General features: G+C 44.0%; 2 protein-coding genes across 2 annotated transcripts; both read left to right on the top strand.

Moving 5' to 3' along the window:
• Positions 1–3,411: 3,411 nt before the first annotated feature.
• On the top strand, positions 3,412–16,807 carry lix1 (limb and CNS expressed 1). The gene is made up of 6 exons (XM_036526833.1): positions 3,412–3,648; positions 7,596–7,759; positions 13,057–13,197; positions 14,541–14,636; positions 15,767–15,844; positions 16,373–16,807. The coding sequence occupies exons 1-6, from the start codon at positions 3,567–3,569 to the stop codon at positions 16,805–16,807; spliced, it is 996 nt and encodes a 331-aa protein (XP_036382726.1). The 5' UTR covers positions 3,412–3,566.
• A 4,947-nt stretch (positions 16,808–21,754) lies between these two features.
• epg5 (ectopic P-granules autophagy protein 5 homolog (C. elegans)) lies at positions 21,755–48,034 on the top strand. The gene is made up of 45 exons (XM_036526951.1): positions 21,755–21,832; positions 22,845–23,004; positions 23,667–24,671; positions 25,149–25,392; positions 26,129–26,265; positions 26,792–26,899; positions 27,051–27,124; positions 27,214–27,328; positions 27,742–27,856; positions 28,278–28,428; positions 28,987–29,148; positions 29,683–29,840; positions 30,849–31,003; positions 31,601–31,741; positions 31,894–32,055; positions 32,167–32,289; positions 32,733–32,995; positions 33,266–33,406; positions 33,939–34,083; positions 34,639–34,836; positions 35,253–35,363; positions 35,458–35,580; positions 36,107–36,273; positions 37,315–37,548; positions 37,871–37,994; positions 38,106–38,253; positions 38,446–38,617; positions 39,142–39,304; positions 39,590–39,732; positions 40,076–40,232; positions 40,330–40,524; positions 40,983–41,196; positions 41,471–41,613; positions 42,092–42,299; positions 42,416–42,491; positions 42,573–42,676; positions 42,888–43,063; positions 43,473–43,658; positions 44,308–44,517; positions 44,678–44,822; positions 45,322–45,564; positions 46,023–46,242; positions 46,716–46,931; positions 47,414–47,528; positions 47,829–48,034. Exons 2-45 carry the CDS (start codon positions 22,948–22,950, stop codon positions 48,009–48,011), a joined length of 7,830 nt encoding a protein of 2,609 aa, XP_036382844.1. The 5' UTR covers positions 21,755–21,832; positions 22,845–22,947; the 3' UTR covers positions 48,012–48,034.
• The last annotated feature ends 4,140 nt before the right edge of the window (positions 48,035–52,174 follow it).

The following is a 52,174-nucleotide window of genomic DNA, read 5'->3' as shown; positions in this document are numbered from 1 at the left end:
TACAACACTTTGACAAACAAGCGAACAGGATGAGGATAAAGCAAAACCAGTGTTTGGGGTCAAAGGGCAGTGGCAGTATGGTATTGTATGTATTGAACAGAATTCTTGGTCAATGACCATCTCGCATAACCAGGTCAGGACAAACAAACACCAAATCCCACCAGCCCTGAGAGATGGCCATCTGCTACCCACTCCCATCTAACCATGTTGGAAAATGTCTGACTTCATTTTTACTGCGATGCGCTGTAGTGCACTCCGATTCGGGGCATGCTGGTTTACGTAGCTGGACGGCTGGACGGAGCATGTTACGCGTTTGTGACGGGGGGGGGGGGGATTCCGAGGAGCGGCGTTCGCGGTTCCACGGTCGACCCCGGCGGCCCCTCTCTCTCCCCTCTCTCCCCTGTCTCCGTGACCTCCCGCGATCCTCCAGGCTGGAGGTGTCTGCAGAGAGCAGGCCCCGCGTGCTCCGTTTACATTAGAACACCCCCAGCCTTAAACAAAAGGCACTTTATACAGGAAGATCGCATGTTATGTCAACACTCCCTGGCTCTGTCCTGATAGCAGAAAAGAAAGCTTGTTTTAAATGTCCGAGATGAGTGGCACGTGTTGCCACCAGGACACAGTTTAGAAAAACAGGGAGGCAGGACTTTAGTTTCTTTGTACTTATTGTGCTATAAAAAAGAACTGATGATGCCTTCAATGACAACAGCATGCATGGCATATGCCCTCTTATTTTTAGCATTATTTACTGTGCAGATGCCTTTATGCAGGGTGACGTGCGGAGCATTGGCGTTTACAAACATACAGTATACAGACACTATCCGCAAAGCAACATGGGGCTGTAGAGGGGAACACGTTTTGTAAATCTAGATAAGGCAATAGACGGATGAGCTCCTAAGCCAAGCATATCCAATTTGGCTCATACTTGCAATCATTGCTATTTATAAGTGAAAGCAATACATCAGAATAGATGCAGGGTCAGTCCAAATAACATGGCAGATCCATGTTTGAGTCATGAAAACCAGTGTTCATGGGTTTTCCCCAAGTGTCCAGTTTCATGTGAACAACAATTTCAACAAACTTTACTGAATTCTTGCTTTACTCCAACCATCATTGAAAGTGAACTCAAGTGCATGTAACCTGTAGAGACCCCTCTTTTTTCCTCAACTGGTCAAAATTGTACCATAATCATTGTACACATCAATAAGACTAGTAGCAGTGTTATAATTTGGCGAGGGTCATCCACGATTCATGCAGACAGTGGGTACGTGCGTGCACACGTATTGTGCAGAAACATTTTGTCTGGACAGACGTAGGTGTGTCCTCCCTCCCAACGTGTGGACACATGGGGTAGTCATGGCCAGTGTTTACACGAGAGTTAGACTTTGTTTCCTTTCCTCCACAGACTGATCCCATTCAGCCCTGGGGCTGGTGTAAAAGGCAGGGCTGGGTGACTCCAGTGAAAACATACACATGTTCCTTCAAAGTCTCCACATCATTCGCCCCCCCCCCCCCTTTCTTTTCTGCCCTCCACCCCCCCAATCCGCCCAATTGATTGACAGGTCAGGGGTGAGGGCTGTTTTGGTCCCGCCACGGCCATGCTCCTTACATTTTCGCCATTCCCGTCAAACAGATCTACGGTTTTTACATAACAAGAGGGCTTATAGGATCGAATTGTATTTTTGGACGAATGAGCAAAGAAGGAACTTGAAAACAAGCCTTTTCACAGGACAAGCACAGTAACTTAACACTTTCACTTCTAAAATATCTGGAATACTTTGCAAGGCAGGCCTCCAGAAACATTAGTCTGGTGTATAAGGGTGGTTTTTTTGAAGGGCTCATAGAAAGTATTTGATTTGGGATGCAAGCTTATTCTCCTCTATACAGCGATTGTTGAGGGGGCCTGTCACTTATGCAAAGCGCTTGTGTCCATTCCCAGAGAGCCCTGACAAAGAGGCACTCTGGTGAAAGGGTTCACTACATTCTCCTCATAAAGACCTGAGGAATTCGGGAAAAGGGGGAGGTAGATGTGGGGATTTTTTTTTTTTTTTTTGTTTTGAAGATTTGACAAAGAGTGTTATAAGTGAAGAAGACATAGCACAATGGAAAAAAAAGTAGAAATCAAATATTGTATCATGTGATGCGAGCAGTAAACATTGGGTTGCACCACTAATGGTGCACAAAGAAGTTCACCGTTTTTTTCCATCCTTTGTTGTGCTCAATTTATCGCTCACAATAATACTTTTATAGGCAGCTCCTTGAGACAGGAAGTGAATTAATTCATCAGCGAACAATGGCCATTCATGCCAGCCAATTTAATGATGGTTATAAGCCCACATTCAAGTGGTTCTCAGAGCGTCTACACACTGAATCGCATGGCACCACAATGCCTGCTTACTTCAGAATGTGAGACGGACAGAGGATGGAATTAGCATCGGGATTTGGTACTGATGAAGTCCATTAAAATTCTGGCTGATGGTTAAGTTTGGATCTGAAATGCAGCTAAAGTAGCAATAATTGCCAGTCTTGGAAAGGATATTACTCAAGAGCAGACTTTTCTTTCATCAGTTTCCACAGCGATCCTTGGTCTGCATCGTATCAAAATGCTGGCATTGCCCTTAGCAAAAGGAGTGAGGGCTGCAACAGAGGCACTTAGCTGAACTATAATCTGGGTCTATTTCCTTTGTGTTCTCATTCCAAACTCTTATGTTCATATTTCTTCCTCAATCTGGCATTGTTTTAAAGCTTTAGCCAAGTTAAGTTGGTGTGTTCCTGAATCAAAGTATTTTTTAAATGAATCATTTAAAAGAACTAAAGTACTTTTTTTCTCAAAAAGGTTAAACAGTGCAGATCCTCTTTCCATCTATATATATATATATTATTTTTATCCATCTATAATATTTTTTTTTTTTCCGTTGTGAAGAACCATGCGACAAACCATGCTCTTGTAGTTCTCTTGTGTTGAATCAGACCTTAAGAGAGTCCTGTACATCAACATTCTGAGTCAAACAAAAAAACTTAAATTCTCAGGAGGCAGAAAATGGGGTCCTTAGGTCCTTTGAGTCTGCTCTCTAATGATCTTTTTTACACGTTACATTAAGACCTGCAGTACATCGGCTCTTTTTGTTGAGACGGGTGAGCTTTGGCTGCTCCTGTGTCTACAGAGTGCTGAATGGGGAGAGGGGCCACATTCCTGGGCTGGGGATTTAGCAGGCTGATTTAGGCAATCAGTGGGTGTGCTTAATAAGATGGAGCAGAAGAGGGAGCGGAGTATGTCGTCCGGCCTCGCAGCTAATTAGTGCACTGCCTGACAAAGGTGGGCCGGCCACAGAGGAGCACCCCCGGGGGCCGGCTTTTCAAGCCCCTTCGCGCCTGATTGGCAGATCCACGAAGGGGAAAAAAAGAGAGAGGGAGAGAGGTGGAGGGAAAAAAAAGAGAGCGAGACAGGGATTCTTTACGCTTGCACACGTTGGACCTGCGTACGGGCAGGAGTTCAAGTAAAACCTGTGGATCCCTTGAAGCATGAGGACAGTGCCTGGCTGAGTCTGGGAGCGGAGGCTGCTGGGATGGAAGGGGTACGGGGTTCTCTGGGGGAGATGGTGTCCCGGTTGCTGCCCCACGCTGACACAAGCGGCGCCTTCAAGGACTGTGAGTATCCCCTTTGCAGCAGGCGTTTCTCTGGTGCCGTCCCAAACCCCTCGCTCACAGTGCAAGGGATGTGGCCATGTGCATTTCCACAGAAATTAGCAGGCAAAACGTCATGACTGACAGCACCTGCATTCGGAAATAAGCGTCATTATAGGGGTCGGGGACCAGAGTAAATTAACCATGACAGTAATGAGTGTGGTTTGGTGTTTGTATTAATAACGCCCGATACTGCTGTTTTGTTTCAGACTTGCACACCAAAACCGATTTGTAATTGTGTCATTTCAGAAATATTCCAACTTGCTGTATGTGTGTTTTCATGCCAACATGTGCTCTTTGTAATTTCATTTGGAGTGTCTATCTATATATCTCTTGTTCTAGATGAAATTTTGCTGATTCTGTTTTCTCTATAACGTGTTTTTCAAACCAAAATGGGTGTGAGAATTTGTGCGTTGCATATGTGTTGTGCATAGTATGGTTTCATTTGTATACATGTACATCAGAGGACTTATAATTTGGCTTCTATCAACAGCATTGTGAATATGGGTAGTTGTTTGGATTATGCTGATTTATAGAGAATTGCTTTCAAAGCAATCCAAGTTTGTTGCACACTTCCAGATGTGCAGACCTTGTGTATCCAGGGGAAAGATACTTCTGAAAATAAGTTTTTGTTTTGTCTAAACTCATTTGACATAGGTTGGCCATTTCTGTAATGTCTTTGAAGAATAATTTCACTTTTGTGCCAATTGGTTGTGTGCAATGATTGAAAGGTCTCGGATTTTTAAATAAATGGTCACATGTTTACAGTGTTAATTTTCCATTTGCACCACAAGCTACGATACAAACATGCAGCATTAAGAATAACCAAGTGTTCTTTTAAACAGGAAGCAAGTGCATTAAGTTACAGCCTTCTTTTAATGTTTATATTACAGGGATAGCACTGTAGAGGAACAGCTGTCAGATGTAAAACATTGCTATTTCAAACAATGAAATGTTTGCATTAGTGTAGTTCAAGGTAATATGACCCATGAATGTAGCAGTTTCTACATTCAAAATAACGTAATTTTGCCACTTGACATTCGAAAAAACATCTCTGTACAGTGCCTATATGGTGGTACCCAGTTATAAAGATATTTTCATTACAATACAGCTTGGAATGTTCTGTATACTAAAGCCAAGCCTTTGTTCCCTCTCGTGAAGTGACCCTGATCCTTACCGAACCCATCATCTGCAGTAACATAATGACTTCCTTCCCGTGGTACTGGTGTTAACTTATACTAAAGAGCATGTATCTACATGGCCATGATACACACAGACTGCAGAAACAGTAAGACAGGTGATCATAATGAAACCACATCCCTGGAACAGATTCTCTCACCATCCTATCAGCCTTCAACCCGTCCTCCCAGCCCACCCTGCCAAGCAGGTTGGTAGGATATTTCTTTGAAACTAACTGTACGCGTCTTTAATTCTTTGGATTTTTAGAACTTAAGTCGGTAATACTGTATGAGAGAAGGGAAATAAGTAAAACCTGAGCGATAAGCAACAGTGAGTCACTAGGTTAAGCATGCAGGAAAAATCCAATCCAATCCAGGAAATATTCTGTGTGTCACAAGTGCACAGAACAGCTATCCCCAGAGGTGACTCCTGGTAGACACCCCAGAGTGGTATAGTTCAACTTCAAATGGGATGGAGTCAGAGGGCTTAGAAGAAACATGTCTTGAGAGGGTTCATCTCCCTCCAGCTGAGGAGTTCACCTTCCAACACATTGTTTCTCTTAAGATAATGGCCCTCAGGGAAACTGGCTTTTCAGCAAAAATCTAAATTGGACTTAAACCCCAAAGACAAATTGAAGGCCATTTTAGCTGCCTGGTACTTCCTCTCCAGGGTAGCTTTGATGAACTGCATAGGAACTGGAAATTCCTTGGCCCTGGACCAGTTCAATAAACACCAGAGTAAATAGGCCCGGCTTTCACCACATACTCATCCGTGATACTGGCTGTCTACAGCCTTATAAGGTTTCCACCTTAATTCTGATAGCTCTGCACTGCATTAATAATCTGTGAAGTGCATGTCAAACAGTATTTAATATAAAAGGTGTGAGGAGCCTCAATGGTTCATACTGTCAAAGGCATATTGATGCTATCAGACTGAAAGTCTCATGTTTTCTGCCAATTTCCCCAAGAAAAACAAGCTTAACTATCTTTACATTCACAGTGAAATGCTGTATTTAGTATAGGATATGTGACAGACAGGTGAATTGATATTAAACATATGAATGGTTATAAAAATAAACAATCTTAACCCCAAACTGTATTAGTGTCTGAGAGACTTCCTCTCTCAGAGGCAGAGTGTGTTTTAGCCTTAATTTTGTGTACTTGAAAAATGTTAGTGCAACTTTTGAAATCTTGATCTTTTAAAAAAACCCTGCCTGTTTCATATTAGCTGTCCCTGGATCATTAAGGTTTTGCCCTTGACATATTCACAATAATAACATGAAGTGAATGCTTTGTGCGTATAAACTATAAAATGTAATTGCATGTGTGTCTTCAGTATTCAGATTCACATTTTCACTTTTTAGGACTTTTGATAAATTACTATACAGACAAAATAGACCAGATAATGTGACCCTGAAGTGGAATAGAATATTAACAATTTCTGAAACTATGTGTTCATTTGATTTCTGCTGTTAGTTTAAAAAGTGAAGCTGACTTACATGACAGATATTCCTTGGAACTATCACAAATTTTATCTGGTAGGTAGAAAACAGTTCATATTTTTTAATCTCCAGTGAGGAAATTATTTAAATGGGATAATTTGCCCAGTCAACAAAATTGAATATGATTCAGAAGCAAAGGTATGTGAAGACAGTGAAGGAGCACCAATTAAGGTTCTTCTTGTTGGAGTATGCTACAATTCTCCTAACCTTCCAGCTTCTAATGAAGTTTAAGCGATTTAAAGTTTAGATCCTATATGCCTCTTTGTTATTCCTAGATATTTCAAGTAGCCAAGAGAAAAGCAAGGAAAAAAAGAGAAAAAAAGAATGACAATTTAAAGGGAACCATTATGAACTAAACCACTGCCATTACTGTAATTGTGGAAATGTTACATTTGAACTTGACTTACCCATTTCCAACTGTGCCTTTGAAATGAACAAGCACCGATCACTACAAAATTAGCCTTCCAATTAAATTCCTCCCAAATTTTAAATTCTGGAACAGTGTATATTTTGTCTTGTAAAGTGCAATCCAAAAAGTGCCAGCACTGTTGTTTCAACACACAAGCATGTCTGAGATAGAAAGCCAAAGTGGTGGTATTAAAAATATGTTTTATTGTTTTCACTGACCGCCCAACTTGCACTGATCAGTATAAAAAAGTAACATTTGCTTATATTCGCTCTTCAAAGTTAGGGACAAAGAACCATGGCACTTAGATTGAAAACCCCCTGAACACTAAGAAAACAATGTGGGCATGATTTTAGGTCAGGAAGGTGTACATGTAATGAGCAGCTCAGTTTGATTCTGTATTATTTCTGAGTCTCTTCGGGGACACCCCTGCCAGGCCATTTATCATAACCATCCCTGGGCCATGCTTGCTGAAACTATACTCCAGATGTTCATGACAAAGTTCATTTGTCTTTTCAGTTCTGATATACAGAGGTTTTTCAGAGATTCTCAGTCGAGATTGAGGATAGCATTGAGAACATTCCAGTAACTAATGAGATGAATGTCTCATTCTGCTGCTCTTTATAGGATCATCCCCTTTCCATAAACTATTGCTAATTAAAGTAACTACAATACTACATCTACATACCCCTAAGACAAAAAAAAAAAAACAAATAAACAGTAAGCCAGAGTAAGGCCACTGCACTGTTCAATAAAACATACTTACCACCTTGGTAAAGTGTCTGTGCAATTGAGAAAAACGCTTCTTCCTCCATGTATTTTCAGTGAACGTTGTTGCAATGCTACATCACTTCTGGGAACAGAAACAAGCGCAAGGAGGCATCGTTCGATCAGAGAGTTTAGTCGTGTATGAGTCAGCACCATCACCCAGTCCCCCGTACATCTGCTACGTCACCTTACCTGGGGGCAGCTGCTTTGGAAACTTCCAGGTAATTCTACTTCTTCCACTTACATTCTCTTCATGTTTATGCAATGTAGAATTTTTTTTATACTTTGCCACAGCAATTATATTTGATCCTAATATATTAGTAACATGGATATGTGACATTCAACCCCTAATCATTTGTTCTTTTCAGCTTCCTCAATATGATAATGGTATCGGCTTACTGAAGAGAATTATGTAGTAACTGTGGTTCATGGTATGCAGCAATGAAGACTATTGTTCTGCTGCAATCAGACAGGTTTCCCAACTAAATTACCAGGCAGCACAAACAAGTAGCAAGTTTTTTTTTTTTTTTTCTTTTTCATTTTCAGTGAACTTTTTAGTGCATTTATATTGTTATTACATTTATATATAGTTGTAATTCCTCATACAGTATATTATTTATACAGTTCCTGTGCACTACCCCAAAGTAGTCCTTTATATAATAATTTTCATTTACTTCCTTTTATAGCCAGTAGAAATGTTCCATACTCACTGATTCACGTTATTTGTATTGCATATTTTATAAATATGCACTGTGATGTTGTGTGATTTTGATGCATTTTTAATGTTTAATGTCATGTTATGAAATATATGCCCATATGAAGCATGGAAGTCTGTACTCTTCAGGTAGTGTTCTGATTTTAGGGTCATTGCTTGTCACAATTTAGTCACAGCTCCAATATATGTAGTATGGTCATGACATGCAAGATAATTTTACTGTTTTTCCATTGGAAATACGACATTTGACAAAAAGATTTATAAAAGCTTGATACCACCTTCCAAAATTTGGTATCAGTTTTTTCTTGTCATGATTCCATTTGCCACTTATTCTATTACAGTCATCAATAACACTCAGGTATTCACATTCAGTAGGCAACTGAGCTCTACCATGTGGGTATTGTCAGGACAACAATGAAAACCTACATTTTGAGAAATATGGCCAATCGCAACACAAATGTAAGACAGACCATGAAACTTGGTAAACCTACCATTAAATTGCATTCCACACACTAGAATAACCTACAATGTGCTGTCTAAGGCCCTGGTCCAAGGTGCCATTTTTTAAAAAAAAATGCATTAGAATATCATTGAACACCGGTAATCCCGTGTCTCAGATTTTGCCATGAGATCAGTTTTGTGTGCGTTTGTTTTGTTCTGGAAGACTTTTGCGAGGCAGATCAATGTGTGGAGGGAAACTATGAAAATAAACCTCCATCCCTGAGTTTGGGGGAGATCCAGCCGTTTATTCGGCACGTAGCGAACGCACGGCCGCCTCGCTGAGCCCACAGCTCCTTTCAGTTTGTCCCATCGGCATGTTTCCCCCCATAGTGCCAGAGAATAATGCCATGTGTGAGAACTGGGAGGGCCACAGGTGGTTCTTATTACTTCAATTAGGTGGACCCACCACAAATCAAGCCGAAGAGTTTTCTTTCAGTGCAAACGGAATATTCTTGTAGCCAGGAAGAGACTTGAATAGATTTTCATAGATTCTTAAATTCTTTTGTGTATTGCTAAAATGCATAATGGCCACAGCTTTGAAAGTATTACTGCACCGTTTTGTATTATCGTTGTGCTCACCGAGGCATACCCGGAGAAAGAATTCCCGATCTCTACCATTCACTCCCCGGCGTGATAACACAGCGCGTGAAAGTTAATTTATGGTTCGCTTCATCCTCAGTGAACATGACAGGATACAGCTTTCTAGCTTGTTAATTTATGATAGCTTTCTAACGCAAGTGAAGGTGTCGTATCCTTCATGTAGCTGCTCACTGACAATTATTTACTAAGTCGCTGGAAGACATTAGAATTGTTGATTTTATTTTTATTTATTTATTTATTTATTTGTCCTGCCGTAAAATCCAAAACTGCGTCTGCCAATAATTTAATGTATGTTTACAGGCGTTACAAACCCCTTTTAGATTCCTATATACCATATCCATTTATGTATTCTATATATACATAGAGGCCTTCAATGTTTTTGCAACACTGTAGTGTTTATGATATGTATAACTGAATTTTTAAAACAACTCCAAGATTGAAAAGGTCCAGGCCCGCCCCCCTTAACCTATTTTTGTGTCTGAACCTATTTATATCATCTATCTAACTAACCTACTGACACCAACACACCCACTCACAACAGCCTCTGCTAGGGATCGAACCGCGATCCCCAGCGCGGTAAGTAAGCTAAGTTACCTTACCTACCGCACTACACTATTGGGCCTGGACCGGATAAAAAGACTATTTAGCATCTCTTATCATTCATATTCAAACATAAACTGTGACGTCATCATAAACGCCTGACAGTTCCACTATTTGACACAATGCGCGTTCACTTCTAACGTGACCAGATGTAGCCACAACTGGTTTTTTGTCTTCTTTTTTTTTAAATAAATAGGTTATAAACTGAAATGCAGTACCTGTTATGGTGTCCTTACGTGAAAGATGAGGACGGCTCCCGTTAATTTCTTCAGGGTAGTCAACGATCTGGCTGCCAAGCTTGATATTCCTTCCAATCGGGTCAACGAGTAACCACCAACGGAATAAAATTGCATTGACATGTATTAATCAACCAGAGTATTGTTATCTCCTGCAGAATTAAAATATATATGGACTACTTGCATTAAGGGTATGCTTGAGTTCACCAATTAACTAGCTAACCGATCTTTTCATTATAAAAAAGCTAGTACAGCAGCTTCTCAGAAGACCGAAAGCAGTTATTTACACACAATGACATAATGTTGGCACGAAGTATATTCAACTTTTAATTTTAATATTAAAAAATAACACTTTATAGGCTACACATATACTCCACTTATTACGAATTATTGAAGGATGACATGTACAACTGAATTTCTGAAACACTTCCAAGAATGAAAAGGTCCAGGCCCACCCTCCTCTTTAACCTATTTTTTTATGCCTAACCCTATTTGCAACACACCTATCTAACTAACCTATTCTATTGATGGCGCAAACACACCCTCCCAGAACTCCGTGCTGGGAATCGAACCGCGGTCCCCAGCGCGGTTAGTAAGCTAAGCTACCTTACTTACCGCACTACACTATTGGGCCTGGAACACATAACACAACTATTTAGCAGTTATTATCATTCATATTCAAGCTGAAATTGTGACGTCATCATAACTGTATGTAGCCGACCAGCTGGCAGTTCTACCATCTGTTACAGGTTGGGTTCTGAGTTTCAGGACGTGGTCAGATGTAACTACTTACAGTGACTCTAAAAACGTTAGGGTACAAACTAAATGCTGTATAAGGTATTATCTTCATCACTTTACTCAGAACAACGATAAGCAGCTAAATATTCCTTAACAGTCGGATCAACTAGATGGACCTAATTAAAACAAAGGTAAACGCGAACCAGTTGACCTAACAGTGTAGTTGATGAAAACTAATGGGTTGCGCGCAGTCGAGCACAAGTTACAGATGTGGTTATGTTAAATGAAGGCTTACTTTGCAGTTTCAAGACAAAACAACGAAATAGCTCCTATCTAACGACGTTAAAGTATTCACCCAGGTGAAACAGAAGCAGCAGGCAATGGGTGTCGACTGCCATTGACGTTAGTAGCTAATTGCCTTTTTATTATCGAACAAGCTATCAAGCTAATTTGACCAAAAAGGACAAGAGGTGGTTATCCAACTGATCGAGGGCGAGTACCCTAATTTAAAATACCGTAAGCTATTTTTATTTTTAAGAATAATTAAGATGTAACATTATCAGTAATTAAGATTAATAACAACATTAATGTAATCTATATCCATCGTGTCATCTGCAAAGTAAATCAATAATGTGAATATTTTTAAATGGTCTTGCTCATAATATCTTTAAACCCCTGTTTCATAATATAGGCTCCCACATGAGGGTTTCATACGGCACATGGTAAATTACTGAGAGAAATGTGTCTGAATATATCTCAGTGGCTTAAGCAATAACATGAGATGTTACTTAAACTCATTTGGTTTAAACCAATTTCAGAAGCATGCCACAATTACAAAGTGGTTCTTTGTTTCTTAATGTGATTATACTGAAGTCTGTAACTTTAATGGAGTTGCTTATCGTTAGGAATGTGACGCCTGTACTTGTGTACTGTAAGCACTTAACAGTTTGGCAGCTTATGAGCCCAAATGTCCCACTTCAGCTCACACCAACACATTTACAGCCTCTCTGGATTTGTGGCTAAAATGGATGTTTGGAAGGAGAGGCGGTTGCAAATATATTCAGGAGCAGCTGCTGTCAGAGGTTTAAGCAAACAAGGTTGTTTGCTTCTTCGACGCAGTCACTGTTTGAACAGAAGCTGGCCGTGTCTTTGATCCGTGGCCTTCCTTGTCCTCAGAAGAACAGAAGAGGCTTACACTGAGTTCCGCAGCCAGCGTGTAGGGCTCATTTCAACCACCAGGCACAGCGGAGTAATTCCTCTGAAACGATGTCCTGCCTTGTATTTTACCTCTTAGATCAAAGCTGCCTCGGGCCTCTGAAGACTGCCCCTCCTCAGTATTCTCCCCACGTGTCCGCTGCAGTCGTTTTTTTGTATTGTCCCACAGGAATCCCAAGTTGCCTTTCAAAGGGACCATTGTGGCCCGGACAATTGGCTTTTCACAACCATCACAAAGCCAAAAGCTGATCTCAACATCAAAACTGGGGCTGATCTTGAAAAGCATGTACGGGGGACAGTCTTAGTCAATGTCCTGCAATGCTTTGATAAACAAAAGGATGTCACAAGCTTGCTTCATAGTTTCAGGGCTATATAGAGTTTAGATTCACTCATAGTGTCCTTATGGTATCATGAATTAAATGACGTGAGTAAGACTGGCCTTTGAGAACATCACCACTGATTGACACTTTTCCAGCTGAACATCAGATCACTCCAGTGCTGATGTGATTGACAATCAATGACCTTCTAACAGATAAGGATTCATTCATTTTAATAGAGCATATCTGGGCAAACCTTTCTTGAGCCCTGCAGTTTTGTCGACAAGAAGTGTTGACATACGAGGATACGAGTGTTGAATTACTTTGAATTTATTAATGCCAACAGGTGATATTCAAACAACAGTTTCACTTTGTAGTTCAGCATAATCAGATAATAATACAGAAAAAAATTAATATTGTAATACTAATTTTAAATTACATGAAGTTCCCCCAGTGAATGTGGAGTGTATGATGCAAAGAGACACTTGTTATGAAATTAAACGGTATCAGACATGTAAATTGGCACTCAGATAAATATATCTGCTGTTGAGCAGGGTTGCGGCCTCACTGACATGCCATGGGCGTTTCTCTCTCAGTGCTGTTATACCAAGGCAGAAGCCAGGCGAGACGCCGCGCGCATCGCTCTGATGAACTCCATCTTCAACGAGCTGCCCTGTCGCCGGATCACCCCTGAGTTCATCTCTCACAGCCTCGAGGAGGCTGTCTCCACCACCAGCGTGAGTCTCTTCTAACACACTCCTGCTTGTCCTGTACAGAGAAGCTCTGCTGAACTGTACCATACCCCTTTTGCAAGGGCACCCAGTACCTTGTTCCCTGGGAACGCAAAGATCCTTTGACAGATGTATATAACTGGAGCTTCAGAGACAGTTAATACATATTGTGAAACATTCACTCCAGGGGAAGAAGTGCTAAGCCAAACTTTTTTTTAGAAAAATACCAAGTTGACAGCCGTTATATAGCAAATTTATAAATGCTTGAATCAGCCAACTGAACACTCCCTGTTTTTTTCCACAAGGAAAAAAACAACCTTGGTGCCTTTTTGGTAGCATTCATATGTTAATTGGCAAATGGCTCTGTGTTTTCTACACTGCAAATGAAGGGAGTGGGGAACAGAAATAAAGTGACACAATTTGTTCTACCTTACAATAACTGAAGTAAAATAATATATGGGGTCTGAACTGTATCTAGCGAAGTATGATTCCTCACACACCACATGCCCTCATAAGGAAAGTATGGTATGAAAAAACAGTTGCAGTCATCTGTAAAAGTGCATTAGTGTTCTTAGAGCTATTTCCTCCTTTTACATCCAGTAGGCTCAGACATATTTATGGGGGAGGAATGGGGGCCACCCAGAAGTCGAGCTGTACAACTGTGCTGTCCGGAGGGGACAAAGAACTGAAAGCACAATCAGTCAAACCACAGCTGTGCTGGTCTTGGTCATTACATGCTGTGGTGCACTGATGCACAGCCAGTAATTAGTGGGGTTGATGCGCAAGGAGAAGGGTCAACTCTCTCATTCAGCTTTCCGTCCAGGTTGTCCGTTAGCTGTCAGCAAGGGTGGAGATGATGACAGTGTTGTGTGTGGTCTACCCCTGCCTCTGTTTCTCGCATGTTCTTTCTGCTCAAACTGATGACAGAATGCAAGCGAGGTCTGTTGACAAAGTATGTGGCAACACAAAAGACGTAACTTAAAAGAAAAGATGTGAGCTTTCATCTTGCAAAAGGTCAACATTTCTTGGGGATTAAATAGCAGGACTTGGAAATTAGCCTCCTTCTATATGCATAGCAGGCCAATTGCAGCTGTTAAAACCATTTTGTGGTGTTGCATACTGGAATTAAGCTTGGTTTCATTTAAAGTGTTCACCTTTAAGAGATAATTGTTACCCTCTTCTCATTTGTCATTACTTTTTAAACAAAGGAGTAAAAGAATACCTTAGTAAATGGTTTTGCATAGTGATGTGTTTAACCAACACATGGTAGACAGGGTGACCCTGCAGACCTATATCTTCCAGCCATTTTAATAGGTCTTTACATTGTATCTGTCACTGTCCATATTTAGGGCTGCATAGGTGACGCCTCAGATCCAAGCACAAGTATAGGTGCCTACTGCCTGATGTTGGAAGCAAACACAGGAAAAACCATGCTGGAGTTTCAGGTATGTACATTACTCCCAAGGTAGTGAATAAAACTGTGAGCTGCTTTAATTGGCATTTTTAAAAAGTGTATCATTTATGTATCATAATTTGTCTAGCCATACAGGCTTACACTTCAGTGGATGTTTTGTATGTTTCTGATTTACTGTTTAACGCAGTGTACTATAACTGAGGTGTGCATCAGTTAACCAAATATTAACCACATTCAGTTTTGTCTCTCAGTAACCCCGATATGCACAGGATATTAACAAATTTGCTCCTTTAAGATATAATTTGCTGTGAGAAATTGTAGCTACACCTGCTAAATAGCTAACTTGACTTCTGCTGTACCCAATATGTTTTTTAGTCCTTATTTACTACACTACAACAGTTGTGAATGGATCTTGAAAAATGTGGCTATAATTATTCCTACAACATTTGGGCTCTGAAATATACATCCTGGTCTTCTCTTTCTTGAATGTCATTTAAAGTTGTATGTAATTAGAGGAGAGGAAATAGCTCTATTTCCATTTCTAATAAAACAAAGCCTGTGTCCATGGAGGCATTCCAAAATATACACATACAAGTCTGCACGTCAGGCTTTTCTGTATGTCATTTAAGCAATAAATTATCAACCTCCCGGTGTGTTCAGTTTACTTGTTGAAATCGAATGAAGTGGTAGGGCCATTTAAACTAATATAATGGAGAAATGTGAAAACCATTCTTATACTAACATCCCCTGTTGTTGATATATAATTTATTTAATTTAACTGTATTTATTTTATTCGCTGTCTTAGAAATTCTTACAGACATGTAGTGTAGGCTTCAGGAATAACAATCACGTAAAAGTGATGACAGACTAAAGTCCATTCATCTGCATTAGTTTATCCTCACAATTTAAAATGTTTCAGTTGTCAGTTAGTTCAGGCAGTTTAGCAGGCCACATTCTCAACAAAGGGTAAAAAAAACTAAAGGAAAACCATTTCAGATCTATGCCCCATATTTTGATTGCAGTTTTGTTTGGCATTTATGTAAGTTAACTATATCCTGAAATGAAAATGTTGATGACACTGTTTAGAATATCCTTTTATTCATATTAGTGTACTTCATAACTAATCAAAATGACATCTTTCTCATGTCCTGACACCTGAAGGAGATAATGACAGTGTTCCAGCTCTTGCACTGGAACGGGACACTGAAGGCCTTTCGAGAACGAAAGTGTTCCCGCCAGGTAAAAACTTGTACCATGCATCAAATAGGAATATCAATTAAACAGTTATGACTCATTATATTGGTAACTTATCATAAAGAATTATCAGCATTCCAGTGTAAGGTCTTAAAAAATCATAGAAAAAAGTTTCTTTTCAAACAAACTGTAACTGGAGTGGTGAATTGATACCAATACATGTCACACAAAGAGGAAACTGAGGTCAAAAAAGAAGTAGTGCACATTTTTATCAAATACTGCTTCCAAGTCTGGGAGAAGGTAGTTGCTCATTTAGCTTTCTCAGCTTTTAAAATTTGTAATTTGCTTCCCCTGTAAATCTTAACACTGTTTCTTACTGGCATAATTAAACTAATTACATGTAATAAGGAAAAACAAATAAAATATAAAGTCACGCAAACCTGATGATGCAATATAATGCATCTACACAGTGGAATAACTGACACAAGCCGGTTTTATCGATTGCTTCACAATGCCCGCCAGTGCTCAGAATACAAGGCCTCTATCACAGTCTCACTGGTTTCCACCCTTCAGGAAGTCATCACATACTACTCCCAGCACCCTCTAGACGAGTGCACCCGGAGCCACATGGCGCTGGACTGGATGGTGCGGGAGCGCGAGAACCCGGGTCTGATCTCCCAGGAGCTCCAGGTGGCCCTGAGGGAGCTGGGAGAGGCGCGGCAGGCTGGGAGAGAGCTGCGCTTCTACAAGGAGAAAAAGGAGATCCTGAGCCTAGCCCTCAGCCAGGCCTACAGCGACGACCAGGAGCACAGTGCCAGGGTGGGCCAGTGGGCCGAAACTGACCATGGCCATGTTTATAGCCAGGACAAAGAGCCGAGTACAGGAGAGGATCAACTGACCAAGATAGACCCCAGCTACGTTTATGCCCTGTACAAAGAACAGCGTGCAGGAGAGGATCAACTGCTGAAGGCAGAGGACGACCCTGTTTACACCCACGATGAAGAATAGGCTGTGTTAGAAAATCTCGGACTGAACAAGATCTCAGACAGGTTCCTTAAAGCCTGGCAGAGAAGAGGCCAAGTAGCTCTTGGTCTTGAACTGACTGGTTCTTCTCTAGCTCTACCTGCCAAAAGCAGTAACCCTGCTCCCTTTCTCCAATGCCCGGGGATAATATGGGCATGGATCAGTCATCTCTAATAAGAAGTGTGTTCCCCTCAAATGTGTGGTCGTTTTGGCATAGGAATGTGGTGCCTCAGGACTTGACAAAATTGGTACTGCCGGTTGTAGTGAGTGTCCCCAGCACTTTATAAATCCTGTTCAGACTTCCTCAAGAATCTGCTAATCAGTTTCCTAATCCTTCCCCTAAGAATGCCCCTGTCAGGCATTGCTTGCACTGGCATTTGTATTTCCATAACAAACATAATCAGTCCAGAGAAAATCTACCTTTGATGTGCCTTTATCGGATATGCATACTTGTCATCTGACCTTAGAAAAAGAAAAAAAATGTTTTTTATCAGGCGAACAATCAATTGTGAGAAGCTAAGAATTTTCTACAAGAACTTCTGGTGCTGTCATTAGATACAATAGCATTTTACTGAATGTCAAAAGGGACGGTGTATATTGAGAGCATTGCTTTGTTTATATTTGTAAATAAAGTTTAATATTTTTTTCCTAAACCAGCTTCTAATCATAAATAGATGTAGCTACAGGCAGGGTTTTGTAGTTTGTAAGTGTTCTTGTTATCTGTTAGTTACCATTACCCATAATCACAATGAACCAGTGTAAAGTGGTTTCCTGACCCTAGTACACACAGAGAAAGCGCCAAGCTTTTATCTGTGCCTGTGAACACTATCTAGTGATACAGACTTATAAAAGAGGATAAGCTGATTGCTGTTGCTTTTTTGTGTGCCTCTGCCAGTGGTCTGTGAAAAGCCAGGGCCCTGTGGCCTGAACCCCATTCAGAAGCGGCTTGAGCAAACTCCTCCTGGCCACCATGGCAACCTCATCCCAGGCATTGCAGTTCTCACAGATGTTCAGCGTGGGGTTTGCTGGGTCCAGGACAAATGGCCTGTTCACAGTGCAAAAGTACAGTAAAATCAAATGACCTCCACTGAAATCAAAATGCCCTCTTTGTACCTAACACAGTCTCTTTTCAGTGCAGGGTCTTACACAAACATAAGAAACTGATATCACATGAACAGAACTCCTACAGAGCTTCCTTGATGAAGGATTACTAATATAATAAGGAACAGTACAATGCAAAAGGCCAGTTAAAAGGAAACTTGTTTTATTAAAGCAGCCAAAATATACATATGCTTTCTTGAATTTTTGCCTTTTAATTAAGCCTCTCATTCTTAAATATTATTTGAACCAGAACTTAGAATTAATATTTTTATTGGACCATGCATTTTTCATTAATTAGCTTTTGCTACATTCGGACAAATGTACGGATTATTTGAAATCAAAGCACGGCTTGGCACCAAAGAAAGTGGTATGTGTCAGCTTTGGTATGTTTAACTAGTGCCAAAGAAGGAGGAGTTTTTTTTCCAGTTGGTGAGGTTCATTGTATTTTAATTTTAATGTACTGGTACATGAAAAGACAGTTTAACCTGATACATTGAAACCTCATTTTTGTATACCACCATATATGTACTGAAGAACAATCTAATGCAAAACAATGTGCAATAATACCATACAGTCAGTCATTGAACTGAATTCATATGGTTTATTAAACAGATTAAAAGTGAAAATTGCATTCATTGATTGATAAGTTTAAGTGAACAATGTAAAACCCCTGCACAAACCCCTATATATAAAAATACTGCAGGAAGTTAATTATGTCTGCACTATAGAACATGCAGTGGTTGATAACTCTATACAGATGAATAAAATGTAGGAAACAACAGACACAGAAGGTGCTCACCTTGACTGGGTCTGCAGTGCTTTGCGCACTAGAGGTGAGGCTGGACTGTAGTGCTGATACCAGGTGACATTGATCTCAGGGTAGTGCATGAGGAGAGTAAGGACTGCTCTGAATCCTTGCAACAGGCTGAAAAAGACTGGCTTCCCTGCTTGCTCCCACACATGCAGGGTCAGGAGCTCCAGGCTGTACGAGGAGGGAAGCTGACGGAATCTACAGGCAAAAAGTCAACGAGTGTTGCTTGGTTAAGAGGTAGATAGCAGGCAAGGATCAGCAATTAAGTAGCATCCAGCTGAGTATTATAGATTTTGGGATGAAATTTATGTAAAGAACAACAAGTTTAAACAACCTGGGACACATTTGACAAGATGGTGAGTACTGACCAAAGACTTATTTATACCCAATGGTGTCATATTTTCATCTACGTGTGTTCTACCCTTAAACGTTTTTTTTTTTTTTTTTTGAAGCTCCATGGGACAGCTGTGTTACCTGTTCTCAGGGCCAGGTTTGGCCATGGCTGTCTGGAGCCAGTGTCTCACCAAACGGATCAGGTCTTTGACGCCAACTGTCCTTGTCCTTACAAACTCCACTTGGTAATGCAGGAGACAGGGAGAGATCAGCTGAAGCACCTCACTATCCCCACAATGAAGCATCTTGGTGTACAGATTCTTCTTGGTTCCTATACAAAAAAAGTTTGAGTCATTCAATCTGACTTATTTTGTTTCTGGATGATATTCTGATATTACCCTCCACAATGACAATATAATATTGTCACAGTATTATAACCATGCCATTATGAAATTTCTAGAAACATACCGTATTTCTGTGTATTAAAATAGATGCTAAAAGATCAGATAAAATCATCAAAGGGGTTCTAACATGGAAATCTATCATAAGTACTGTAAATGAGTTGCCTTTTGATGGAAAAGCCCCAAGAAAGTCATGGCTTGGTAAGACATCAAAGTCATGAACATGAAGATTTTTGTAGCATGCAAACTTAAATCTGATGGAGAACTTTGTCCTTTTTTCAAACATGATCCTGAAATTCAAACAAACAAGAGGATCAATGTATCACAAATACATCTATGGTCAATTGCAATTTCTCTGTAATGGTAATCATTTTAGTGACATTACCTGTGAGTCATTTGGCTCCTCTTTAAATTGTATTCTATACCTTCTAGTACTACATTCAGTTTGCTCCTGAAGTCATCCAAATTAGCAAAAGAGTCACTGAACAATACAACATCAACAACCGACCAATTCTTTGTGTCTGTCCCTTTAACGTAAGAGCCACCCTGTGAAAGACAGAAATTTGAATGTGATTCATGCACGATTACTTTGAATAACAAGTGTTTCCTTGTCCAAAGTAAATCACTCCAATTAAATTCAATATTCAGAACATGAGCTTGATTTCAACTTTTTGTGAAATGAGCCAAACGTGTCAGGCATATGAATCCAGACCACATTCCCAGCAGTATTGGGTGTTACCGTGACGATCCTGGAGACTGGCACAGGACAGCAGCTGCCAATCAGCTGGATCAGGGCCTCCACCTCTTTTCCACAAGCCATCTTTTCAGGACCAGACTGGGGCCTCAAGCTCATCACCACAAAATTTTGCAGCTGCTCTGACCCTCTCATGTCAAGCACATTGTTCATTGAAAACCCTAGTGACAATCGTGCTATAGTGAGAGAAATAGAACTATTCAGAATGTTGCCAGAGGAGCAATGTTTCCATCAAAATAATCACTGTGATCAGTAGAATAAGGTTAATTTTTTCCTTGCTACATCACCAGAGTTTAATGGTGATCCTTTCACTGTCAGGTGTGATAGTTTCTGTGAGTTGTCCCAGTGAATAAAATACCTCTTTTAGACGGAGTGAAATGGTGGTAGCTTCTCTCATGTTGCTCCCTCCCAAAGATGGTGCCGAACATTTTGTGGCACATTCGGCAGGTCACAGATGTTTTGGGTCTGATAAACCTGGATTCTCTCAGATGTGGGAAAGCACACTCCAGGGCTTTAGCTTGCGTGGAAAGTCCATGGTGAACTGCCTGATGAGACATCAGCCCAGAGCAGAACACCTACTATGCACAGACCATGAAGTCTGGCACTCTCATCCCTGATCAAATATCCTTATTGTTCATTAACAAAATAAACTTTTAAAGCACCCACGATTTTGCGTGTTTTGAGTTTCTAATACAGATGTAGAAGCTAATTGAACAGATGTTTTATCTTGGTTCTGGCAATCATCAGTAATTAATGTCTGTACGTGATGTTTACAAAAAGGAAAATCAAAAGCGAAAAATACATTCTTAATCCTCTTTTTTTTGGTATTTTAACACTGAAAGTTCTCACCTGCTTATGTGCCTCCAGTTGATCTCTGGATACCTCATTGCCACACTGATCGCACAGTGCTCTGCCCACATGCTTAGCTTGAAAATGTTGCTTCAGAGCCACTGGGCTGGCAAAGTCTTTTCCACATCTTTCACAGTTATAACACTTCCATGGAAACATTTTCACACATCAAGTTTCAGCTCTAAACTGATTTTTGTATTTTTGTAAAACATTTGAGATGGACATATGGTCAAGGAAACCCCCTACAAGTTGTGTTAAATACAATCATCTTGCTTGTATAGTAGTTATGTGTTTAAAGGCGTGTTTGTATGTTCTTGTCTCTAAGTTACCAGAGCACATGTAGGGAGTTGTCACATTTTCATTTTTGCGGGTTAGTAATGGTTTAGAAGCCTTCTCAAATCTTCAAAAACAATGTGAACTGCAATGTCAAGCAACGTTTAAAATTAAATTAGCATATGGCTTGCTAAAAAAAAAAAAACTTGGTGCAATGTGATCGCAGTATTTCTACAATCTTTTCAGACATGTTACGTAAGAAATGGAGACCCAACACACTTCAAATCCCTCGCTCAGATTTCATCTCTCCCCAACGCTGGTATGGCCCTTCTTGCGTTCCGTAGATATGGAAAAAGAGGAGGAGAACTCGTCACGTGACCTCAATTGCGATACAGTTCCTGGAACAAAACAAAACAAACAGAATGGCAGGTGTCAACGCAGAAGGAGAGTCATGTTGAAACTAGCCACAATTGCTTGAACTATGTTAGGTATGGTGACTATCAGAGTGTGTTACCTATGGCAAATTGCGTTACGTTTAATGAGTGTATTTTTTATCACTGACATTACAGTGCTTTGTCTTAACGTTAGCCAGCTAATCTAGCTAGTCAGCGAATTATCTTTATGTAAAATGCCAGCTAGCTAACTTAGACTCTAGCTGGTTGGCAAGACGTACTGACAGCTAGCTTGTTAGTCTGGCTGCCGTAGGTACCTGGTACACTGGCTAGCTAGCTAATTCTTGGTATGTTTGTAGATGTCTCGTGACATTAATACCATTGCTATCTAGCTTAATTGTCACTTTTTCAGTAAGCAGTCATCATCTACATGTATCTAGCTAGCTAGCTAACAAAAGCTGACGTTAGTTAGCCATGTAGATGTTTGATGCAATATCGTGAACAATTGCTCTCCGGGCTGCTTTTATTGTAAATTGCCAACTAGCTCGCTATCTTCTGTATTGATAGTGAGCTTGTGTTGCTGTCGTACTCGCAAGCTTCCTAGCCAGGTGTCCTGAAGTTTAGGTTTATACAACGTTTTGCTGTTATCAGAATATTGTGTAATAAAGATATTTACACCAAGTTTAGAGTATAGTTAGTCTCTAATAAATATCGGCGGTTTAGCGAGCGAGGTAGCTGGCTACTGGCTTAATATATCAAAGTGCATTCTTCGTACAAGAATATTATTTTATTCTGTTTTAGCATGGTTCGTTACAGTTATTGTTTGTGTCTCTACACAGTGACATTACAGAATCGTTCTGCTTTGGTGAATCGCTTTTCCAATGAGTGACACTCTTCGCATTTTCTTTATGCACAGCTCACCTAGTACAGTCTCAGTGAGAGCCTTACCTGATACTGACAGGTCCAAATTATTTTGTGATATTGAAAACCAGTACAATACATGTTATAATCTTGTCAAATAAATTTCTTTGAATAAGTAACCTGTGCAATACTTATTTTGAAAATCTCCAACATTAAACATTTCTCTCTTTTCTCCCCTGAATGTAAGCATGGATGCTTCAGTCAATGGATGACTTAAGAGCAGATTCTTAAGTCAGGAGAATCATCTGACACATTGGACTGGGAGTTGTCATGAAAATAGTAGTCCAGAAATGGCAGAAGCTGTGAGACCAAAGAAAACCAAATCCAAGCACAGCCAGAAGTCTCAGGTAAAAGGCAGACTGATGAAAGTCTTTCTACAGTGATCTGTTTTAAGGAAGGTGGAATTACTTACTTTAGGTTTGAATAGACTTGGCTAATAAAAAATAGAGATTGTAGACAAGTCCAGTATTTCTGTAAGATGCTGGGCAGAAAGCTGTCAAAAAGGAGTGTCTACAGACTGTGCACATACTGTGACAATATTTAGATTTAAGGTGGATCTTCGTCCTGGTGAAGCATTGGAAGTATGTGCATAGGCTTTCCCTTTTTCACCCGCCTGTCCAACAAGATGTTCATCAAAAAGTTGTAATTAGATGTTTGATATTTTTGTGATTTGATTGAGAGCAGCTGTCTTAAAGAGTAACATTTACGTTTTTTGGGTGACATACAAATGACTGGTGAGTGTAGTGATTTCTTGAACTGGTTGTGACCTTTGTGTCTTGAGGCTTCAATAAAATCTATAACCACCTTTGTGTTCTCCATCTGCATGGCTGAGTAAATGCTGTTTATGTCTGAAAAGTACATTTTTTTACTTGGTTTGTTATTTCTAATTAACAGAAACAAACATGATATGATATATTATCTTTGATTGATATCCACTTGTCTGAGAAGAGTGACACATGATGTGGCGTTGTAATATTTTCTTTCTGTTTTTATTGTTTTTCATTTCAAGGACAAAAAACAGAAGGAGTCTGGTACAAAAAGAGCAGGTAGGATACCTTCTCTCGACCGTGAGGAGGAACCCTCACCTTTATCCCTGGGTGAAACTGTGAAGCCCCTGCACCAGGCCCTTGGGGAGGAGACCATCCCCCAGCTCAGCGATGGCTTCACTGATATCCCCCTGAGCCTCCCCATCAACACGCCCACCACAGAGCAAGAGGGTCCACCGCAGCAGCCAGCAGAGCTGTTATCACATCCAGTGGGAGAGGAGGGAGGAGGAGACAGCAGGGCGGAGAGCGGGGAGAGCGAGTCGGCGGGGGTTCTTTCCAGCAAAGAATCGCAGCAGGCCAAAGACGGCGCAGAGGACAAGCATGCGCGGGATGATGACATCATCAGAGGGGACCAATCCAAGCTGGGGCGCTGTGATGGGAAAGGCTTGGACTCCAGCTTTCGGTTGCCCGAAAGCGCACCTAACACTAGCGCCGTCCCTCTCCTGTACCCCTCCCTCCCCGCCTCCTCCGTGGAGCCCCAGCTGCTGGTGGTGGAGAACCGGTGTCCCCCCGCCTCTGTCCTGGTGGTGGCCTCCCTCATGCAGGTGCCCAGGATCGCCGTGGCGCTGACCGACACGGAGCAGAGGGCGCCGGCCGTGCTCGCCCTGGCCGAGCAGGAGTCCTCGCCGCCCAGCCTGGTGCCCGTCGACCTGGTGAGGCCGGAGAGGACCCAGCAGCGGCTCTACCCGGAGCTGCCCAAGGCGTGCCCCGCGGTGCAGCCGTTCACCCGCGAGCAGCTCCGGCTGTGGGAGCCGGGCTCCTGGCTGGAGAACGTGGAGCTCCACGCGGCCGAGTTCGACGGCCTGGCCCGCCAGGAGGGCCACGAGCTGCACGAGCTGCTCCTGCACTACTGGCGCTGCCGCAAGCAGCTGAGCCAGGCGCAGACCGAGCTGCAGGCCGCCAACTCCGACTGCAAGAGCACCCAGAACCGGCTGTGGAGCTTCAGGGACGAGCAGCTCACCCTGCAGGTCAGAATCCCAGCATGCTACAGAAATGCCATATGAAATGCCATATACAGATGCAAAAATGCCCTATGAGTCCAGAAAGGGAATCCTTCTGTCCAGTTAGAATCCCATTTTTCGTGAACAATGTAATACCTGCAAATGCATTCATATTGATTATAGTTGATGGTGATGGTTGGCTCAGCCTTTGGCTTTCTTTGCTGCTATTACTTACGTGGCATTTTTCATTTGCTTTTCAGATGCCCTTATTTTGGCCAGCATACATAGCCCTCATTTAATTTATTATTCATTTATACAGCTGGGTGTAGAATGCCCTGCAGGTTAAGTGCCTTGCTCAAGCCTTCAGTAGCAGTGTCCCAACAATTGGCTGGTGCATCCAGCTCCCGAACTGACACTTAGTATTACTTCCCATCCCATCTGTCACTGCTGAAAAGCATCTCCTCACGGGTGCTAACTCCCCGTCCTGTCCTGTCTGTCCGGCAGGGTGTGTGCGCGGACCAGGCCAAGGTGTGCGGCTACCACCGCTTCCAGCAGGTGGTGCTGAACGAAGCGGTGGTGGCCGAGCTGCGGCACCTGTTCGAGGCCAAGGCGGAGCTCCTGCACCAGACCGTAGCCCTGCACTCGTACACCGCCATGCTGTCACGCCTGCAGGTGGAGTCTTACCTGTACCGTCTGCTCAGCGGCAACCAGGCCACCAAGCGAGTAGCCATTACGGATGCCAGCGCTGGTGAGTCAGGAGTTTCTCAGTTGCCATTTTGGCTCCAAATTGTACTTGTTTCAGTGCATGACATTCCTCTGCTGTTACCTTCACTTGTTTGCTTAGCAAACGCCCTCATCCAGGCGCCCACAGTCCTTGAAAATCCTTGAAAATGTTTTCATCTTGGTCGGTTAGTGAAACTCATTAAAAGTGGTTAAATATTCTACGGTACTGGAAAACTAATGCAAAATTGTCCAGTTATAAACAAAAATATACTTTATGTAATATATAATAAAAACATTAGGCCATTAGGCCATAACATAAAAGCATTAGGCCCACATCAGACTCAATACCATTCTTTTCTGGCTTGTGGTATTCACTGACAGGAGCACAGGAAGATGTGTTTCCAAGTACAAAATGTTTTGAAATGTGTCTCAGAATTATCTCTCCCTGAACGTCCATCTTGTTGCCTGACTTGCTGGGAATTTGACTACTGAAGTAGGAAAAAAATCTGAATATTCAAAGTCTGGGGTAAGTCAGGGAAGAGTTATAGAAATATAAACCTGAGTTAATGCGCCCATGATATACTCCAGACTGAGTTTCCCCTAAAGCAATGCCAGTAGTGTGCTGTTTTATGATTATCTTGTAGTTCCTGTCCCAGAATCGCCCTCTGTTTCAGCTCTGCGGTGTTGGTAGCGTGCACAGTGTCCCCTGTGCAGTGCTGATTGTGTGCACACTGTGTATGACTGTGTTTTTGTGTTGCCAGATGGCCCTGATGTGAAGGGCCAGCCCTCCTCCCTGCAGCCCCTAAAGGAGAGCATCAGCGTGCTCTTCAGCTTCACTCGCAGAGTCCTGGACGACGCCCAGTTCCAGGCCGACATCCACCTGTGGCTGCAGAGACTGGTACTTTATCAGCAGTACTCTAATTCTGCATTATAGTAACTAGGGACTTACATAAGTAGAGGTTAAATGTTATTCACACATTTATATTTTTGCCTTGGAAAGAGTGACAGGTTGGTTGGACATTTTGCATTTGTTGAACACAATGCATTAATAAAGATGTGTATTTATAAAGGCCAACATGCCGCAGTCTTTGGCTCTAATGGCTGAAATCAGAGAGCTTTCGACAATTATCTATACACTAGCATTGTTTGCTCAAGATTCACATGGAAAATACCACATTATCACACATTATATCTTTAGACCTGTACAAGTATTTGTTTGTAAAATCTGGACTTAACATAGTTGCTTTGCCCATTTCTCAGTGTAATCCATAGGTGTATATCAGTCGTGGTCTTTTCATTGGTACTTTCAATGATAAACAGTCTCCTGGTCTCCTGACTCATTGTTCATATCTACATTGGAAATGCAGCATGGTTTTACCCTGTATGTGGGACCCTGTGTTGAGTGATTTGCCCTGTGGTTTCAGGTCTCAGTCCTGCACAGAGTAGGCTCAGCTGGAGAGCACCTGTATCTCCTCAACCACCTCCTGTGCTGCCCGGCCGGGGTGGGGAAGTGGGCTGTGTCTTTCCTGCAGGTACGGCGTCTTCAGTCTTATATCTTTTAATGACTACATGTAAAACACTCCTCAGAGTATCTGTGCAGAGTTACCGAACAGTAAGCATTTGGTTTGGTTGGATTTGGTTTGCAAAAATCGGTTAATAAAAAGTCACAAATATGTTTTTCAGATCAAGGTCTTGGATAATCCGACTGGAGTGTATCACTTCATGCAGGCACTTGCCATACTGATGTCTCCAGTAAGGTGAGGCAAATCTGGGGTCATTAGAGAATGCCATATTCGGTAGACCCGTAGTACTGTTCTGTGATTGATTTGTGATGTCTGTATCCAAGGAACCGTGCTGACTTCCTGTGCCACATGAAGCCCTGTGAGACGAAGAGCAGCTCCAGCGGCCGGTCTGGACCCGAGTCAGGGAACTGGACCCTCGTGGATGAGGGTGGGGAGGAGGTGAGACACAGGGGAGCCCGCAGTCGGCCTCCCAGAACCTGTTCGCTTACAGGTGCTAAAAGACTGGAACTGTCAGCACCATTGCATTGTAGCTGCCCAGGGACTACAAATTGAATTTAGCTACATAGCTAATTCTCTGGCAGTCAGGTGGCCGCCTTCTGCCCCTGGTAAATGAACAAAAAATAAATTATAGTGACTTGCTCATCATTGGGATCACAGTTTGCCTTTGAACAAAATGTGGACTTTAGTTGGCTGTCAATATTTTGAAGTCATATTTGAAAGTATCTTTTAAATACTGAAGGAAATTTGGACTGCTGATTGACAGATGCTGACCACGTTGCCATATTAAGGGTTACTGAAAAATGATTGTAAATGGCCATATGCCCTTACGCTCTCATCATTCCCACTCTCAGGATGAGGATCCAGAGACCAGCTGGCTGCTGCTGTCTGAGGACGACCTCATCGTTCTCTTCTCCCAGTTCCCTTTCGATGAGCTCTTCAAACACCTGTTAGGGATGACCTCAAAAGGTATTGTCTGAAAATCCAGCAGTGAGACATCAGGTTCAGTTGTACTGTAAATCGAGCTTTCTGTCCCTGTTTCATTTGAGTTCTATTACGGAAATAATTTTGTTTCAACAATTTAAGTGATGACAAGGACTCCTCAGTGAGACCGGGACGGAACACGGGATGCGCAGTCCCTGAAGCCATAAAGAGATTCTGGTGTCATTTTACACTGTCGTTTTGAGGAAGTCTGTCCTCATGACCTTAGTCACACCCTTTCTTTAAGCGGCATTTTCTCAGCTGATGAACAAGTCTTATGTTAAGCAACAACAGCTGAGCCTGTGTTCTTTGGCAAGCGCAACATGCATTCTGCTGACTGTTAATGTCAGCTGGAGAATCGTCATTGTCATTTCCTGTGAACTGTTCCCTCTGTGTCCCTCTGGGGCAGATAACTATCAGCCACAGGCCACCACCAGCCAGAAGATGATGAAGATCTTTGCTTTTGCCTCGTCTCTGGTGGAGCTGCTGGCAGTGGGGCTGCAGACGTATAACAGGGCCCGCTACAGGCAGTTCGTGAAGCGCATAGGTCACATGATCAGGTCGGTTCATCCAGAGGTTCCACAAACCCATACAAAAATGAAATATATTGTGATTTACGGAGAAATATATTAAGCCCAAGAATATATTGCAAATATGTTAATGAAAACCAAAATATACATCAGTATACCAAAACAGTAATAATTTGCATAATTTCAATAAATTTATTGAGCTAAAACATCTAAAAGGCTTGCTCTCAAAAGCCAGCCAGTGATGAAGGACCAGCAGGGATCAGTAGTTCACCTTACAGTTATCATTAAGTATGTTTGTTAAAATGGCTAAACATGTTAGTTAAAATGTACCAAATGCATAGGTCAGCTCACACAAGACTGATTTCAAAATGCACAGTAAGTCCAACCAAAAACTTTCCCTGAGTCATTATAGAAACTTAAATATAAAGCTCCTTGAGATGCATGATCTAATTTTGGAGGTCTTCCTATAGAAAATCCAAAGCTCAGTCAGTATATAAAGCATAGGGGAAAAGGAATTACAGCCTGGGTGTGTTTGTGAATGAGGTGACACTCAGTGGCAATAGCAGTCCCCTCGCTTCCTTGTGGCAGGATGACCCTGTGTTACGTCAGTGACCACTGGGCCCAGTACGTCAGCCTGACGGGCGTGGCCAGGACCACGGTGCAGGAGCAGTCCTTCTCCATGGAGAAGCTGCAGGTGGAGTTCGACCAGCTGTTCCTCCGGGCCGTGCTGCACGTGCTCAGGGCCAAGAGGTGAAGGGGAGGGGGATGTTTTGGGTATGAAGTGGGGATTATGATGTGTGCGGTGTGATGTGTTGGATATGAAGTGTTTAGAGGTTGGGCGGCTGAAAGTGTGTGTGTGTGGTGGAAGGGCTCTAAGGGCTGCCAAGGAGCTGCTACAGAATGAGTGAAAGACAGTAGGAGAGTTTCACCTCACAGCTGCTCTGCGTTCAGAGTCACCTCAGAGGCAACTTCATGAAATGTATCTGCATTGATCTCCAGAATTCTCCACCGCATTCGCTCGTTTTATCTTCGGCAGTACTTAGTCCTGGGAGACAAAGCCCTTGCAATGATGACTGGCACATTATGAAATCTGAAAACTGTATATATTGTTGTTTTTATGTGAGCCATTGAGGTAAATTTCTCATGGGGAAAGAGAGGTGGGTCACACTCAGATTCAAAACCACCACTTAGGAAAGTCCCTCACCAGTGGGACTGGAGTCACTGAAAAACACCTTACAGACTGAAGGTGTATGAACATTTCGAGTTTTACCTTTGACCTGGCAGGCTGGGGATCTGGCTCTTCATGTCGGAGATGCCGTACGGGACTCTGTCCAGCGCCATGCTGTGGAAGATATTCTACATCATGCAGTGTGCAGAGACCGAGGGCCTGGACCGGCTCAGCTCCAGCCTGAGCATAGACACCTGCGTCCAGAGACTGAGGGGTGAGGATCAGTAACCAGCAACAGCACATTCTCACAGCACACCGCTTCCCTGACTGCGGTGCTCGGGAGGTGTCCAGGGGATTCTCGAATTGGTGCATTTTTAGCAAAATAACACTTTACTAGCACTTTTAGTTACTATATTCGTTTTTTTGCTCTGACTGGGGGAAGGAGCCTGTCAAGAGGGTGGTCAGTGCTTCTGAGGAAAAAAAAACAAACAAGGAGAAAATTCTACAAAGTGAATCATTTATTTTAAGAGTACAAGACAAAAACCAGCCAGAGTACACACCTACAGTAAACAGCTCAATTAAAAATGACTCTATTGTCCTGCTTTATCAAGCATTAGATTTGGGAGGTGAACTCATTAACCAATGGCTAGTTGAATCAAACAATTACACACAGACAATAACAAACAACAGACAATTGGCAATTAAATGCCATCTACTAAAGGTAGGGCAATTATTAACAAAGTTGAAAATTGAAGACAAAAATCCTTAAACATTCATATACACATGTTACGGTGAATACAACAAGAAAACAATTTTTGTGGGCTCCTCCCTCACACAGCCCTGGTCATGGCCACGTTACCTGCTCACTCACTCCTTGAACAACTAGCTGCCAATGAAATGGCTATAACAGTGTTTTACCACAAGAGGGCAGAAAATATACTGCGCTTACTTCAATGAGTAGATTTATCATTCAGTAATGGAAAACAAACACACAGGCATTCCATAATTTAAAATATCTGTGTTCAGTTACCATACAGGGCTGCATTGCCTTGTTTAGTTTAATGTAATTAATTAATGTAATAATTAATATTACCATTAATAATATTCGCTAGTATGGGTGCACATGGTATGGGTGATCTGGGGTGGGGGATACACAATATACATGTGAACACAATGTATGTATCTAGGAATCCTTGTCTCGACAGTATATAAAGCTAGCTAAGGCATACTGGAGGAGTGGTGTAGTCATGTGACAGTGATGTAATTGTCTTTCTCCCCACAGAGCCAGAGCACCAGGAGAAGTTCGAGCGCTGGCTCTCGGAGATAAACAGCTCAGACGGGATCTGTCTGCTCACCACCTTCGCGCACATGGCCCAGCCCAAACGCACCGATGCGGACCCGGAGTTTGTCAGAACCATAGTGCTGGAGATATACGAGGTGCGAGCAACAGGACGCCTCATTTAAGAACGATCAGGTTTAAATATGCCAAAAATGCATATTTTACTTTTTACACAGTGAGGGGAAGATGGTTCAAATGTCATTAGCTGAATTACTCATCAGGTGTAGATTGCAGACACCGTTATAGTGAGGTGAAAGAGCTAGTGAAAACCCTTGCAATGACAGAAGAGTTTTTGCTGTTTTCCAGATGTGGATAGAAGAAAGGATTTGCCAAACATCTCCCACTACAGCGTAATAACAGTAACATGAATGCCAAAATTGCTCTGTCCTTCAGAGAGCTTTTATATTCCACAACAGAGCAATTTAACTGTGGACAATATGAATTCTGTACTTGTGCACTGGTACCTGATATCCTGTGATTAAATACCATTTCTGTCCATGAGTATTTAGAATAGAGCCAGAACAATCTAGACCTGTTTGAAATGTTACACCAGGGATCTGTCAGCAGAAAATTTGTTCTTTGCTCATAGTTCTGGGTTAATTCAAAAAGAAATATACTTCCAACATTAGTGCTCTGAGTCATTGGTCTCAGTCCAATGAAAATCTCCCCATTGATCCTTCTCTGTCATCATGAAGGTGTCGTATGTCAGCGTGGCCACGAGGGAGACCTTCTCCAAGGTCGGGCGGGAGCTGCTGGCAGCCATAGCAACAGCCCATCCTCATATCATCTCTGTGCTGCTGGAGCGGCTCCGGGAGACCATCGACAAAGTGGGCATGGTGCGTCTGCTTCAAAGCGCTCACGCCACTCTTAAAAATATCTGTTCCACCTGGCCAGTGAAAGCCAAACAGAATCAAAGATAATTCTTGCTCTTGGCTGTGGCCACTCATGATCAGCGATTTCCCGCTAACCCCCCCTGCCTGCTTGCTAGGTGTCACTGTACCTGTTTAAAGAGCTGCCGCTGTACCTGTGGAGCCCCGCCGCCAGCGAGGTGGGGGTCATCCGGGGCTGGCTGCTGGACTACAGCCTGCCGGCAGTGGAGAACAAGCTGGCCTGCATCATCCTGGAGGGTCTCAACTGGGGCTTCCACCCGGTGAGCATCTGCCAAAGCTGGTCTCTGTGTGAAACAATCGGTCACACTTAATTTGACTTAAGCACCTTCCTCTGTCATCGGTTGTGATTTATCACACGATGTCTTTTGTAGAGTGGCTGTCTGGCTCTGGATCCTTCCTTGCACAGTGAGATAGCCTTGCTGGTGGTGGAGGCCTATCAGAAGTACCTTACAGACAAACCTTATGCGGGAATCATTTCAGAGAGCATCAAACAGGTTAGTCTGAAGGTTCTAATTCAGTAGGCGTTCCAAATGTAATATTATTTTACATTTACATTTACATTTATTTATTTAGCAGACGCTTTTATCCAAAGCGACTTACAAAAGTGCATACAGTAAGTATAGCGACAGTACGGGGACAGGATGTGTACAGTTCCACAATGATTTGTCTGCATAAGCTCCTTTAAAATCTGTGACTGGGATTTTGTCCATTTGTGTTTAGAAGACAAATGATTAGTCTTGGTTTGAATGTTGAGAATTACTGTTATTACAAATTTGTCATATCAGTGAGTGTAACTAGTAATCATTGTAGCTTCAGGTGTCAAGAGCTAGCCTATTCCTAACAGTTAAAGTGAATGTAAAGCAGTAGGCAACTGTTAGTGTTAGAGTTTCAGCACCATGGTCCACTCTGGTTGACAGTCTTCCCTCTCTGTGTTAAGGTTTCTTACCTGGCCAATGTGGTCCGTTTGGGCCACACCCCCGAAGCCTCTTTCAACCAGTGGGCGTGGGACCTAGTGCTCCGTCTGAAGCTCCACGCCAACGAGCGGCGCCCCCAGGACGCCTGGTCCCCGCTGCCCTCCACCAGCACCCTGGTCCCAGAGGTGTCCGACACGCCCACCATGCACCCCGTGCTCAAAGCAGTGAAAGCAGGGATCCCCATTGGCTGCTTCCTCGCAATCGCCATGACCACCATTGGGCACAGGTCATTCATGATTTATTGTCAAAAATGTATATTATATTATATTATATTATATATTTCCTTTGAGTATGGTGTACTGGTGTGTAATGCCCTTGATGGCATAGCATTTGGCTCCAAATTTGTGTAGGTGTGGCTGTCTACTTCCAAAGAATGAAGTAATAACTATGTGCCATTAGGGGTTGAGATTGAATCTTAGAGGGGAGGGTCTACTCTCTACAGTCTCTGATTGGCGGGAAGCTGTGTTGAAGGTTTCTGTGTTGTGTATTTCCTCAGTCTGGAGAAGTTCTGCAGTGAGGGCGTGGGTTTGCTGAAGACCTTGGTCCAGTCCCGGTACCTCAGAGCAGTGGTCCACATTCTGGAGAACCTCCTGCCCCTGGTCTACCCCTGCCAGTTCTACCTGCTCAAGAATGAACAGTTAAGACTGCTTTTCAGATACGATTTTTCAGAACCTCAGTTGGATAGCTTCAATCCAGTGCTCCCTGATTGCATCCCTAATGCAACCATCTCTTAAAGAGTAGCTAAGAAGGGCCAAAAATTAAATGTTTACCTTAATTATTACTTAACAAGAAGGTTTCAGAATTTGTGAAGTTTTATTAAAAAAAGTAAGTTTATGAAAATAAACTCCTTGGAATATGATTAAGTGGATCTTACCAAGCATGCAAGTAAATGACCCTCAAAAGGCTTTCTAAATACTTGATATGTCCAACCAGACACTTTCTCTCAGTTTTATTTCCCGGTAGATCAACCTTAGGAGACTTTCAATGTCAGTATGGATCCTAGCAACAGTGCTTTACGAATGGCACAGTGTAATAACCATATGTATGACATCTGAGGTCCTTTTTCTGAAAGGTTATATTTTTTTAAAGGATGCGTGCCATCTAGCTGTTTTCAAAGGGGATCTGAGACTGTGTACTCAAGCGGTGTGTGTTCCGTCTGTGTCATTCAGATTCCTCAGCTGCATCCAGCTGTTTTTACAGCTGGACAGTGGGACTCCTCAGGGGGTGACCCAGCAGGTCACTCAGAAGGTGGCCCAGCATCTTATAGGAACGTCCCACGGAGAGAACGTCAAGCTCCTCAACAGCGTCATACAGGTACGGCCATATAACCTCACCTGCTCTTGCACCCCGATTCCCGGAATTCAGCCGCTCCAAAGTTTTATGTGAGCCTTAAACAATAAATCGCATGTCCAAAAGGATTTGATGGGGGGAAAAAAGGCTGGCGCTTTGTGTTATCATAGAGATGACTGAAATAACCTGCTCTTTTGACTTCTCTCTGAAGCAATACTATGTAAACATCTTGTGTTAAACTTACCCAAGACTAAATAAAGTCTGTTATGTGTTATTGGTAAGATGAATAAAATGATAGGTATGTAGAAAGTGCCCCCAAATGTTAGGTGCCGAATTTGAATTTTTTGGATTGCATTTCTCTGCATTCTTTTCTGTTTTATTTATTTCTAAATACTTGATTTTAAATTTCCAAACAAACCGCTTCACCATTTGACCTTGATTTTGATTAGATTTTTGAATCGGGACATGCCTTTCTGTTCATAAACTGCACACGCAGTAGTAGACAAGAGCTTCACTTATTAAACCCACATGTGTTTGTCGCAGTAGTGGATTAGTTGCATGTGGTTCTGCTTGTTTAAGATCCACGTATTGGAGAGCTCCAGGGCAGGCCGGGTAGGGGCGGCAGCCGTTCTGGAGTTCTGGATGCAGGTTCTGACCGGGCAGAACCTCTGGCACAGGGACAGAACGGTCCTCTACATTTTGGACCACCTTTGTCGAGCTGCTTTCTTACACCAGCAAGAGGAATGCCTGCAGAAACTTCTCTATCAACAGCACAAGGTAATAGCAGAGAGACTCACCTGTATGACACCAATCATTTAAAGAGAAGGACTATACTTAATTTTGCCAAAGAGGGGTTTACATTTTTTGGTGTCATGGAGATGAAACCAGTGAATGCAGGAATAGACACTTTACGTGCTAAACCTGATTGCAGGTTAGAGCCATTTCATATGCATGGTTTAAGTGCAGCCACAAAAATCATTTTATTAAAGGCTCTCATTTGCAACATTACAGTTGTCTTCTTTATTGTTTTTTTTTTTGTTTTTTGTGATCTCATTGCTGCTGTCTCAGCAGCTTTTTCATGGCTTGCCATTTATTTGCCACTGTGATAATTTGGCTGTTCTGCGATTTAAAAGTAGGTCCTTCTGTAGTACAGTAGTATTACATTTCTGCCTCGACCCCCTCCCATTTTAAAGAACGCCTTAGGTTACCACGGTGACCGAGGTCTCCTGTCATCCTTCATGGGCTGGATTGTGGCTGGAAACATCACGCCCTCCTTCATTGAGGGACAGGCGCTGGCAGGCGAGGTAAGGGTGTAGCTCCGCAGAGACAGCTCACTTCCTCACGCACGAGTCTTCCCTTTGTGGCCTCTCTTAGGTCTGTGTTCCTTCCTGTTCCCAGGTGTGGTTTGCCTGGCTGGTTCTGAACATGGAGTCCATCTTTGAGGAGGACTCCCAGCTCCGGCGCTGTGTGGAGCACGAGCTCCTCACCAACCCCGCCCTGCCTCCAGACCAGGCCCTCAAGGTACAGGCCGGCCCCCTCTGCACCCAAGTCTTCCTCATTGTGATCTTCCCACATTCTTATTTGTTTATTTCTGTGAGCCATTATATGGGTTTTTGTATTGTACAGGAAGCCCAATGGAAAGAAAACTCATTATTATATACATCATTATTATATGAATGAAATGATAAGCCAACATGGTCTGAATAGCCTGTTCTTAACATAAAACATTAACATTTTTATGATATCATGATTGTAGAAATTATGGTTTCTTTTCTATTTTTCAGTTGTCAACTTAAATATCTTATCATGATTGTGGAAATCATGGTTTCTCTTCTATTTTTCAGTTTTCAACCTAAATCTCCATCTATAAAATATTACATTAAAATGCTACATTTTTGTCAGCCTCTATGATAGTAATAATGAGTTGAACACTTCACGAATTGTTAAGTTATGGTTTGTGTGTCTGAATGTAGCAAGATTAGATATTGTTGAAGTGAGTGCCCATGTGTGCCCAGCTGACAGGCTTTGTGCTCCTGTGTGTTGACAGAAAGCGCAGGTGCGGCTGAAGCTGCATGTGGTGCCCTCCCTGCAGAGGATGATGGTATACCGCTGGGCACAGCAGGCACTGGCCACGCCCGCCGATCACCCGCTCCTCCCCCTCGTCTGGCAGAAATTCCTGCAGCTCTACCTGCGTCAGCCCGGACCTGAATTTGGGTACGCGTGCCCTCTGTATGCAAAAATGGGCAGCCTCAGCAGCATGGAAATTAAACTAGAACAGACAAACCCACAGTGATGACACACAGCATAGATACACTATATGGACAAAAGTATTTGGCCACACCTGTTTTTCAGGGTTTGGGCTAGGCCCCTTATCTCCAGTGAAGGGCAATCTTAATGCTTCAGCATACCAAGACATTTTGGACAATGCTATGCTTCCAACTTTGTGGCAACAGTTTGGGGAAGGCCCTTTTCTATTCCAACACGACTGTGCCCCAGTGCACAAAGCAAGGACTATAAAGACATGGTTTGATGAGTTGGGTGTGGAAGAACTTGACTGGCTTGCACAAAGCCCTGACCTCAACCCCATCGAGCACCTTTGGGATGAACTGGAACGGAGATTGCGAGCCGGGCCTTCTCGTCCAACATCAGTGCCTGACCTCATAAATGCCCTATAGAATGAATGGGCACAAATTCCCACAGAAACACTCCAAAATCTTGTGGAAAGCCTTCCAAGAAGAGTGGAAGCTTTTATAGCTGCAAAAGGGGGACCAACTCCATATTAAAGTATATGTATTTGAATACAATGTCATTACAATGTAATGGTCAGGCATCCGAATACTTTTGTCCATATAGTGTATGTAAATGGTCCTCTGCCATTTATTATGTTCTGTTGTCCACTTTATGTGAAATCTAATGAGTAAAATCAATAAACCCTTTAAGAAATTCAGATAGTGAGGTTAGTATGCAGTGTAACATACTGGTTAAGGAGCAGGACTTAACTGAAACTGAAAGGTTGTTGGCTTGATTCCCTGCTGGGGCACTGCTGCTGTACAATTGGGCAAGGCACTTAACCCAGAACTGCCTCAGCAAATATCCAGCTGTATAAATGGATAACACGTAAAAGCTATAACCTTATGTAAGTCGCTCTGGGTAAGAGCGTCTGCCAAATGACAATAATGTAATGTAATGTGTGTCCACACTGCCATAGATTCTGCGTGCTAATGTGATTCTCGTGTCCGACCGATGCTCCCCCAGGTTGGAGGCGAAGGGCTGCATCGGGAAGCGCTACTTCCACAGCACAGCCCACGCCGCGCTGCTCAAAGAACTGAGGCAGAGGCTGGTGGAGGTGTCCGACTTCCACCACGCCGCCAGCAAGGCCCTGAAGGTGCCCCGCTCCGCCAGCGACGGGCCCAGCGACGGGGACAGCACCCCGGGAACCCCCATCACCCAGTACATGACCTCCCCCGAGCTGCACATCGAGCTGGTCAGGTAAGACCAGAATGTTTATATGGTATTACTCATAACAATGGCAATTCTTGAACTGACTGTTAAATCATAAAATGCGGTCAGGGAAAATTTTTAATTTTTTACCCTAACTGGGTTCAGTTTTCTTTTTTGGATTCATTGTGGGATACATACTATGTCCAGCACTTTGTAGCAACATAACTTCACTTCACAGGTCAGATAAATCGGGTCCATTTTTCACTGTCCATAAGCATGACCAGTTTGCAAAATGTGAAGCCTGTTGGTACTTTACCCAGCTAAATATTCTCCAGTATAGAAAACTTCATTCATTTGTGTTTATTTTCAGGCTCTTCAGTGTCTTTGCAGTTTGGCTAGAAGATGAAAACCTTCAGAAGCAGGAAGTGTATCTACCCTCATTGCCAAAGCAGTATGATGCACATCGGCTGGCCAAAATCATGCAGAGCCAACAGGTTGGACTCTCCCCAGCATTTTCATTAATCTGTTGTGTGTTCTCCATTACTTGTGTCACCGGCAGAGTAAAACTACCCTTCCTGTAGAGTGAGGTTGCATGTCTCTTCCAGGACATGTGGATGGAGTACGTGGACATCGAGCGCGTGCAGCATGAACTGGGCGAAGTTCTGAACCTGTGGGTGAAAGTGAAGGCAGAGCCCTTGTTCTTACAGAGCAACAGCAACTCCATCTTCACTGACTTCATCAACCCTCAGGCCGGTGGGTTTTATCCAGTGTTAAGCTTCCCTTCTCGCTCCTCTGTCATGATATTTCGCAGTGAGATGAGCGGAATTGTTCAGTACAATGAATCTGAGTGAACTTCTCACTTAAAGCCACAGTCTTTGCACAGTGTGGCGGTGTGAATTGGAAGCAGTGTGAACGTGCTGCCTAATATACTGTTCTCACCCAAAGCGAGGGAGCGAATCCTGACAAACTTGAAGAAGCACGACGCCCCCCAGCCGGCGGTGGCGCTCGTGCCCATGAGGGCGCCCGTGCCCGACATTTCACCCGGGTGCCTGTCCGACGAGACCTCCTCCTCCAAGCTGATCCAGGAGGACCTCAGCAGGCTGCAGCACCAGGCCAAGTGAGCACTCAGCAGCCAGCCTGCACGGCCCGTTTTACACACCTTACTCCTTTTGCTTTATCAGCGCACCTGGAGTGCACACAGACACTGGTCAGCACCATGTTTCCATTCTAAGTTGAGTGAGCAATAGTAACAGATCAGGCTAACAACACTCCCAGACTAGTGAGTATGAGTATAACACTGTTCAAGCCCTACCCCAGGTTAACTTGTGCAACCTGACTAGACAAGGGAAGTCAAATATACTGCCATACATCACAGTTACTAGGTCACAGAATCCAAAACACATCACGACACTACACATAAAGTAAACAGCAAATAATTAATCACACTCTTTCAGACTAAAACCTCTGCTGCAGGTGTGTCTCTGCTCATCTATGCCAGCTGAAGTTAAAACTCTTGTGATGTCATGCAAATGATTCTTCAGGTGTAAAAATGTAAGGTAACAGTAAGAAAAATGGTCACCTTCAATGTGCAATGAAACGTGGTGTGAATCACATTGGTGTGGTTTTTTTTTTTTTTTTCAGACTTGCAGCGCTGCGGGAGACCCAGCAGGTGGCGCTGGATAACGAGCTGCTGGAGATGTTGCCGCAGCTCTACAGTAACCGCGAGGAGCAGCTCTCCATGCAGCTGGAGTGCCGGGGCAGCGGGGGCCGGCCTTGCCAAGGCCCCGCCCTCATCACGGTCAAGGTCAGCAGGGTTCAGACTGAGCCTTCTTTACAAAGGGCAACCGTGACCGTGGACTGGCAGCCAAATGCTGCAGTAATCTCTCTGATCTACAGACAAACAGACCTTGCATATGTGCGCTGCTTACATTTTGAACACGTTGACAATTTCAGATGCAGCTTGTGTATGTCAGTCAAAAATGTTATATTTCATCAAGCGCAGGCTGTAGCGTGTCTGTGCATTACTGTATATGCGATATGCTCCCGGATTATTGTTTGACAGCCTATTGTTTGTCCCTGGGTGGCGCAGTTTGAGGGAATGCACAAGCTGGAGCCGGTCCAGACCCAGATCCAGTCCCTGAAGAGCGACATCAAACAGCTGCAGGCGGACGCCATTAAGCCGCCCCCCCAGAGCCTGGCCGAGGCCGCCGTGCACGTGGAGAACTTCATCACGTCAGTGCCCCCCCGCTGTCCTCCTCACCCCTGCACAGCGGGCTGCTGCAGTCAGAGTTTCCAGGGTTTTGTATCCTGTGGTGTTAACGCTTGCAAATAGTTGCTTGGCAACTGCAGTAGTAGCTCACAAAAGGAGAGCGCATCCGTTTTTGTGAAATGGTGGTCATTTTGTGCAATTCTGTGCCAGGCTTTTGAGTGCTCGCAATAAGCCGTGTGAAGGTCCAAGCTCCTCACTCTCTAGTAATTGTTCACTGTTGTAAGGTAAAAGTCTGTTAATCGGTGATGCATCTGGGGAAGTGGTGCAAATAGAGCACTACACTTTTGTGCGTTTGTACTGCCGTAGGGCCCTCGTGAACGCTTTCAAGATGCACTCCTCCCCGGCCGTTCAGAAGGTGGGCATTTCCGCCTTTTACCAGGCGGTGTCCTTCGTGAGCGAAGACACCCAGCGCCACCCCCCAACCCGCCAGTTCTTCTCCTCCTGCATCGAGATCCTGGGCCAGGTAGAGTTGCCGTCTCTGTTACACGTATCTGTGACTAAGACACTCCCGCCCCAGGCCCTTACGCGTCCCCCCCCGTCCCACCCCCTGCGTCCTCCAGGTGTTCATTCGGGGCACCCAGTCGGAGTGCAGGCGCATGCTGAAGACCATCCTCCTGAACCGGCGCCTCTGCACCCTGCTGTCCCCCTACTTCACCCCCAACGCGTCCCCCCGGGAGCTGGTGGCCCTGTACGAGGAGGTGGTGAAAGCGCTGCACGCCGACAGCGGCGACGTCATCTTCATGCTGCTCACCAAGGTCCGCCTGTGCATCACGACACCGTTACATTACATTACTGCCCTTTCGCAGTAGCTCTTATCCAGAGCAACTTATAGATTTTACAATTTTTACATGTTATCCATTTATACAGCTGGATATTTACTGAGGCAAGTGTTGGTTTTTAAAGTGTTTAAAGTACATTGTTCAAGGATACAACAGCAGTGCCCCAGCACAAATCGAACTAGCAACCTCTTCTGTTACGAGCCCCGTGCCGTACTACACTACACCACACTGCTACCGGTAAAAATAATGGCAGCGGTAGCAAGCGCTGATAATGAATGTTAGTGGATGGTAGTACTGTAGCAGTCTTGCACAAGCAAGACAAGTGCAAGGAGATACTACTTTCACTGATGTAAAACGGAGCATATACTTGTCCGTTCTTTGGAGTGACACCTGCCCTTTCTTTGTGTTACCCCACCCCCACCCCCACCCCGCAGTTTGACCTGAGCCAATGGCTGTCGTCGGCGCAGCCGCCCTTCTCGGAGCGCAGCCGGCTGATGGAGCTGGTGCACCTGGCCCTGAGCGCCTGCGGCCTGGAGCCCGACCCGGAGGTCCTGCTGCCCTTCAACCTCTTCTGCAAGCACTGGACGCGGCTGCTGTGCCACCAGTTCCCCGACCACTACAGCGACTTCCTGCGCCTTCTCATGCAGAGTGAGCTCAGCTTGCCCGGGGCCACCCACCGCGCTGTCAGCCTCGCCATGCTTTTCACATTCAGCGCCGTTTGTTTGGGCGCTGTGGGAGTAATTTTGCTATCAGCTTTACCAGCTCCGAAAAAATTGATTAATACCCTGCACCACTGCCCTTTGTTTATGGCAGAATGTTTGTTCATTTTAATCTTCAAACGTTGCATTAGTGGACTTTGTCAGCGTGGTTGAATGAAAGCTCTGTGTTCTGGCTCTGATACTGGGCTCCATGTGGCTGCCAGGTTCCTCTGAACAGCTGCTCAGTCCAGAGTGCTGGAGGGCCTCTCTGCGGGTGCTGGGCTGTGCCCCGCAGACCAAGAAGAAAGCAGCAAAGCCCCCTGGGACTGTTCTGGGACCCACATCCATCTCACTTTCCCCCCAGCAGGTAGATAAAAAACTGCCTGAAATTTCCTCTTTCCCATTTTGTGTAAAGACCTCTCTGAAATGAGGCCATGAATGAGGCATTTTGAGGCTTTATATAACCTTTCTAGCTATGTCTATGCACCAGACATGTCAGTAAGAAAAGCAAGTACATGAGAAGAAAATTGTCTTCACATTCCACTGATTAATCAATGTGAAGATCCTTGTCTTGAAGTCATTGCTCTGGAATAGACTGCTTTTGTATGCCTGATGTCACTTGATTTCACTGCCAAAAATATTATTCACTCCCCTTCTTCACAAAACAGCACAAAATCAGTGAAGTTATGTCTTTTTTAAACATATAACTCCTTATGTGAAAGTGCAATCTTCTGGTAAATTAATCCCCTTACTTGGAATGAGACCAAGACCAATTGAGCATGGTTGTATATTTTCCAAAGTACAGAGGACCTGTAGTTTATGTGTAATTTTCTCATATTTTTAAGGTTGATGAGACAATCGAGTGGCTGTCCAATTTCTTCCTGAAGCTCCGTCTCTCCAAAGCGGATTTCCGCAGTTTCGGGCTCTTCTCCAAGTGGGGCCCCTATATAGAGGAGGTCAAGGTGTTCTGGGGATATCTGATCAACTACGTCATAAACCTGGAACTGAACGCCTGTGCCAAAGAGCCCGTGGGCAGCAGCAGATTAATCAAAGGTAAAGAGATTACGGCCAGTTTATGGAGACACACATAGACACACGTGGAAATACAAAACACATTTTGGTATTTGGTGGGGTCGCATGAGTGTTAAAAAAGTACACGTCTCTTTCAGCTCTTCATGATTTGCACTCCAAAATCACCGGTCTGTTTAGGCCGTGGATACTTGTTCTGGATACAGATGATCCAAGGTATTGCACCGGGAGAGACAGTTGTATACATTTTTGGGAGGGGGTTTCAGATTGGCTAACATAGTGCCTCTTGTTTCCCAGTAATCCCCGCTGTTACCCCTGGCTGGAAACCGACACTAATGCAGCAGCCAGTATGGTGGGCCTGTACACCCAGTTCACTGACACGTTACAGGAAAAGTTCAAAGGTAAGACTGAGACGGCAATGTTCAGCTCAGGTTTGTCCCAGAGAAACGTTGTACCAAGTGAATACGAAAGTAGCTTATCAACGACAAACGAAGGCCACCCTCAGATCACTAAACTCAAAGCAGAAGTTGAGCCCGCCGTCAGATGTGACTGGCGGCCGTCTGAGACATTACTGAACGTGTCCTAATTCTCTGTCACCCTGCTGTGACACAGAGCGGCTTCTGCCCGGACAGCAGGGCGCCCTGTGGCTCCACCTTATGCACTACTGTGACACCTGCACCTCTCCCAAAATGCCCGAGTACCTCCTATACACTTACCACACGGAATACAACCGCCTGCCCTGGAAGGACCTGCACCCAGACCAGGCTCTCATGGACCAGTTCTTCAAGGTTGGATGCCTGCCCATCCCTCTGTCACTCTCACCTGAACATTATGAGTCAGTCACAGTCACATACAAGTGTTAGGTTTAAGTTACAGTGTTAGGCTTAAAAAGGCCCTCTCCTTTTATTGTGTTATCTACTTGTATTTATTAATTGTATTAATCTGTTGTCTATTTATCTATTGTTTTTAACCTTGTATAAATGCAATATAAATACAATATGCAGTATGTGTAGAACCTTTCTTATAGTATGAATCACTGTCATACTTATATGCGTAAGGCTTTAAGGTGCAAGCTGTCAGCATGCTTAAAGAATTACAGTCATGATCCATACACATGCAGATCATACATTATGACATCGCTGCCCATGCGTAGCGGATAGAAGAACAGATGGTGTTGTATGTTGCGTCTGCATGCAGGTGGAGAGGGGCAGTCCGAAGAGCTGCTTCCTCTTCCTGGGAGGGCTTCTGTGTGAGGTGAACTGGGTCAGCGTGTTGAGCAGCGCGCTGGGACCCCAGCCCAGCCCGCCGGCCCAGGCCATGGTCATTTACCTCTTCTACCTGATGGTCTTCCTGGCCAAGGAGGACCACCTGCTCAACAAGCCTGTGAGTGTCTCCCTCTGCCTGACCTTTACAGGAACTAGGCACAGAGAACGCACAGAACTGTTACAACTATTATAAGTAAAATTCACAGAGACATCTCATGCATCACATTTTCCCTTCCTATAGTTAGAGCCAGTACAGTATGTTCTGTATTGTTTTTATTTTGTTCATGTTTATATGACGGATTTTACCCCCCTTCACGTTACATATGAAAATCTGCCAGAACTTCTCGTTATTAATTCGATATGCTTCGCTGTCCACCATGCAAGGTGCAGGGAAATACTCACTCGTTTCGACTTCCTTTCACAACAGAACACACAAGTTCTTCTGCAATAACCGATGTGACTCATATTACTATGTGTATAACTAATGCAGAGGAAATGGTCTTATGTATGGGTTTGTCTATTGAAACAAATGTTCAATGTAAACAAACGCAAGCAAGTTTTTAATAAATGCAGCAGGATTTTACTTTTGTTATACATAAGCCTGTATGTACATAACCCTAACCCTACCCCTAACCCGAACGCTTACCATTACCCTTACCATCCTTCTGACTCAGTCAGTATCCTTGCAGGGAAGATTGTGTCATACCTAAACAGAGGAAGTGTATGTATATGTGGTATATGTATTGACCGGGTCATGACCTGCACAGGAGTCACCCCTGCTGAGCCTGCTGGGCCAATCCACCTCGCTGCCCTGGCACTTCGTGGACTTCTCCTCCTACCAGAACGTCATGGGCTACGTCAACACCCACTACCCACCTGCGCTCATTCTCAACAGGGACACCTCCTCCCAGCTCATCCTCAAGCTGCTCAAGATGGCCGCCGGCTTCGGGCCCACACCCGAGGGAACGCATCACAGGGTGAGCAACGTCATAATTGCACGTGTTCAGTGAGTACCTCCGAAGGTGGCCTGTGTGTTTGAGAGACCCCCCTGTGAATGTTCAGCCGTGAATGCTCAGAAGAGACCGGGCGGTTAAATGCGGTGCTTAGCTCCTCCGCTGTTGCCTTTCCTCATGTCAGGACATGACGCTGAAGTGCCAAGCCTTCGTCCACCTGGCGGTGCAGTTCCTCACCTCCCTGGACCAGAACGGGAACATCAGCCTCGCCTCCCTGGAGACTGAGATGGAGAAACTGCTGGAGTGCATCATGGTCTTCAACCCACCGGGTGAGACACTGTCTAACATTCTAGTCCAGAGAGCCAGAGAAATATTAGAATATGTTAATAAAACGCATGACATCTTGTTTATCTGTCATTTTACATGTAGTATTGTTATGTATGTTGATTCTGCGTTCTAGGGACTGTTGTATCATAGTATACTTGGCTTTTATTAGATTGCACAAGTTAACTCGTGGTAGGGCTCAAATAGTGTTGCTCTCACCCTCACTGGTCTGGGAGTGTTGTTAGCCTGGTCTGACACTTCGGCTGGTATAAACTGAATGGACACACCTATGTTCTATTGTGCTGGAAGTAGCTCTGGATAACAGCATCTACTAAATGCATGTAAAAAAAAATCTCTACCTAGCCAATCCTCAAACACCTCATGTACTGTAGTTTTCTCTGACAATACACAACCCTAAAGGAAAAACTAGGGTCTGTGTGTGTGGTTGAAGCTGGTGCACACAGTGAAGCTGGTGCACACAGTGAGCCCGCGTGTCCCCCGCAGAGACGGACCTGCAGCAGAGGCACATGGCCACCTGCAGCCTGTTCGCCGAGCTGCTGATGGTGCTGAACAGCGCGGGCGTGTCCACGGCGGAGGGGCTGGGGGCCAAGCTGCACGGCTGGGTGGAGCGTCGCGCCCGGGGCCCGCTGGTGCTGCCCCTGCTCACCGCCGCCTGCCGCTGCCTGGCCTCCGTGCGCCACATGGCCCGCACCACCGAGGCCTGCATCCTGGCCTACTTCACCGACGGTAACCGTCCAGCCCCGGGGGCGGGGGGGATCGGGGAATGCCTTCCTTTGCACAATACTGTCACTGTAAACGAGTTGCACCTAAATCTACCCCTGGGAATTAGCAGTCTGTTCAGGGGCTTGTTGGGGCTCAGAACAAGCAATTTTTCAAATATGATGCTGTGTTTTCTTTCAGTTAATAGACTTGGGTGGAGTGTGTAAATGTGTAGTACTGGGTTTAAAGTGATCCAGTTTGATAACCTTGTCGGATTTGCTGAGCAAATGCCAAGGCCTTATTCCGCAGGCAGCGTGCCTTATGAACTGATGAGAGGAGGTGTCCAGAGCTCATTGAATTTTCCTTAAAACCTCAGACTCTGGGCTTCACGTCCCAGCATGCTCTCCATGCGAAGCTATGTGGTGTTCTGCCTGTGGGATGGTGCAGCATGGTTGTAGTCTCTGTCCTCTTTTCCTCTTGCCCAGGGGGCTGCGTGGATCAGTACTCTGGCTGGGGGCCCATCCTGGTGTCCCTGCAGGTGCCTGAGCTGACGGCGGACGACTTCATCCAGGAGAGCCTGGGGCTGGGCAGCTTCCTCACCCTGTACGTCTACGTGCTGCAGAGGCTTAACCTGGAGCAGACGCTGGCCAACGAGAAGAAGATCCTGGTGCTGCTCAACACATGGATCAGCCAGGTCTTTCCCAGGTGGGCCTCCGTGATTTTCCCTTCCACAGCTGTTGTTTGGCATAAATCACATAAACCTGTCTCTGTGGTTCCCAGTCATGGAGGAACTGGAAATGCAACTGCAGTTGATTTTCCACAGGAAGTGGGTACCCTTTTTTTGGGTGAGTTGTAATGCGAACAATTTGTGCTTCATACACATTCTGCATTCTGACTGAAGTGCTTGATTTTAATGAAGGAACAGATGTAAAGCGCTTTGCTCGTTGTCACAGCAACAGTGTCACATCTAGGACTGTAGCTCAGAGCCCTCAGGTCAGGTGTCCACGGTAATCATCCCTACACCATATGCTGTGCTTATTATTGAGGAAAACTGAGAGGTGCTTTCACAGCTGAGATTTGCTTATGTATTCCGGTGCGGGTTATTAGTCAGTTATCTCAGGGCTCTGGGTGTGTGAAGCCCAGGTGCTGACGCCACACGTGTCCCTGTTCCTTTCCAGCGGCCCAGCGGACGAGGCCAAGCTGTTCCTGTGGTGGCACAAGGCCCTGCGGCTGGTGCTGGTGCAGGTGGAGCAGGGGGACGTGTGCGGGCTGGAGACACTGGTCCTCGCCCTGCTCAGCCTGCAGGCCCGCCTGGCCCAGCTGGGGGAGGAGAGGCTCAACTCGGGCATCCTGGGCGCCATCGGCCTGGGCAGGAAGTCCCCACTCTCCAGCAGGTGAGAAGAGGATTGTACTGTCTGCTCAAAGGAGCAGAGGCTCTAGCACTTACATTACATGTTTGCCTGCAAGCAGACGCTCTTATCCAGAGCAACTCCTTTCCCAAAGGGGCATTGGGTAATCTGTTAATGTACTGAACATATTTACCAATTGCAGCATGTAGTAAAAATGATTTTTTTTTCTCTTTATATGTTTCCTCTGTGATTTTATTTATTTATTCAGTTTAGTTGACTGAGGAACTGGACCATTACTACCAAGCATAATTATTTTATTCGGATCGTTTCGCAGTAGAACCACAAAACAAAGGCCCATAAAAAGATAGCCGTGTCTGCTGTCTTCCAAGCTGCCCTCGCGTTAGAAACCGCTTCTCCCTCGTGACACAGTTGGCGTTTCATTCGTTGCGCCGCGGTGTGCTCTCAGCATCATCCCGCGCACACGCAGCGCGACGGTGCCACTGACCGCTGTGCCCCATCGATCTCAGGTTCCGGGTGGCGGTCCGCAGCATGTCCGCGTTCCTGTTAGTCCAGGTGCCGTCCGAGAGCCAGCTGCGCATTCAGCCGGGCACCAGCCTACAGCTGTCTGCCAAAGCTCAACAGGTAAGACTCTCAACCACTCCATAAGACACCAATCAGATGTAAGCAGAGTATATGGAGACTGCTGATTGCTCCCATTCTGTGACATTATCTACGCAGGAATTAGACCGGTTCAACACACTTTTATAATATGTTGTGGAATGATAAGAGTCAGACATTTTTTCTGAGATCATTATCGATTTTAGTTTAAATGGGTAATGACAAGATAAGAGTCAGAAATTGTCAGTGAGGTTTCTCGTATTATACTGAGGCTTAATTGAATCTTGAATGTCTACAGCTAAAGCTCTGTTCATGTGTTGTCAGGCTCTGGCTGTCCTGGACTCCATGTCCAGCAATAAGCAGTACTCAGAGTTCCAGGAGACCCTGAGTCAGGCCTGCCAGTTCATCCGCTACCCTGGGCACTGCCTGCAGGATGGCAACCGCCTGCTTGCCCTCCTGGTGAACTCCCTGTACACAGACCTCCACTACCTGGACATCATACGCTAAAGTCTCTGCCCCCCCTCCCCCCTCCCCCCTCCCCCTCCCCCGCTGCTGCTGTATGCTGGGCCGGTGTCCTAGAGCTGACCATGCACGATGCGCTCCCTGGCACTGAAATCACATCACGTACCGTTCCAGCAGACAGTGCTGATCCCTGCGCCCAGACAGAGTGGCTGTACGGCTGGCTCGCTCTGCTGTCAGGCGCAGATCTCAGAACAGATGGGATGGGCTGGAGACTGGCTTCAACATTCTGTGAAAGTCCACAGCGGCGTGGGATCTTAGCCCGGCTGTGTTCCTGTGGTCCGCAAAGCCTCAGTGGTATACCGGTGGGCGCCTCCCCTTCTGGGAGTAAGGCCCCTATCTAAATGGCTGTGCATTTTGTCAGAGTGCTGTGCGTTATGTAAATGCAGTTTCTTGCATATTAGTTGCTGAGCCGTTGGTGAGATCAACAAAAACATGAGAAAAAAATATATCTCTGAAAGGACAAAGTGCACAGCAGTTCAGCTGATAGAGGCCTTATTCTGAATGTACAGAATCTCCATTTGTCTTCTGGTCATCACACAGTCACACACGGTCATCTCTTAGGCTTTTCATTCGGAGGTTTTGCCAAAACTGAACAATCTCATTCAAAAGAATTCCCACTGTTTTGTGGGTGATCTGGGGTGCTTTACAGACTTTTACCTTTTTGCCTTCCTTACCCTGTCTAGTCTGAGGATTCATGGAGGATAATTCTGTGCTATTCTGAAGAACAATGGGGTCAGTTTGCGCTGCAACTGAACAGAGCCCTTGTCTCCTGTTCACAGCTGAATATCCATCATGAAGTTTGCACTAAAGTTACCTTACCGGAATGATTTCTGCAATCCTGACAATTGTTATGTGCTTCATCTGGTTTTGCTTGTAACATATAAAGGTATATAACTGATGCTAGATATTAAGAGAAATGTGTGAGATTAAGTTATAATTTTAAATTTTAATTGTCCAATGTTGCATAGAGTATATATTTTAAATCACAAAATACTCCTTGTTTCACACAGCTTATGTCACCTCAACAAGGATTCAGTGCAGTTACCCTATTCAGCCGAGCATGGAATTCGATGTACATTGTGTCAGAATGCCCCACTCTCCCAAGGTTTAACAGCATATCAACAGCTGCACACAGCAACAGAACATTGACATATCCTAGCATCTTGCTTATTACTCATATTAATTTCCAGCATGCCAAATGTGTTACTTATTTCCCAAGCCCAAATCAAAGTTTGCAGTTGAGCATGCACACTTTGCTCGGCCAGACTGTGCATGGTTTTCAACCCTTCTGTATCAGCGGAGGGAGCGATATCCAGATGTTCACAAAGACACGTTTTATTCTTTGAAGTGCTTTTAGTTTCATGCGGCTTCGTTGCATGTATTCAGCAATCTGAAAACACCAGTAAGTCAATGTGTGTGACAGAGGGAGGCTGTTTCTGTTGCTATGCATTCTGGCTGGATGATTGTTTTTTATGAAAATGAGCTGTTTTTATTTTAAGATTGGTTCTAAACATAGGGACAATCAGCCTGAATTCCCACTGAGGTTTTTCATTTAGTTTTCCAGTAAGTATACTCTCCTACTGTGTACCAAGTCCTAGTTACAAACTCCCAAGAAACTCGCTTAGAGTTACTGCTCAAGACTGCTGTCCGTTTAACAGCCTTTGCCAGGCTTAACTGAATGGAGCTTAAAATTTTTCACATGTAATCCATTTGTACAATTGGTTATTTGCTGATGCAACTCAGGGCAAGCCTGTTGCTTAAGGCACAGCAGCAGTGCCCCCACCCTCCCACAGTAAGTGAACCTGTAAACTTGGAGTTACAGTCCAGCTGTCTGACCACATCACCACTGCACTATCCTTAAAGTCCAACACGTTACAACAGAAAATATAACCATGGGCACACTTTCAGAGATCTGAAATATACACAGTATACATAAGCACAGACATTTTTAAAGTGTTAATAAAACTTTTGGGTCGAACCAGTGTGAAAAAGAGAAACTTGAAGGAGCCGCAACCAATGGTTGATTATTCTTTGAAAATGCAAGTAAGGAAATTCACACTATGATCGCAGGTCATAGCAATCAATCCACAGATGTACAGTGTTTTACATGCCTTAACTATGTGCTTGCAGTATATTGTGGCTTTATGATGCTTTGTGCCATATGTCTGTGTTCAACTCAGCACAATGTTGATTGCAGTCAATGTATAAACAAATGCCAGATCAGCTGGTTGTACATTTCTGTTTGTTTCTAAATAAGCCCTGCCTTGGACCACTGTTAATGTGATCAAATAAAGACATGGGTTGTGTAACACGGTCAAGTAAGGACTTCCTTTTTTAAACTATGAAGGGAAAATATGAAGTCAGCGGTTATTATAAGTAACTTTGAATGTCGCTGGCTATTTTCGCTCACAGCTCTTCTTTTATGAACATCATGCTTATTCGGTGAGTGGCGTGCCTGTGTGTAGGATTTCTTTACAAATTCAACAGCTCGTCGTGAAAGAGAGGTGCTGCCTTGTCATTGTTTTCAGGGGGCAAACCAAAAGTGAATGCTTCACTTTTTAAAAACCACACAAGTACTGTAACATACGCAATTGTAAACTCTGCTTTGATAGCTTATAGTTGCATTATTGAGACAAGTTAATCGCTCCCGTTTTTCTACTTTATGCATCATTAATGGAAGTCTGTGTGTGCACATTTCGTTTTTATTGTGAGCACTGTTTGTTCCTCAGCAGATTGCAATCACAATGGAAGAAACACTGTTCCCTGCCACACAATCCATCAGCCAGAGTGTTTGTATCTGCGGCATATGCAGACCATAAGGTGTGATGCAAAACGTTCGGATACTCATGGAAAGCATTCAGATGTTTTCATCACCGAGAAAAAAATAACAAAAAACCCCACTGATTAAAAAAAATGAGAGGAAATATTCTGCCTGTTGTGAAGGAGCTGGAATATGAACTCATTGATGGGATTCGTAATAATGGACTCCATGTTGTAGAGGTAGGGCTGGCTCTGGCTTCATCTCCTCCCTGACAGAGTGGCCACAGACTGGTAAAAATGAGTGTCTCTCATGAGTGTCTCTGGCCCTATTGGAATGAAACAACTTGGTCTCACATACCAAATTGAGACAGTGCTGGTTCATGTTAGTCCATGAAGCTGTCTTTGAGGATTACCTCTCTAATCTAAGTATCCTGAGTGTGTTATCTGTGGTGGAAGGAAGCCCCTGTTTTAGCCATGTAGTAAAACAAAACAGGTTTGTGTATAATCCATGTGTTTAGTTTATATGTTACTTTTAACACACTGTCAGAGGTTACTTATTAAAAGGCCTTCCATGCAAGGACATGTTGACCACCAGGCCTTATTTTGGTGTTTCTTTAGATCTTTGGCAATCTAATCAAACATGAATGCCATTTTATGTTTCCTGACTGGTGTTGCTGTGTAAAGCTAGAAAATCACGTGAGTTGACTTGTAGTAGTATATGTATAAGAAATGGTAAAGCAAGACAAACTGCTCCATACAGACTCATCAGACACATTGGTTGAGACACTGCTCTGTCTGTTGCAACAGAAACATTCGAATATATTCAGTAGCATTAGCAAGAAAGGGTTACTCACTGGCCTGCACTGAAGCTTAATCTCTGAGGTAACTTCAAGAACACAATGTACAAACTACGTGCTAGACGCACATACCTAAGTAATAGTCTGTTGTCTATCACTTTGTGAGGGGAAAAAAGTGAGACAGCAGCTTGTGTCTGTCTCCTGAGATGGTGTACCCTGCTGTCTTGCTCTGGGCTCAGGGAAGGCTGAGGTTGCCATGGAGATCTGCAGACATCGCTAGCAGTAGGGTACAGACATGAGAGAGAGAAAATTGGTACTTCTGGCCAACAACAGTAATTTGAGGACACTCAGTAAGACCCTCTCCTATTCAGCTGTTAGCCTCAATAGATGCCGCCACATGGCTGACATGAATCATCCAAGTTTCTGGGTTTAAGATGTGTGAACGCCACTGAATCCACTCCTTCTGGTGCAATCTGCCGCGGATGCTTTCGGAAATGCTGCTGTTTCCGCAATTTTTGGGGACATGCATTTTGAAATAATAGTTTCTTTGATTAGACTTTGATTGGTCTGCCCAAGCATAGAGGTTAAAAG

Source organism: Megalops cyprinoides, chromosome 4 (genome assembly GCF_013368585.1).
Source record: "Megalops cyprinoides isolate fMegCyp1 chromosome 4, fMegCyp1.pri, whole genome shotgun sequence".
In the NCBI taxonomy this organism is placed as follows: Eukaryota; Metazoa; Chordata; class Actinopteri; order Elopiformes; family Megalopidae; genus Megalops; species Megalops cyprinoides.
The sequence above is the reverse complement of the archived record's forward strand: the minus strand, read 5'-3'. Positions and strand labels throughout refer to the sequence as shown.

Coding starts and splice junctions, on each gene's coding strand:
- lix1 (XM_036526833.1), top strand. CDS start 3,567: ATGGAAGGGGTACGGGGTTCTCTGGGGGAGATGGTGTCCCGGTTGCTG. Junction 13,198..14,540: donor AGGCTGTCTCCACCACCAGC/GTGAGTCTCTTC, acceptor GTCCATATTTAG/GGCTGCATAGGTGACGCCTC. Junction 14,637..15,766: donor AAACCATGCTGGAGTTTCAG/GTATGTACATTA, acceptor TGACACCTGAAG/GAGATAATGACAGTGTTCCA.
- epg5 (XM_036526951.1), top strand. CDS start 22,948: ATGGCAGAAGCTGTGAGACCAAAGAAAACCAAATCCAAGCACAGCCAG. Junction 32,996..33,265: donor ATGACCACCATTGGGCACAG/GTCATTCATGAT, acceptor GTATTTCCTCAG/TCTGGAGAAGTTCTGCAGTG. Junction 42,300..42,415: donor CAGCAGCAGATTAATCAAAG/GTAAAGAGATTA, acceptor CGTCTCTTTCAG/CTCTTCATGATTTGCACTCC.